The sequence below is a fragment of the Benincasa hispida genome, chromosome 4 (genome assembly GCF_027475165.1).
Source record: "Benincasa hispida cultivar pf3 chromosome 4, pf3_genome.v1.1, whole genome shotgun sequence".
Lineage (NCBI taxonomy): Eukaryota > Viridiplantae > Streptophyta > Magnoliopsida > Cucurbitales > Cucurbitaceae > Benincasa > Benincasa hispida.
In genome coordinates, this window is record NC_143481.1 from 67448314 (window position 1) to 67520402 (window position 72089).

A 72089-nucleotide genomic window follows, 5' to 3' on the forward strand; every position below is an offset into this window, starting at 1 on the left:
AGTGGTAGGCTATCGTATAGGCTCTCAAACACTATGTGATCAAATGCTTATCACACCGTGAGCAATTATGCATATCTCATGTAAAATGAAAATTATTTTCATTTTATTCTTCAGTTACAAAAACTGAATTGGACTTCCCACTAACGCATGAATTCAGAGAAAACGGTGGGCAATTATCTCATAACCGTCCAATTAATAAAATAATAAATATAATCATATTATATTCATAATCTATAGTTTGATATCATATATCAACCATAATGTTTTATCCTCTACTTGATATAAATCATATTTATATCCAATTTCCTCCAAATTAATGTATCTCATACATTTAGTCAATCATATCATATATAATTGACCAGTTCAATTATATTATATATAATCGAACTCCCTCTTGTCAATTTGAGCATTTCAATTTGACCCAAAAAATGATTCTCAACTTGTATCTAAGCTACCAAGGGTACCTTATGAACCTATGGCTCGAACCTCTAACGGTACGTAAATAGCTGACTAAACTCTTTAGTCACGAGATCCACCATCCGTTAAACTAAAGACCGACAGATGAACTCTTCTTACCACAAATATATTTCTGTGTCCATCAGATATAACCAATCATGAGTACGATAACCCTTCACAGATGCTCGTAAGTACAACTAGGCCAATTCATCGTTTTTCCCTGTAATTACATCTCACTCCTTAAGTACTACTGATCCCTCTAATGAACAATACAACATAGTCCCACTATGTGTGAACACTTCTTGGGCCATGAGAAGGTGTGTGGTGTCACATCGTTCAAGCCCTGGGAGCTATCAATCTACTTACCCCTACTTCGAGGAAGGAGTGAATTCCATCTTGTGTAGTTGATTTTCCAACTCCCAAATCAGACGAATCTCCAAAGTGGTAGGTTTGAGTCGGCGGCCTAACCACTTGCACCCATGAAAATCAAAGGACCGCCCTTAATGGTAGAGTTCCCAACTCACTCAGGATTGATGTCATGTTACCTATGGTCGACCTAGTGAAGTGAAGTCTCTGTCATAAACGGTGTTATATAACGAGACGTTAATAATTCGTGGTCAGGTCTTATACAAACTCTTTGTATAAGATGCCCTGCTCATATGTCCCTTACCGAATGATCAGGATCAGACTATCGGTGACAAGTCATAACACTTGTAACTATTCCACAAAGCGGGCCACATCTGTAGCGTTACCAGGATAAGGTTTCCCTCCTTTATCCATATACTACAGACCATTTTGATTATCACTTAAGACATGATCCACTTATATGTCACCACATACATGTTTAAGTTACATAAAGACAACCAGAGATTTTAGTTTATTGGTTTGTGGTAAAGAAAATAAAACATCCAAATAAGCAAAATCAAGAAGTGAAGTACATATCATATATTATACATCACAAGCGTTTGTACAAACTATAGGACACGAGACTTTAAGGCATCAACCTCAACAATCTCCCACTTGTGACAACAGCAAAACCACCAGAAATGGTCGTAAAAAAATTATAGAGACAATCAACAAATCTCCAACAATCTTTCCCTTTTGGCTAATATTTTTTTAAAGCAAAATCATATCAACAAAGAGATGTCATTAAAGGAAAGTAGTCTTAACAAAATCAAAATGGAATATCAACAGATCAGAAAAAACACCAAAACAAAGGAAAACAAAATACTGTCACCAAAATCCCACAACCACCAGCAGTAAAACAACAAATTTTCCCACTTTCTATTAGCACTACTACAAATTTGGTCTTTCTTGACGCACGAAATTTTTGTTTTCTTGCTGGTCATGGCAAAAGACCATATAAAAAATTCTTGATGCACGTACATGCACGTCAAGAAAAATATATTTCTTGACAAAAAATACGTAAGTTTTATCAAAATGGTGAATTTTCAATCTTTAGATTCGTTGATGGTCAAAAACCATCAAGAAAACTTCTTTCTTGATGGGTAATGGCCATCAAGAAAGAAGCATTACTTGATGGGCATAGTCCATCAACAAACCTACTAGTGAAAATAAATATTTAATTTGCACGAGATTTGAATTTTTGGCGCGTGGATGTGGTCAAGCGAAAACAACGTTGTTTCCATGTGGCTTTTCTTGATGGGTAATGCCCTTCAAGAAAAATGGTTTCAAGCCCATCAAAGAATCATTCCATGTAGGTTTTTCTTCATGGGCAATGTCCGTCAAGAAAAATGGTTTAATTGATGGGCAAAGGAATCTTGGGCCCTCTTTCTTTCCAAAGATAAATTTGTTTAGGTATATTTTCTCAGATATTCTAGAACCCTAATATTATCATCGTCTAAATGAAGATCATCGCTGCCGCTGTCCAAGTGAAGATTGTTGACACCATCGCCGTTTAGAACGCTGCTACCGACGCCGCCGTGAAGATCAACTCTGCTGCACGGTCCATATGAAGATTGACTGCTGCTGCACCGCCCAAGTGCAGACCGATTGCTGTCGCGCCGCCCAATTGATCGTGATGTTCGACTGTTAACCAAAATTCAACCTAATCTGCCGCCGTGACTTAGAATAGTGATCTGGCGCCATGACTTAGAACACAGTCATTGTGACACCTCGATTTGATCCAATCGATTAGTTTCTAAATCGATTTCTTAATTTCTATTTCATTATGTGGTGTATGGTTTTTTTTTTGAATTTATGTTTGTGTTTGTTATTGAATTTTTAGTTTCTAATGTTGTGCAAAAGATTGAATTTATTATCTGAAAATAATTTAGTTAATATCTATGAAACAAATAAAATATATGACATAAAAAGATGAAATTCAAACCTCTGAAAGAACAAAAAAAAATTAACCAAAAATACTTTTGATCTATGGGATTTAGTCTTAGTATATATATGTTGCTTATAACATTTCAATTTCTTAACTATAGTCATTAACAATTTGGTTTCAATACTTTAAAATTTATTTTTGTCATATGAAAAGTATTCTTAAGATTTGATGAGATTTTTTTACCAATCTGTATTTGATAAACTCATTAGAGGTCAATGTGTTTGCAAACAACAAAAACTATGTTAACAATAAAGTATAGGATCTTAATTGTTACATATATACTCAACCTTTGGACATAATTGTTATGAAATTAAATATACATAAACTAAATTGCGAAGTTAACCTACTAAATGAAAAAAGATTAAAAGCATAATGATTAAAAAAATGTTTTAAGTTTTTTCCCACCATAGAATGACTATCCTACAGTTATGATAGTCACTTATATATTTTGTTTCTTTAGGAGTTATTTATATAGGTTGATTAATTTAGCTATTGAATGACTATCCTGCCATTATGGAAGGCACTTAGATTCTTTGTTATAAATTTAGTTTAAGTTAAGGATGACTCCTTCTCCCCAATTCTATTTAACTTCTTTATGTTAGTATAATGTGGTTTGTCTCGTAGGTTTACTTTTTTAAGAATGACTATATATTGACAATTTTGTCTCATTTCCCTCATTTATTTAATTAAATTGAAGATAGTTGCGTTAGAATTGCCAACGACGATAAGGTTTGTGTTGAAGCATATGAATGAGGAGATGGAAGATGAATATCTTCATATCCCAATTCCTGAGCAAATTTTTGTACTTAATGAAGGATAACATCAAACAATTTTGTCAGATGAAGGAATTACCACTTTCAATTATAACGGTTATATAGCATACGTACTAATTGCTAAAATGATTTCTATTACTAATTTATTTAAACATTTCTAATCTTAAAAGTTTTTTGTTTTGCTCTTAGATGTTTATGTGAATATGATCCAAGTATTATGGAAGAATATGCATTCATCCATCCTGCACAAATATCAAGTGGTTCAGGCACTAATGAGCAAAGATCTTGATTATTTCTGTGCGATAGGTTGGTGTCGATGAAAAATAAGTTACTGATATCTCCGTGTAATCCCGGGTAAGTTTAGAAAACAAGTATTTTTTTTAATATAGTTTTTTAATTGAAAATAATTTTATTTAACTTTATTGAGATGTCTTTTATATAGATTTCATTGGTGTTAGGATTGGTTTCCTAATTCTCATGGAGTCTCGTTATTTGTAATTATACACATTGTTTATGAATAAAATACGTATTATTTCATTCTGGCATTTACTCATATTCAATAAACAAAGCTCCATGATTATTGTATGTAAACTTAAGCATGTATATGAGATATACAAGTGGATCATGCCCTAAGTGATAACCTAAATAGGACTGTAGTATAAGGATTAAGGTGGGATACCTGATCCTGGTGACACTACGGATTCGACCCGCTTTGTAGGGGTTTGCAAGTGTTATAAACCACTATAGATGGTAGATCCTAACCATTCATGTGGAGACATACGAGCGGGGTGTCCTATACAAAAAGTTTGTATAAGACCGGACCACGAGATGATTCGTCTCTGTATATAATGTCGTTGATACTAGAGACTTACATCTCACCTAAACGACCATTGGTGACATGACCTCAATCCTGAGTGTTTTGGGAACTCCTACCTTTGAGGGTGATCCTTTGATTAGTATGGGTGAGAGTGGCCAGATTACCAACTCAACATGCCTACCTTTTTGGGGACTTGTCTGATTTGGGAGATAGGAACTAAGTTGCACAAGATGGAATTCACTTCTTCCCTGAAGCAGGGGTAAGTAGATAGATTGCTTCCTTAAGGGTTGATTCTGGGGCTTGAACATAGTGGCCACAACTTCTCAAAGGACTTCGATCTTCAGAACTTTGATATGTCTTATGATCTTCAGAGCTTTAGTGTCTTCTGATTTTCAGAGCTTTGACATGTCTTCTGATCTTCAGAGCTTTAGTGTCTTCTGATCTTCAAAGCTTTGGTGTCTTCTGATCTTCAAAGCTTTGATATGTCTTCTGATATTCAGAACTTTGATATGTCTTATAATCTTCAGAGTTTTAGTGACTTCTAATCTTCAAAGCTTTGGAGGAGTTATGTTCTTCCGATCCTTGGAGCTTCAGACTCCAGATCTTTAGAGAGCTTTTGCCTTCAATTCTTCCAACCCCTCCCAAATGAAGAGATAATGCCTCTATTTATAGAGGTTTCTCATAGGCCTTACATGGGCTTAGGCTTAATTACTTTACTGGGCCAAAATTAGGTTTTGGCTAAAGTTGGGCTTGGGCCCATTTATTGTTGGACTGAAATACTGGGCCTGAGCGACTTTAATGCTCGACCCAATCCAACTTATAATTTTTTCGATAAGCTCGGGCTTGCATTGATGATGTGACAACTTGTGATTCGCCGAAATTTCTCATTCAACAGTAGCCATTGTGGTGGTGTTCGACGGTTCAAGGGATTCAATTGAAGAACTGTTTTTTAAAGGTAAGAGTTTTCTAACCTATTTTATTTTTCCAGTATTTCGTTTCGAGCATGCTGTTTTTTTTCTAACTTAAATGCATATTTTCTGTTCTTCTTTATAAAACTTTTATTCTATAATTTTTTGGGATTTGGGTCCGATCCCCACTTCTATTTAAGGACCTTTAACAGGGTTCCTTCACGTACATCTGCTTGCATCTTTCTCTCATCTCCTTCTTCTTCTACTTTTTCGATTATCCATGCTTCATTTTCTCAATCGTTTGCACAACCATCAAAGAATGATAGGTTAGAGAGAATTAGTGAGAAAATCGAAAGAGAGACAGAGAGTTTTTCGTTCTACCTTCAGATGAGTGCATGTCTCCATTAATTGAGTGTTGAGGAAAAGAGGACGAAGCTTCCTCTGGTGATTTTATATCAGCTACATGGCTCCTCTGTCAACCACATTTTCAGCTAAAAGAAATCCCACTTCAGAATCGAGCTTAACCTTGGGCTTAATTTGGGCTCTTCAAGCCTAACATATTGGTATCAGAGCCTGCAAGAAGAAGGCAAGAACTTCAAGAGACTTCAAAGAAAGTAAATCTTGAAGAACTAACAACATTCTATGGCATTCGCAAAGTATTAAATAGAAAAGTTTGATGGCAAAGGAGATTTCAACTTGTAGAAAACGAAGGTGAGAGCAATTCTTGGACAACAAAGAGCACATAAAGCAATTCAAGATCCTTCAAACTACCTAAAGAACTTACAGAAGATGAACTAGAAACCATTGAGCTAACAGCTTATGGTACCATCATCCTAAATCTAAGTGATAATGTTCTAAGATAGGTAGTAGATTAAGATACTTCATTTAAACTATGGAATAAGTTGAATGAACTATATGCAATAGTGGATCTTCCCAACAAGATGTTCTTGAGGGAAGGATTTTTCACATTCAAGATGAATTCTTCAAAAACTTTAAATGAAAATCTTGATTTCAGAAAAATTACCACTGAATTTAAAAATCATGGTGAATTTAATGGTGCTGATAATGAAGCGATTGTTTTATTAAATTTGCTTCCAAAGGCATGTAAAGAAGTGAAAAACACATTAAAATATGGCAAGGAGCCTATATTAGTAGATGCCATCATTTCTGCACTAAAAACTAGATAAATTAAACTACAAAACTGCAAGCAAGAATCGTAGAATACAGAAGGTCTCTTTGTGAAGGGCAAAAACAAGAAACAGTGGAAGAACAAAGGAAAGCAACAGTCATCAAAAGAAAATAAAGATAAATCTAAGATCATATGTAAATACTGTATAAAGGAAGGAAATTTAATCAAAGATTTCCAAACTCTCAAGTGGAAAAATGAACAAGAGAATCAAAAATAGAAAAATCAGATATTAGAAACTCCTTCCCCTGAAGCATCAGTTGAAGAAGACACTATTTTACTCTGATGCTTTATCAACCTCTAGTAAAGTTGCTGCCCTTAAGAATCCAACAAAAGATCGTGATTGGATGTTGGATTCAGGTTGCTCCTTTCATATGACAACCAACATGGAGAGGTTTAATACTTATAAGGCAGTAAATAGAGGATCGGTTTACATGGGCAATAACAACGCCTGTCCTGTCATTGGCATTGGATCTGTCTCCCTAAAACTTAAAGATGGATCAGTAAAGTTGCTAATAAATGTCAGACATATACCTAAACTAAATAAGAATTTAATCTCTTTAGGAATGCTTGACTCAATTGGGTGTGAATATAGAGGCAGAGAAGGTCACTTTGAGGTTTGGAAAGACACCAAACTAGTTTTAAAAGGGGTGAAGGTGAATGGAGTTTATGTTTTCCAAAATGTATAGAAAATGATAAATGCCTTGGTAGTTTCTTATAAATCAATTTCACAAGGAGAACCATGACACAAAAGACTAGCTCATATAAGTGTCAACGGTTTACAAGCACTTGCTAAGCAAGGAATTCTTCCAAAGGGAGTTGATGAAGATGTTGCTTTCTGTGAACATTGTATTGTTGGAAAGGCTACAAGACAGAGCTTCACCAAAGCTCAACACAAAACCAAAGGCATTATAGACTACATACACTCAGACCTATGGGTTCTTCTCCTGTTGGGTTGATGCCCTAAATCTCGTAGGGTCCTATAGTTTGTAAATCTTGTATGAACAAACATATCTGTGATTAATAATAATTGATATTTTCTTCACTTTGTCTATGAAATATATGATATTTTAGTTGCATTAAACACAAACCAATAAACTAATATCCACGGTTATCATTGTAACTTAAACATGTATGTGGAGACATACAGGTGGATCATGTCTAAGTGATAACCTAAATAGTCTGTAGTATATGGATAAGGTAAGGTACCTTATCCTGGTGACACTACAAGTATAGGCAAAGGAGTATCTGCTTAAGTTATCATGGTCTGTAGTATCTGCTTGCATCTTTCTCTCATCCCCTTCTTCTTCTACTTCTTCGATTATCCATGCTTCATTTTCTCAATTGTTTGCACAACCATCAAAGAACGATAGGTTAGAGAGAATCAGTGAGGAAATCGAAAGAGAGACAAAGAGTTTTTCGTTCTACCTTTAGATGAATGCATGTCTTCATGAACTGAGTGTTGAGGAAAAGAGGACGAAGCTTCCTTTGGTGAATTTACATTAGCTACATTGCTCTTCTGTCAGCCACATTTCCACTTACAAGAAATCCCACTTCAGAACCGAGCTCAATCTTGTGCCTAATTTAGGCTCTTCAAGCCCAACAGGTTTATTGGACTGAGGGTGTGTCGAACACCGCTATATGTAGATTAAGCTCATCGACCAAGGAAAGATTGACTCAACTTCCTTCCCATTTCCTACTATGTCTTGTCTTAGCCTCAATTCGGTTTTCTTTTCGAATAAAATTACCCATAATACATGTAATGTATGTTACCAAATTGGCTCAAAAGATAGCCTATAATCAATCATTTCTCTCAACGTATCTATTAATTGAAAGGATAATTTATCTAATATTGAAATTAAAGCCTTTTTTTCTAGTGTTGTGGTGAGTTTTTGGTGCCAACATGAACATAGTTTTAACTCTGGTAAAATATGTAGCCTTAGTTTGATAAAAAAAAACTTTTAGTTTCAAACCTCGAACTTTTAGGGCCGATAATGAAATTGAGATTGACTTGCAAATATTGAAAAAAAGTTTAGTCATATTCAAATATTTTAATATGGATTGTAACCACATATTATCATATATAATATATGGTGAGGGGATCTAATTTAGAAACTTTGTTTTTCAATTTTGATTGGAGGGGTGGATGCAGTGGAGCCATTCGACCCACCAAAGCTTGTGGACTAAAATTTAATTCTAAAATTCTGTTTTTAAATTCTGGTTGCAAGGGTGGATGCAGTGAGGCCAGAGAATGAAAGAAAGCAAATGAAGAAAGTGGGAAAGAGAGGGGTGATGATGGTGGTGAGAGCAAAGAGACCAACAAAGAAACTGAGGGTAGCGGTGACCGCGGTGAGGCCAAGAAAGAGAGAGAGAAAAAAAAAATTAAAAGTGCATTTTTTCCAAGTCACTTGCCATGTCAGCATTTAAACCACCAAATTTAATTATTTTATCTGTAGAATAACCTTTTAAACCTATTCTAAAATGATTATTTTAAAATTCTTGGATTAAATGTACCTACTACTAAAAATTCATATACGAAAAAAAAATATTATGAATATTATAATACTTAATAGTAGATGCCCATTGCTTAGTATCACAAAGCCATGTCCCCTTTCATATTGTCCATGTACCTTATAATTATTCATGTTTGGTGTCTATATAAGTCCACATCCTACTTGTTACTTTGTCTATAAATAGTGACATTTGGAGGATCTTAAAATCACACATAGATTGGTGAGAATTTCACTTCCACTCATTTTTATATTATCCAAATTTATAATTTTAATTATTTTATGTTTTTAATTATTTCATTTTATATATTTAATATTATTATATTATATTTTCTCCATCATGTTCCTCAAATTCACAAATATATATATATATATATATATATATATTTCCCAGTATGTTATATATGCTCCGGTCATGGTTTATATGAAAAACATATTCAACTACTCACATGGACTATTCGTGATACATGAGATGAGTCATATGCACCGACATATGTATTTAGTATGCTTGGTTGGTATGTGTATTTAATGTTTAATGATTAATTTTATATCTAAAATAAATAATGAATTTGAAAAGGGAGAAATGAGAAATTCTCCTTATAATCAAGGAACTGACCAATCTGAAAACTACCATTTTAAATTTGTAATTTTGGCCAGCTCCTTTTAGGCCACATGTGTACGGGGTGAAAAGTAATCATGTAAGGTAAAAAGTGGATCCCAATTAATTATTTTTCTTGTTGTTTATTGGGCTGATTAGATAAATAGTAAAATTTAAGTTTTTATTTGGATAAATAGCAAAAAAATTTTAAAATTGTAGAAATAACAAAATGGATTATAAAATTAGAAAATAATCATTAACTATTGTCAAAACTACCCCACATAGAATTCTAAAGGTGTGGGAGTTTCAAAACAGTTTGAAAATAAGAAATACACTCTGACAAAGTGTCTAATCCATGTGTACAAGAAATAAACTATTTTCTTTAATACAGACTTGCTCCTAAAAAATAAACCTACTCTAGTGGGAATATAAGACTAAAAGGAATCGAAATCTTGGAAATTAACGATTTTCAGTGTTGCTGTCACACTCCTCCCCAGATTTCCCTCTACCCAAAAGGGATGTGAAGAAAGTAATTACCAACCCTCATATGACAACTACTATCCATCATAATTCTATTTTCTATAGCTCGAAAACTTGAAAACACTAAAGCCTGCTCAGACTATCTGAAATTCCGTCTTAACTTGACTTTTCATTCAAACTCTTCAACCTCCACAACTCCAATCAATCCAGTAATCCTTCAACTTCTCTTCCTCTCATCCCCCTACAATTTCATCAAAGAGAATTGGAGTTTGATCGAGCGAATCTCTTGCACCGACTTAGAAAAAAATATCCCTCTATTTTTTAAGGCTTGTCACCGCTTTTCTTTTCTTCTTATCCCTTTGTCTTTATTTTATTTATTTGTTAATTAACTATTATTATTATTATTATTTAATTACTTATTTATTGATTTCCCTTTTTCTTAAAAAAAATAATAATTCCTCTTCAAATTTCTTTTCTTTTTCCAAAATTCCATTTTCTTCCGGTTCTTTCTTTTCTTTTAAATTAATTCCCCTTTTTTCCAAACCAACTTTTAACTTTAATTATTTTAATTCTTTCCTTTAGGAACAATTCAAGATTAAGGGCTTACAGTTACCCTCGGGAGCTTGAGAAGAATGATCAATGTCTGCTAATTCATTATTCAAATACATGTTCGGGGCAACCGATGAGACATGATCAACCACTACACATAAATTAATTTGGGAGAATCTGATAAAAGTGACATCAACTACAAAATATCTTTATTTTTAACAATCCTAATAAGATTCAAATTGGCAGAACCGATCCGGTACATTGTCAAACGAGATAAAGTTAACTCACGAAAAAATTTTACCTGGGATATATTCCAAAAATTGTTGGAACCATGAATTTGATGGAATACGCGCCTCAAAATTTTGAAAATCATGGTTGTGAGAATTCTCATCTCATTGACCATGAAAGAGGAGTCTAATCCATTGTAAAGTTATAGCAAAAACAGTAGCTTGTTAAAGAAACCACAAAAAAAAACTTAAATTGATGAATGTGAGTAACAAAAGTTATGACCATTTTTTTACGTGATATTTCTTTTTTCCAAATCGTTAAAATAATAGCAAAAATAATATATAAAACTAATTTATCAAGAATATGAGAATGTACAGTTAATTTATTAAGAATGTAGGTATAAAATTATGAAAAAAAATCAAAGATTTGAATAAAATTGAATACGTATAAAGTAATGAAAAACCATTCAAAGATTTGAATAAAATATATAGATAAAATAAAATTTAATATTATATAGATATTTAAAATATAAATTTGGTAGAAAAATCTGGATATTTAATTAATGTGAGATTAATTTGAAAAATGGTTAAACAGAATCTAAAATAATAATAAAATATGGAGATTATGTTAATTACATGAGCAAAATTAGGATGGCAGTTGTTGTTAAAGAATATTAACAATTAACTTGTATACATAACTTGACCGTATTTTTTATTCTACAATTACCATCACAAAATATCTTTATCTTCAATAATATTCGAATTGGCAGAACCAATCTGGTTCATCATCAAACGAAATATAGTTAATTCATTTGACAAAATTTTTTTTTACCTTTGATATATTCCACAAATTGTTGGAATGATGACGTTGCTGGAATATGCACCTCAAAATTTCGAAGATCATGGTAGTGAGAATTCTCATCTCATCGACCATCAAAGAGGAGTCTAATCCGTTATAAAGTCATAGCAACACTTTGTGTGAGTAACACAAGTTATGACCATTCTTTTACGACGTGATATTTTTTTTTTCCAAATAGTTAAAATAATAGAAAAAACGGTATATAAAACTAATTTATTAAGAATATAAGAATGTACAACTAATTTATTAAGAATGTATATATAAAATTATGAAACATATTTCAAAGATATGAATAAAATTGAATAATGAAAAACCATTCAAAGATTTGAATAAAATATATGGATAAAATAAAATTTAATAATATATGGATATTTAAAATATAAATTTGGTAGAAAAATTTGGATATTTAATTAAAGTGAGATTAATTCGAAAAATGGTTAAACAGAATCTAAAATAATAGTAAAATATGGAGATTAGGTTAACTACATGAGCAAAATTATGTATCTCGACCCTGTATTACCTGGTATTTGTAGTGTCATTGTAATTTGTATTCGAATTGGCGGAACCAATCCGGTACATTGTAAAACGAAATATAAGTAACTCAGCGGAGGGAAAAATTTACCTTCGATATATTCCACAAATTGTTGGAATGATGAATTTGATGGAATATGCGTCTCAAAATTTTGAAAATCATGGTAGTGAGAATTCTCTTTCCATCGACCATCAAAGAGGAGTCTAATCCGTGGTAAAGTCATAGCAAAAACAGTAGCTTGTTGAAAAAACCATAACAAAACCTAAATCGATGAACACTTTTTGTGAGCAACAAAAATTATGGTCATTTTTTTACGAAGTGATATTTCTTTTTCCAATTTGTTCAAACAATAGCAAAAACGATATATACAACTAATTTATCAAGAATATGAGAATGTACAGCTAATTTATTAAGAATGTATGTACAACTAATTTATTAAGAATGTATGTATAAAATTATGAAAAACAATTCAAAGATTTGAATAAAATTGAATTCGTATAAAGTAATGAAAAACCATTCAAAGATGAATAAAATATATGGATAAAATAAAAGTTAATGTCACACCCCTCCCAAATTACCCTTTTAAACTGGAAGAAGATGTGACGGTAGCACTCACTAGCCCTATCGCCAGCACTTACCACATTTACCTTCCTACTTCACTCCTGAAGTGCCAACCTGATAAACATTATTAACTTATACAATTAGCTCACATCCGGAAGGCTCAACATAATTTTCATATGATCACATGCTTAACAAACCATGACACAATATCTATAGATAAAGTATTTACAGTTGGGCCCAAACTTTACTAACAAAATCTTGATTCCCCTCAAAACATGTGTACATCGATATAGATCATTAACCTAAATTATTTTAACTAGCCGGGCCTTTCAGTGGCAAGCAGCAGTAGGATCAACCTTGAGGAATTTGACCGCTACTTGGGAAAGAAAAACATAGCAAAACTATGAGCTAGTTGCCCAGTGAGTGACTACAGAAATCATATTATGCCATGCTTCACATTATTATAAAACATGTAAACATACTGGAAAACATTTCAAGCAACTTCCTTTAAAACATGAACATAGTCATAACATCAAGCTTCTGAGAAGAAAACTCATTAAACATCAATAAACATCATTAAACCTTAATTAAGAACGAGCATACATCGCTCTAGCTCCCAAAGTCTGTATCCAGCCAAGAGACCCATACTTCGGCCTCTCTTGCTAGTATATGGCCTAAGAGACCCATACTTCGGCCTCTCATTCAAATCTACCTACATGCACGTGGAGTTTACTAAGTACCGTCAACACCTTAGATACTATTACCCAGGTACCTTCTCCGAGTCCTTCAGTACCGGGTTCTTCTCTAGAATCAAATCAAGCTTTAAAAGTAAAACATTTACATTAAGAATCATTCAATTATAGCCTATATATGGAAACACATGCTTCATCTTAGAAACTTAACTTTTGTAATGAATTTACATATAACCTTGGCATGCGATAAGACATATACATGCTGGAGAAGAAATGTCATGCAATTCATAAAACATTTGTTACTTGAGAACGTATAAACTTATCATCAAACATCATTAAAATTGCATGGTCTTTTATACACAAAACATTGAAAATATTAAGTCTATTTTGGTCACTCACTACTCGTCTGGGCTATTTATGGTTTGTAGGTTTCTCCTAGTTCCTTTTGGCCTGAAACAACATAATTCCTTGTTAGATTCCTTAGAATTCCCATCAAGATGCTTCGAATTGTTTGTTTACTAGTGAAACCTTCATCAACGAGAACATCAATACTAACGAGATTGTCATCATGATCGAGACCTTCCTCATGAGCGAGATCATCCTCATGAGCAAGATCCTCATGAGCAAGATCAAGCACCACACTAGCGAGACTTTATCATTAGCAAGATTTAACTTCATCAGCGAGATTTAGCATAAAAATTCAACAAAATTCTCCTCCTAAGTGAGATTTAGCACAAAAACTAGCGAGATTCACACAATCCTTGTCTCACTCTCGCTCCCTCGGGTGAGCTGTGCTTGATCTTCCCAAGTAGCTACCTGCTTACGTACCGAATTCTTATTTCAAATTAAAAAAATTTATAACTTAAAATTCATAATTCTTTTCAAGAAACTTTCTTCTACAAACTTGTTTAGAATTTAGTTAGCTTTCTTACCTTAAAATTGCAGCTCTAAATGTTTTTTGATTTGGCCTGGATCATCCAATTTTTACTACTGGCCCTGATTAATTTTAGAATCTGGCCCTTCTGCAATTTCTTCACTTTTCGATCTTCTTCCTATGTGATCTTTCTCCGGCAACTCTACCATAAAAATTAGACTCTCTCAGCTTTCAAATGGCACTAATCTCACCTAATTTGCTCGAGTCAATTGCCAAAACTGAGCTTCTGAAGTTCATCTTCTTTTTTATACTTCTGGTTGCCTCCCATGTATGAATTATCAAATTGCCACCTCACCCACTAATGATTTAGTGCATTTCGGCCAAATTTAATCAATTAATATTTTTTTCTTCTTTTTCTCTTATTTTCTTCATAATTCTCTGTATTAAACCATAAATTTCACTTATCATTTATTTAACATAATATCCTCATGGCTAAACATACTTATATAGGAATGTAGAATTCGGGGTTTACAATTATCTCCCCTAAAAGGAATGTCGTCCTCGAAATTTACCTGAAATATCATTTGAGAAGTTAAGGATATCTCTTTCTCATTTGCTTTTCGGGTTCCCAGGTTGCTTCTTCAATTCCATGATTATGCCATAATACATTTACCAAAGGTATCGCCTTGTTCCTGAGTACTTGGTCTTTCCTATCTAAAATCTCGATGGGCTCTTTCTCGTATGATAAATCTTCCTTAATTTGTACTAGTTGTGCTGCTAGTATATGCATAGGATCAAACACATACTTCCTCAACATTGACACATGGAACACGTCATGAATAGAAGTTAGCTCCGGAGGTAACTGCAATCTATAAGCTACTAGGCCAACTTGTTCCACAATCTCATATGGTCCGATGTATCAAGGACTTAACATTCCTTTTCTCCCAAACCGGAGAATTCCTTTCCATGGGGACAATCGAAGAAATACCTAATCTCCGACTGTAAATTCTAGTTCTTTTCTTCGCTTATCCGCATAACTCTTCTGTCAAATAATTTATTAAGAATATAAGAATGTACAACTAATTTATTAAGAATGTATATATAAAATTATGAAAAACAATTCAAAGATTTGAATAAAATTGAATACGTATAAAGTAATGAAAAACCATTCAAAAATTTGAATAAAATATATGGATAAAATAAAATATAATAATATATGGATATTTAAAATATAAATTTGGTAGAAAAATATGGATATTTAATTAAGGTGAAATTAATTTGAAAAATTGTCTAACAGAATCTAAGCTAATATTAAAATATGGAGATTATGTTAACTATAAAATATCAACAATTACCCTATATACATAACTCGACCCTATATTACCTGGTATTTGTAATTTCATCAATTTGGATGCTCTGATAAAACTGACATCAACCACAAAATGTTTTTATTTTCAACAATATTTGAATTGGTAGAACCAATCCAGTACATTGTCAAACAAAATATAGTTAACTCAGCGGAGAGAAAAATTTACCTTCGATATATTCCATAAATTGTTGGAACGAGAATTTGATGGAATATGTGTCTCAAAATTTCGAAAATCATGGTAGCGAGAATTCTATTTCTAAAACAGTAATAAAATATAAAGATTACGTTAACTACATGAGCAAAATTAGGAGGACAATTGTTCTTGAGAAATATCAACAATTACTCGACCTACAATTACCTAGTGTTTGTAGTTTCATCAACAACAACTATGAATCAGACAAGGGTAAATCAGGGATTTAAGAATTTGTGGCCATGTGTACGTCACATGAGTTGGACGGTTTTGCCATTTTTTAGAACGAAACCTTAAATTTTGCCATACGCTCCAATTCCCATAGTAATGAGATGTGGGGCTCACCTTGAAATTTGTAATCAAATCATGTAATCTAATTGAGAAATAAAAAGGTGTTTGTTTGAAAACTAAGTGAGACTCACTACTTTTATTATTACCATTATCGTTATCATTACATATATTGTTATTACAATGGTATGAAAATTATCAATTTGTCACGTTTATTGTAACCATTAATGTTACCTATCGTTACTATGTAACAGTTACCGTTAGAGCCAAACAATAATGGTAACAGTAACGATAACAGTAAAATGTGATAGATTCATAATTCTAGGTAAATGCGATCAAAAGTAATCTAATTGTATTTGTTATTCAAACAATTCATCTATCAACAAAATTTCATTCTGATTACACTAATTTTTATCACAATTGGATAAACGTGGCCATATTGTTCAAAGTCCTATTAAATGCATGATTTTGGGATTGCAGTTTGGAGAAATAAAATGACTAAAAGTAAATCTCAACCATTTTTGTGTTTGATAAAGATTAGGATTACGACTGTTAAAATCAATTAAAAAGATACGTCCATTACACGCCTGTTTTAGATCCATTTTCTATCCGTTTTGGATTCTCCTAAAGGTGTTTAATTAATTTTTAATTTTTAATTTTATTCTTTATAATTGAGATTTATTTCATACATTTATATCTTTCTCATCTAATCAAATCTATATCTTTTGATTTTAAAACAATTATACTATATTGATTTTTTAAATAAAATTATTTTCTTTAATATTTAAAAATTAATTTAGAGTAAATAAAATATATCATTCTAAATAATTATTTAAAATTATATTTTAGGAAAGGAAAAGTTTTTAGTAATAGGTCAATTTTAGCTAATATAACTACATCAAGATAATTTAGTGTTTAAAAAAGTTCTCTAATTTTTTTTTTCTTTTCCATTGTTGGGATTGATGCCTAAATCTTGTAGGGTCAGTTTATAATTGTATTGTACTAACATCTTATTTATTTAATAAAATATGTGATGATTTATTTGACATTTAGTTGCATTAAACCCACAGCCCAATAAACTAACATCTAAGGTTATCTAAACATGTATGCAGAGGTGGATCATGTTTTAAGTGATACTATAATAGATGGATAAGACTTGATACCTTATTCTGATGACACTACTAGTATGACTCGCTTTGTAGATATTACAATTGTTGTAAAATGCCACAAATGATCTGATTATGATCATTCATATGGAGAAATATGAGCGGGGATATTCTATACAAAGAAGTTTGTATAAGACCAGATCACGAAATGACTAGTCTCATTAGATAACGTCGTTCATAATTAAGACTTACATTTCACTAAGATGACCATAGGTGACATGACTTGAATTCATCCTGAGTGAGTTGTAAACTCCTGCTTATGAAGGCGGTCCTTTGATTTGTATGGGTGAGAGTGGCCAGATCGCTGACTCAACAAGCCTACCATTTTGGGATTCATCTAATTAGGGAGCTGGAAACACAAGACAGAATTCACTCATTCCCAACGTCGGGGAAAGTAGATAAATTGCTCCCTTAAGGCTGATTCTGGGGCTTAAACAATGTGGTGAGGTTTAGGGTTACACCCTGGCCCAAGAGGGGTTTGGTCATAGTTGGACTATGACTTATTATTCATTAGAGAGATCAATGGATGTATACATGGGCAAAACGGTAATTTTGACCTAGTTGTTCTTACGAGCAATTTGTGAAGGGTCATTGCGCTATTGACCGGTTATCCAATGGATGCATAAATATATTTGTAGTGGGAAGTGCAACTATCAATCTTTAATGAAGTGTCCGATAGTTAACAGATGTTGAATGATATAATTAAAGAAGTTTAATTAATTATTTAAGTACCATTGGAGCTTCAAGCTACAGGTCCATGAGGCCCCTTTTGTAACTCAATAGGGATTAAATGAGAATCAATCTTGGATTAATTTGAATTGTTCAAATTAATTGAGGAAATTAGTTATATATGATATAATTAATTTAATTTAAATATATATGATATAATTACTTTAATGTATGTGATACATAACAATATAAAGTTTGTTTGGGAGGAAATAAATATTTAAATATGATTCAAATATTAATTATGTGAATTGGATTCATATAATTAAATTTAATATAAATGAGATTTATATTAAATACCATTGATAAGAGAAGTAGAACTATAGGTTATATTGTACGTGATACAATATTAAACCATAGGTTATATGTTTAATGTCATACAACCTATAGTTATATATATATATAATAGTTTTTATTTAAATTAAATTTAATATTTTTAATTTTAATTTTTAATTTGAATTAATGGGAGGGAACTTTCCTTCCCTAATTTGTCTTAACTCACTACGTGAGTGGTGGTAGTGGTTATGGGTTGTTCTCTTCTTCACAAATTTAGAGGTTGAGATCTAAAGAGTGATCGCAAAATTTGGTTTTCCAGTAAAGAACTCTCACCTTCTCAATTCTCCCCTCAATTTTCCTCTCTTCCAAAATACTAAGAGCCCACATAACTCCTTAGATTCTCATCCTAGAGAATACATATGAAACTTAACTTTATTGGTGGTGGCCAATTAGGGTTTCGAGTATGTGACATTTTGGAGAAGGAATTACATGAAGAAGAACGGATCTTCAAGGGTGAGTTCTTTATCTCTTTTCTTTATTCTTATTGGCATGCTATAAATTTAAAGTTGAATATATACTTTTTTGTGTTTATTTTTGTAAAATTCTTGTTTTGTAAAAATTGAGATTTGGGATCGATCCCCGCTTTCGTTCAGGACCTTCACTGGTTCCTTTCAGAGGGCCTACTAAAATTTTCTAAAAAATTTATTTGACACAATTTTTAATTCTACAGTAATTGACATGCAACCCGTCTCTTAAGATCAAAGGTTAAAATTCTATTGTACTCAGAAACAAACAAATTGATCCATTACAACTTTGAAACATCAAGAAAATTAAACAAATAAATAGAAGAAGTAATGGAACTTAATTTTTTTTTTGGGAAAACCCTAAGTAGTTATCTAATTTTTCAATTTTATATTAAACATAAAATTAAAACTCCAAATATTTGTTTGACAAAAAAAAAAAAAAAAGATTAGAACCCTGAATCTGTACCCAATTTTTTTTCCTTTTTGATAATATACAGGATGAAAAATCAAATCTTACATAGTACCTACTTAATATCGGTTGAGCTATATTGAAAATTGATAAGAAACAATTAAAACTTCAAAACTCACTTCCATTTTCAAAACTAAATCTATAAATTAACTAACGATTGATGACCAAAGTCGTAATTTATTATTTTAGGTTTCGTTTGATAATCATTTCATTTATTATTTTTTTAAAAAAAATTAAGCTTATTTCTTCCTATGTCTCCCAATGATTTGTATTTCTCTTAAGTACAATTATTAAATTTTTAGTTAAATTCTAAAAATAAAAATAAGATTTTAAATATTACTTTTTAAAATTTTCAAGATTTGACTTGGTTTTAATAAAAAGTATATAATAAAGAAAAAATTTAGAGATAAAAATAATATCTGTAGGTTTAATTTTTTAAAACAAAATAATTATCTAATGAGACCTTGATAAACTAACTTAATCTAATCTCTACCATCCATTAACTTGAACATGCAACATTCTTAGCCGTTAGATTTGTAATGAACGATGACGTAAATCCGCCTGAAAAATGAAATTCGTCATCGACTCTGCCCGCCACACGCCACCACAGCCGACCGATGATTTTCGTGCCCTCACAATTCCCGCCAAATCCCGTAACCGGTTATCGCCGGTGACCACCTCACATTTCCGGTATTCTTCTTTCTCTTTTTCTTTTTCTTTTTTTCTTTTCTCTATTTTTTAATCTCTCTTCTTCGTCGACCCCTCAAACAAAAGCAAAAAACTCTGCTATGGAACTTCCGACTTCGTTCTTCTTCAACATTTTTCCGATTCCGTCATGTTTGAAGTCCGATTGACGCTTCGAATTGGACTGTAGGGTTTTCAGCTATTTCATTTCTCCATTAATTCCATGCGAGCCGACTGTTTCTCTCGAATTCGAACACAATGAGCGCTGTCAATATCACCAACGTTGCAGTTCTTGATAACCCATCTCCCTTCTCTACTCCCCTTCAGTTTGAGATCTCCTACGAGTGTTTGTCTTCTCTCAAATACGGTATTATTCCATCGATCTACTTTTTGTCGCTTTTTTTCATTTTCTATATGTGTTCAATGATGATATCGTTTCAGTTAAGTTCTATTAGGGTTTACTTTTTCCGGGTTAATCTTTCGGAGCTTTTTCCATAATTGACTGTGAAATGCATGCTCGTACAAGTTCAACTAATGTTAGATAGTTTTATTGATGATTATTCGGTTGGGGAACTTATGAACAAGTTTGTGGTAGTTGGGAGCATCTCCGTACTCGAAGTCCTTTAGTCTTTTGACTTTGAATCCTGTATCTAATATTGCTTGACTATATATAAGGATCTCAATATTGCATCATGAGCACGAGGAACTTCTGCTTACAATGGCCGAATTACTCGATGGAACAAAAAATGTGGTTTGATTGTAAAAGATTTCCACTTAATCTCTTTATCCGGATTGTCTAAGATGTTTGGGATATTATAGTTTCTGGTACCTCTTCATGGGCGCTCTAGTTTATATCATTTTGTGAGTTGTGGCTAGTGACCGTGGGAGGTGATGTAATTATTTCTAGAACTGAATACTTGGTTTCGGCAAAATGGCTAGTTAACTCAGTTGATCTTCTTTTTTGTCTTAGACTTTATATATTGTCATCTTGGTCCAAGTTTTTATTAACCAGTCTCTGTAAGGTTGCAAAATCCTCTGCATGCTTTCTGAACATGAGGCTGGAGATACCTTGTTCTTTATGTTGTATTGTATGTTATTCAGTATGCCAATGATTATCATATCAAGATTCCTAATGTTTTCCCGCTGCATTCATTACTTCATCTAAGATCGTAGGTAAATAATTGATGCTGTTAACCCTATATATGTTGATGGGTAGGATATTGGTAGTTTTCAATTTATTGGATCTGTAACGGGATCATGGATGCAAGCAGAATATTTATCTTAGTTTATTTATGTATCTTGGTCAATGGGATTATTCTATGAGCATATTGTGCAAAGCATTTTGGCATTTCCAGATTTTGTGATGATAGCTACATTAAATAGGCTGCAGTGGCTTAATTAGGGTATTGAGTTAAAATTTTATTTTGATAGAGGTTTATGATGAAACTTAAAATGTGGTTGGATGTGTTACGGTTTTGATATTGGTTATTGAAAGGGCACAATTTTAGTTCTTCAACATTTTACTTTGCGTCCAACTTTAGGATATCTCAAAAGAGACTATGTTCTTTGTTTAGTCCATTCTCCAGGAGCGAGGTCTATATTTGATTAGGCTGTTTGAGGTATTTGTGGTACATATTTAAAGAACATTCTTGTGTAGTTTAGTACCTAGGTGTTATATGTCAACAGGAAGGCAGGGAACAGAATCTGAATTACTTTGTCTGGTATGATTTATGGAATAATGGCTGTAGGTCATTGAATTAATCTATTTTTAACTTCCAACAGATACTCTGTTTTTAAAGGCTTCAATGAATGATGTATTGAAGATGTTCTTACAGAAATTTAGATTTTTTTAATTATTTATTTTTGAGGAACTTGTTAGAAACACAAGTTGTATGTATGAAAGGAGAGTGCATTTAGGCAAAGCTAACTAGTATATTTAGGCCATATCATCATCAGAACATTAGGTCCACACAGACCAAAAGAAAGTCCAATCAATGTTGGATACGTCAACACCCAATGCCTTTTTTAATCCAGGAGCTTAAAGTTTTCCGTAGTCGTCTCACGGGCTACTATAGGAAAACTTGTGGCTAGGTATAGTTCTTTAGCACGATCATTAGAACAGTAACTAGAGAGGGACTAGTTTAGATGGAATGGCAGTGCTGAATTTGCTTTCAATTAGCTCAAGTTGGCCATGACACGAGTACCCACATCAGTTTTTCTGTATTTCATAAAGCAGTTTGTAATTGAAATGGATGCTTCTAGGTATGGGTTGATGGTTGTGTCAAATAATTTTTAGTTTCTTTCTTTCTAAAGCAGACAAGGAGGAGCTCTTCAATCATTTGTCCACAAAATTCTAGCTTATCTTTAAAACACCCTTCAGATAGCATTTTTGAAGTTTTTTCTTCACCCTTTTCGGTAAGCACAAAGAAAGATGAAAATGGTGTCCAATGAAGTTGTAGTCCCTTGAGGTAAAATTGCACTGCAAAATGAAGATGGTTATGAGATTCATCTTTATGGCTGCACATTAAAACAAATTTGAGGACTGGGTTTCCTTCATGGAACTATGTCTCAAGTGTTTAAGATGTTGTGTGCATCGTTCTAGATAGAGAATCTGGTTCTTTTTGGACCTTGGGTCATTGCCCCTTCTAAACTAGATTACAGTTACCTAGATTTAAGTGACTAGAGCTGAATGCAGAACTCCGTTAGCAGAATGTACCAAAAATAACCCTTAACTTCCAGGAATGCAATGTATTGTGTCACTGGCTTGGTTTGATCTTGCCTCTTGTACCAAAGAAGTAAGTCTATAGCCCATTCTTCTATCTCTCTGTCTCTGCGACTTAATCTCAGCAGTCAGCAGTGCGGATTAGCCCTTGATGGAATAAAATGCAGTTTTGGATGGTTATAATTGAATTCGCTTAAGCAGAAATCAAATGATACAGTTAGCTAACTTCCATCTTAAAGACGTGGAATTTGCAATGGTGTATTAGTTCATTTGAAACTTCAGCCATACGGTCAACAGTTTGTATTAGGCCGCAGATATGAAAATTTTACTTCTTGCTATTCTGGTCCACTTTGTATCATCCAAAGAAGTGGGTACAATTGGCCTTCAGATGCTCTTATTCATCTGTTGTTTCATATTTCTTAGACAGTCCCCATGGAGTTAGGACACAACCGAAGCCCTTGGATAGGGGGCAAATAAAGGTCTTCTTGATATTCCTGCTCTGTATGGTTTTGGTAATGTATGGATCTGGTGCACTTTCCAAGAGGCTTAATAGAAGCAAGGCCTCCTTAGTGGGGTACATGCCTTGGCCTTTCTTATTTTCCCCTTCGATAGGGGGTAAAATAAAGCTCTTCTTGATATTTTCGCTCTATAATTTTGGTAATGATGGATCTGGTGCACTTTCCAAGAAGCTTCATAGAAGCAAAGCAAGGCGTCATTAGTCATTAGTGTACCTCAGCCTTTTTTCTTTTCTATTTTATTTTATTCTTATTTTTTCTTTTATAAATACTTGTTTCTGTAAACAGTCTCTTACAGAAGCTCTAATTTCCTATTTTTTTTCTCGTTGTATGGTTCATATTACTATATCGTTTTCTATTGTATTGTGCTGTAAGGCCCCATAGAATCTATTGTGCCTGAATGTCATTGTTTCGCTCAGGGGAAAAAAATGAAGTATGATTAAGCAACTAGATTATATTGTATCTTGCATGTTACTTGTAGAGGTGTGAATATGCAGTTTTTTCTATAACACCCCTAAGAAGAGTACCCATTTGATGATTGGAAATGTTGTTAACTCTGTTATTTAGAAGGAAATTTGAGTGAAAGTATGGAGTATTTTTTAAGGTGATGAGCACTTAGTAGTTGGTTCATAAAGAATGATTTTTTTAATTGAAATATCTATTTTATTGGATTAGAAGTATATCATATTGTGAAGAACCTCTGTCTGTTTTTCCTTTTTTAGATATCTAGCCAATTGCATTGATCTATCATTGCACTTACAGTTAATAGTAGTATCCTCTTGGCTGAAAGTTTCTACTGTTTTCTCATTCTGTTTCAGATTTGGAATGGAAACTAATTTACGTGGGATCGGCTGAGGTTGAGACTTATGATCAACTCTTGGAGTGTGTTCTTGTGGGACCTGTCAATGTCGGTAACTATCGTTTTGTATTGCAGGTAAACTTCCATGACAAATTTCTGTATTTGGTTATCATACATTATCTTGTTTATGGAGTTAACCTTGCTATCACTCCTACATGGATCATTCCCAGGCCGACCCTCCAGACCCGTCCAAAATCCCTGAAGAAGATATCATTGGTGTAACTGTACTTCTGTTGACCTGCTCATATATGGGTCAGGAGTTTGTTCGTGTCGGTTACTATGTAAACAATGATTATGATGATGAGCAGCTCAGAGAAGAACCTCCAGCCAAAGTCTTGATCGATAGGGTTCAGAGAAACATTCTATCCGATAAACCCAGGGTGACAAAGTTTCCCATTAATTTTTACCCCGAGACTAATGATAGTGGAGAGGAACCTCCTTCTAACGATCCTGTATCAGCTGAAACCGACGGTGACGAACAACTACCTGCTTCGCCTGAACATCCTTCAGACGAACAAAATCCTTAGATTTAGCTTTGTTAAAGGAACTTCCATCCCAACCAAGTCATGGCAACTTCTGTGTCACGGTCATCACTTGTTCTCAGAGATCATCATTGCTGGAATCATGATTGTTTTTGGCTCCAAAAGCTCAGATATTTTTGAGAATATGATGGTTGGAATGCAGTGTACTACATGTCTTCAGCTGCTGAATTTGCAACTAATTTCGTTTGCTTGTTGACTTGTAGCCCCATGGTTTGTACTTGTACAAAGATAGTACAAATTCATTATGTTGAAGGCCTTGTTTGATATCTACAGAACTTTTTGTACTTTTTGTTAAAATCAGGGGTCTGATGTTGGCAGATAAACAAACTATATGTGGGGGATGCAAGTCTCGGCCGTTAAAATGGTTTTGAACAACTGTTAGGATAGGAGTTTGTTAATATGTTGAACTGAAAAACAAATCTACAATGTTATTTTGTTGCATAGATTGCGATTTCTTTGGCTTAAAATTCAAATGTAAAATTGCGGACTTAGTATAGTAAAACAATCTTGGCCTTGCACAATATATTAAAAGTTTTTAAAGCTTCATATGGCTTTCGATAGCTCAGAGATTCAATACTGAATTTGCTATATTTGCAAATTTTGTTGCATTGTGTTATATTTGTTATATTGCCCTAGTTTGAACTCAATTGTGCTAATACCTTGTAAAGCATGGATGAGCCATCGTGTATAGCCTTTGAAAGTCACATTGACACGATTGAAGAACGTCTTCAAACATTTTTGCTTCTCATTTTGAGCAATTATTAATGATTTTCAAACTCTTTCACGCTTATGCTACGTTGGATCCTCATTTTAGTTGAATTTGTAACGCTTATGGTTATTGTGAAGCGTAAATTATGTTCTATCAACCAATTTGAAAAAGGATCAAGACACCATTCTCACCTGATCTTGTTCATCCTACTTTAAAGAAGTCTTTGTCTTTGATGGATAAGCTCTAGAGAGGAAAGTGAGAATCTTACTTTCATATAGAAGTGACTTTCCGAATCTTATATGAAATGCAAATTTGTAATGACGGAAAGTCTTCTATGATTAGTCAGAGTTTTGTGTTGCTTGCCACTCTTTGAGATCAAAGACAAGAACAAATTGTCATTGTCATTTTAGGTATATGTACTCTTCTAATATTTAAAACTCTTTATTTTATAGTTGTGTGATGTCTAACTTGAGAAAGTGAAATTATAAATTCAGCCATTAAACTTTTGAGATTCTTATTCATATAGTTTTTAAACTTTAACAAAGTTAGTTCTTGAATGACTGAGAAATTAACAAAGGTTGGCCAAGCTAAGAAATCTTGATAAACAAATGGCAAATTTGTCCACAAACAACATTTAGTGTAGTGGGTTGTCTGTCTTGAGCCATTTCAAAACAACCTCTCTAGACAGACTTCCTTAATCCTTACTTCAGAGATCAAATACATATGACCCAAAATTTCAATAGCAAATTAAGCAAGAAACCAAAGGAGAGAATTTGAAGTTCATACCCAGACAACTCATGGGCAAGGAAGAACTAAGCACTGATCAACCACTTTTCAAGAGATTATTAAAAGTTGAGATAATACCGGATCATACATTTACGACTGCTCTCTTCTTATTGAAGAGAGAGAAGAATCGGAGAAGTGCATATTTTATTCAATCACTTCTCACTATAAACATCAATTGTAGATGCTAAAAATAGTTTAGTTGATAACATAAAAGCAACAACAAACTCTACTAACCCAACTCCACAAAACTAACTCTAAATACAGAAACTTTAAACTAACTATATATCTATTAACAACTCCTTTAGAAATTTGGACTAATTGAAAACAACATAAAAATGACTTGTAGCTTGAGTTAACTAAGATATTTCCAAAAAAACTAGTGTGGTGTATACTTGAGATATTTGTATAGAATCAATTTTTTAATATGGTGTTAACAAAACCTTCCCTAGAGTTCCAAATAAATGGACAGCAATTGCACCCTTGTGCATATGTCTAATACTGCTCCCTTGTTGGGAGCCGAACATCTAAATTTCCATCTTTCAATTCTGACAGAATTATATACATTAGGCTCACCCAATATTTTATGATGTTTGCAAAATACATGCATCCACACAATATTTCTATTATATGGTTGAATACGTTCATCAGATCGATTTTAGATATTTTTCAACTTTAGTCGCATTTTTAATTACTAAAGTTTGTAGTATATTTGCTTTTTTTTTCTTCTTCTTCTTTTTTTTTTTTTTTTTAGAAAAATGGTCAAAAAAGAGAAAAGATTGAGAATCACATTCTTTTATTGAGTGGAAGCCAATTAAGTTATCTGTGATATGAATGAGATGATGTTTCCATTCTCATGTTTGTACTCTTGCCCCTTGTTCTGTTTATGGTGGTGACAAAGGGAGAGGAAAGGATAGATCCCCCTTAATTATATCAAATTATTACAAAAATTGCATCCAAAAGAAACTTAAAAATCCATGGAGAAGACGAAATGGGGACTACCTAGTCCTTACTTTAAGAAATATATATATAAATTCAAAAGGATGAGAATAAAAACACTCAATTCAGCACTCAGAATGATGCTTTTCTGTTCTATACTGCCCTTTTCAACAAAGTACACCAAACAATTGCATCAAGACTTGGCAGCTTTTAAAGATCTAACAAATTATTTAGGTGGTGTTTGTGGTATTGACTTTGAGTTGTGTTTTGTTTTTAATGTTCCACCAACTTCATATAAATCAGTGTTAAATAACTCAACTCCAACAACTTCAACAATATTCATTATCGAAGTTTGTATATTTATTGAAAAACTCCATCCTTACTTTCTCTCTCACTCCCTCCAATCTTTTCAATGACTCCACCCACCTCCCATCGTCGACAAACAACCTCAATGATAATCATCGCTAACAACATGCTCCAAAAACCACCTCTGGTGACAAATAGTGGCAACCTCTTCCAACGCCTAACTTCTAGCAACAACTACCGTTGGCTACTACTCCTTGTCTTACTCTGGTGACATACTTTGACGGAGTTTTTTTAATTTTTTTTAATATTGTGATTTGGAAAATAATTTAGGGAAATATAGTGATGCTGAAACTATTTAAAAATCTATGGTTGTTTTGGAGTTTTCGAGGCGGGGATTTTGTGTAAAATATTTTGTCGGAGATTCAACACTCGACATGTCGAAAATTAAAGAAGAGGTCGAGGGTTTGACCCTCGACCTAAAGGAAATTGAGAAGAGGACGAAGGTTTAACCCTCGACCTGTCGAAGATTAAGGAATACCTCGACCTAAAGAAAATTAAAGGAAGAGGACAAACCTTGAAGAAGAGACCCTCGACCTGTCGAAAATTAAAGAAGAAACCCTCGACCTAAAGGAAATTAAAGAATCGTTTAGTAATTATACACGATTGCATACAATCGTTTAGTAAATTACAATGTGATCGTTTAGTAATTATACACGATCACACACAATAATTTAGTAAAATTACTATGCGATCGTTTAGTAATTCTTTATTAACGACAATAGGTGCAAACTTCCGGAAAGAACAAGTAAACGATGAATAACTTCTTTATTAAACGATAGGAATCAAACAAGATTAATCGGTTGCTTACGAGATGCTAAACTATCGTTTACAATCTCTCCACGATCACTCAGTATGACTAAACGATCGCTTACTAAATCCTCGGCGATCGGCCACAAACTCCTACACGATCGCTTAACTATTACTATTACACGATTGCCTTCTCAGAACCTATACGATTGCATACCTTTTACTATACGATCATCTACCAAGTGCTACACGATCGCTGAGCTTTACTACACGATCACCTAGTGGAAGTAGACGATGAGCGGCACACTGCGATGGCTTCTCTACGACAGCATCTGCCGAACTCCCACTCTCGAGAGCTCTCTTTCCTTACTATACGATCGCCCACAAACTCCTACACGATCGTTTAGCTATTACAATTAAACGATCGCATTCTCAAAACCTATACGATCATCTACCTTTTACTATACGAGAGTCTACCAAGTGCTACACGATCACTGAGCTTTACTACACGATTGCCTAGTGGAAGTAGACGATGAGTGGCACAATGCGATGGCCTCTCCACGACAGCGTCTTCCGAACTCCCACTCTCGAGAGCTCTCTTTCCTCACTACAAGATAGCCCACACTCTCCTATACAATCGCTTAGCTATTACAATTAGATGATCGCCTTCTCAAAACCTATACAATCGCCTACCTTTTACTATACGATCGTATATCAAGTGCTACATGATTGCTGAGCTTTATTACACGATCGCTAGTGGAAGTAGACAATGAGTAGCACACTATGATGGCCTCTCCACGACAGTGTCTTCCGAACTCTCACTCTTGAGAGCTATCTTTCCTCATTACATGATCGTCCACAAACTCCTATATGATCGCTTAGTTATTACAATTAGATGATTGCCTTCTAAAAACCTATACGGTCGTCTACCTTTTACTATACGATCGATACCAAGTACTACAAGATCGCTGAGCTTTACTACACGATCGCCTAGTGGAAGTAGACGTTGAGCGGCATGCTGTGATGGCCTCTCCAGGACAGCGTCTTCCAAACTCCCACTCTCGAGAGCTCTCTTTCCTCACTACACGATCTCCCACAAACTCCTACACAATCGTTTAGCTATTATAGTTAAACGATCGCCTTCTCAAAACCTATACGATCGCCTACCTTTTACTATACGATCGTATACCAAGTGCTACACGATCGCCTAGTAGAAGTACACGATGAGCAGCACACTGTGATGACCTCTCCAGGACAGCGTCTTCCGAACTCCCACTCTCGAGAGCTCTCTTTCCTCACTACATGATCGCCCACAAACTCCTACATGATCACTTAGCTATTACAATTAGACGATCGCCTTCTCAAAACCTATATGATCGCCTACCTTTTACTATACGATTGTCTACCAAGTACTACACGATCGCTGAGCTTTACTACACGATCGCCTAATGGAAGTACACGATGAGCGGCACACTGCGATGGCCTTTCCACGACATTGCCTTCCGAAATCCCACTCTCGAGAGCTCTCTTTCCTCACTACACAATCGCCCACAAACTCCTACACGATCGCTTAGCTATTATAATTAGACTCTGCGATAGCTTTAAAACGAATCCGAATCTCTGCAGTGCGCGTCAGAGTGATTTGAACCGTCGACCTCCTTTAAAACGAATCTAAATCTCTGCAGCGTGTCAGCGTCCCATCCCGTCCCATCCATATTATTTTCCCAACGCCGAACCCGTGGGTCAAGTTTGGAAACTTGACCTTTAAGCTTATAACCCCCCTCCTCTCCTCTCATTTTCTCACATTTTCTCACTGCCTTCGTTCTCTCATTCTCACTGCCTTCAGCCTCTCATTTTCTCATATTTTCTCACTGCCTTCTTTCTCTCATTCTCACTGCCTTCAACCTTTCATTTTCTCACATTTTCTCACTACCTTCATTCTCTCATTCTCACTGTCTTCAGCCTCTCATTTTCTCACATTTTCTCACTGCCTTTATTCTCTCATTCTCACTACCTTCGGCCTTCGTTCTCTCATTCTCACTGCCTTTAGCAAATCTTCTTCTTCTTCCACATTCGTCCATTAAATTGTGAGGTTTGTACCTTTACTATACAAAGTTCATTTTTTTTTTAAAGAACTATACATTTTGTTCCATTATAGTTTTTGTTGCTGTTTGGAAAACAAAGAACAAAAAGGCAACGTTAAATTTGTGAGTTTACTATTTATTTATTACTAGTTTTATTATATTTAGTAGATCTATCATGTTGAATTCAATAATATTTACATATTGATGTTAGTAGTTCTTTCTCTATTAGTGTTAATCTTAGTAGTTGTTATTAGTATTAATCTTATGGTTGGGATGTTATACCAACATGTTAATCTTATTTATATTTTGTTTGTTTTTGTTTGTGTTTAAGTATAGTTTATTGTTATGTTATAAAGTTGATGTTTATGCTTTAATATTTTTAGTTTAATACAAAATTATTATGATTTTTTGAAATATATTTCTTATGATATTTGATTTTTTTAGTATTAACTTTGAAAATATAGTTTAAAATAGTTTGAAAAAGTTTAATTTGTTGTTATGTTTAAAAATGATTATAAAAAGTTTAATTTATTGTTATGTTTAAAAAGTTGATGTTCATAAACCTTAAAAAGTTGATGTTTATAAATTAAAAATTTTAATATTTTTAGTTTAATACAAAATTATCATGATTTTTTTTAATATACTTCTTATAATATTTTATTTTATTTCTTTTTATATTAAATTTGAAAAAATAGTTTTAAAAAGTTTACCTCATTGTAATGTTTAAAAAGTTGATGTTTATAGTTTAAAAACTTTAATAACTTTATTTAATACAAAATTATTGTGATTTTTTTGTATAAATTTCTTATGATATTTGAAAAGTTTAATTTGTTGTTATGTTTAAAAATAGTTATAAAAAGTTTAATTTATTGTTATGTTTAAAAAGTTGATGTTCATAAACCTAAAAAAGTTGATGTTTATAAATTAAAAAGTTTAATATTTTTAGTTTAATACAAAATTATTGTGATTTTTTAATATACTTCTTATAATATATATTTTTGTATTAAATTTCTTATGATATTTGAAAAGTGTAATTTGTTGTTATGTTTAAAAATAGTTATAAAAAGTTTAATTTATTATTATGTTTAAAAATAGTTTTAAAAAGTTTACCTTATTGTGATTTTTTAAATATATTTCTTATATTTCTTATTGTGATTTTTATTGTGGTTTGTTTTTGTTTAAGTTTGATAATTAATAGAACAATTAGTAATGTATTGTTTGTCTTTTTTTTTTTTTTTAGAAAATGACAGACAATGCTTGGGATTTTTGTTGTTTACAAATGGTAATATGATTGATGGTATTGATGGGGTTGACTATAACCAACCACCAATGGGAGTTTTAGCATAAATGTGAACAGTGGAATTGCATTTGAACAATTCATTGAAATGGTTGGGATGTCACTTAATGTAGATATGGAAACAAATCAGTTAGAAATAATATATATAGACATCCTAACCTAGAACCTTTAGGATCAATACGGTTTATGCTATTCCCTATTCTGAATGCACAAGCTATGAACTTGATGTTCTCAATCGCGATGTCACTGCTAAATTTAGTGCATTTGTATGTAAATATAAATAGGATAGGGGTGGATATAAACTTGAATACACCATTTAGCCAGTTTGAAGATCTAACTGAATGTATTTATCCTGATCCGGAGTCAGTTGCATCGCCATGTGATAATGAAGATATGGCGGCTAACAACCAGTATAAAGATTTCAGAACTGAAACGGACGATGAATTTGAAGAGTTGGATTTCAATGGTCGTGAACATGAGTTATTTTCAATACTTTCAATGATTTGGATATGAATGTACTGGATAACATTCGAGAACATGAACCAATTGTAGCCCCTGTGGACGTTGACAATACTCAATTGTATAAAGAAATGATTTGTCAAGACAAAGAAATGCTACAACACGCAGTCAAATGTTTTGCTATTAAATGTCACGCACCATATGAGGTTGCGGAATCGACACCGACGATTTGGACAATTTAGTGTAAGAAGTGGGAGGAAGGTTGCAACTTATATGTTATTAACAATTTATTTCAAACATATTTTATAATACTAAGTGGAGTAAAAATTTAGATACGCACACGAGAAAATAAATAAATGGGATGCAAGATCTAGTAAACATGAAGTACAATCATACGATCGGTATGAAGGTGTGTTTCATGTGAAGACCGGACGTCATAGTCCCAATGCCAAAGGAGGAAATGTTCAAATATTGAGGCTAAACAAGTTCGAGCTGTACTGTTCACGTAACAAGTGGCAAGCGTTCGACATTCCATGCTCGCATTTTATGGCCGTTTGTTCACATTTTAACATGAACTACGAAGTCTTTATTAAGGACTACTATAAATTGTGAACGCATGCTGAATGTTACTCTCCTCAATTTCAACCTGTACCGCATGAAGATTACTGGATCACGCACCCTAATATGCCCGTCTTACATCATGATCCATCGTTGTTGAGAAAACCTGGTAGACCAAAAAGTTCACGTTATCACAACGAGATGAATTGGACAGAACCAGTCACTCGACAACGATGTGGATTTTGTAATCAGTTAGACCATAATCAAAGGAAGTGTCATTCGTTACTAAAACGGACTCCAAATAGTTAGGGATTGGGAAATAAATATATTTTTTTTGTTACATATTCATTTTATTGTATATTCAATTTTTTTATTACAAATTTTTTATTATAATTTATGGTATATTCAATTTTTTTATTATAATTTATTGTATATTCAATTTTTTATTGTAATCTATAAAGTTGTACATTATTCTTTTAATTGAGAAATAAATACTTCTTTTATCATGTATATTTAATTAAGTGTAGATACTTTTATTGTATATTCAATTTTTTATTATAATTTATAAAGTTGAACATTATTCTTTTAATTAAGTTGTACATTATTTACTTGAGAAATAAATAATTTTTTTATCATGTATATTTAATTTAGTTAATTAAGTTGTACATTATTCTTCTAATTGAGAAATAAATATTTTTTAATTGAGAAATATTTTTTTTTTCTTTCAGATCATGGCTTTAAACCCAGGACCTGTTGATCCCAATGTTTTGTACTACCAGTCCATTCATCGATTATCTGTTGTATGACGAGATCGTACTACTGGAGGAATATCTTGCAGGCGTCTCAGTTCTCTAGTACACTATCCCCCTCCACCTTCGAATATTACCACTACTCCACACATCTAGATTCTATGGGTTGCCAGATTGGGATTTATTCAGTTGGACTAGTATCTGATCACAACCTTGGTCGAAAAATGGAGGCCTGAGACGCATACATTTTATATGTCTGTTGGAGAATGCACTATCACTCTACAAGACATAAGAGTATTGTTGGGGTTACCTGTTGATGGTGAGCCAATCATCGGAGTGATGTATGATGACTGGTCACAAGTTTGTGTGACCCCACCTACCAACAAAATTAAAGGATTGAGGTTAAGTTTGATATGATTAGGAACACAATTCCGTGAGCACGCGAATGATACAGACGAGGAAACCGTCATAAGATATGCGACTTACCAACAAAATTAAAGGATTGAGGTTAAGTTTGATATGATTAGGAACACAATTCCGTGAGCACGTAGATGATGCAGACGAGGAAACCGTCATAAGATATGCTCGAGCATATATACTACAAATGATGGGTGGAAGTCTGTTTTCCGAAAAATCAAGTCATTTTGTTTACTTGATGTTCTTGCCACTATTAGCCAACCTCTATGATGCGGGACGATATTCGTGGGGTGGAGCATGTTTGGCATGGTTGTATAGACAACTATGCAAAGCAACACCTGATGTTTGTGAGATAGCTGGACCTCTCATACTTTTGCAACTATGGGCTTGGGAACGATTTCCAGCAATTACTCCATAGCTACAACATGTCAATGATGCTCAGTTAGCTGGACGAGCCTACGGTTCTCAGTATATTATTTTAATTCAATTTAATTTTTATATCATTGATCTAGTTAATTTAGAATCTAAATTATCAATTTAAAAATTTAAGTGGAAAGACAAACTTTGAATGACTAGGACAGCCACACATGTAGTCAGCCAGTACAGATACATGTTTGATCTACTTCAACCTGATCAGGTACATTACACTGAACCAAATTGATTATTTTATACACATTTTTATTGTATTTATCTTTAATGTTCTCCAATATAATATTTTGTGTTTCAGGTCAAAATTATTATGCATACTTTGCCCAATTTCTATACGAATGGTCAAAACATATGGTAGACGCTGAGCCCTATATGTTTTCATATTGGAGAGTGGCATCTTCCTGACAGGGTGATGAGACAATTCGGTTTTCAACAGGATGTCCCATCGCCTTATAATACTGAACCGCTACTACATGATATCGACTTAAGGACTGTAAATTGGTTTGAAAAAGTTGCACATTTGGTAATGTGATGACACTATCGTGCAAGGTTTATTGGGGGTTTCTATTGAACAGTTTGACAGGGATATCACTCAAGACTACATTCATTAGTATAATAATATCATAAGGCGTTACGTCACTCGTCCAAGAGCAGTTGTGGGTCATCTGGTAAATGAATGAATATTATCTAATTGTTTTATAATTCACATCGATCGAACAATAGTAGACTCCGTGATGTTGCGAATGATCCGAACCAGGTTTTTGCTATATGTAGTGACAACCAAAGCTATATGGAGGAGGTACATATATGTACAATATACCTATTGTTCCTCAACAAGCTCCTAGACATAGAGGACCTGTTCGGAAAGAGGATGAGTTTGATGAGGTTGCCCATAATGTGGAAGAGTTGCCCCTGTGATACAGACGCAGAGTCAAACTGATTATGTTAGTCCAATGATGATGATGCCAGCATTTGGTTCAGGACTCAGAGGCTGGTCCTTCATCTTCATATGTGCATGGACATAGTCGGGGTCGTGGAGAGCATAATGAATATTTATATTATGAAGCGCCTGCAGAGGTACCAGAGCAACATCAAGAAGAACCAGAGCAACCTCAAGTTCGAAGTCGACGACGACAACCAGCTCGATATCGATGACGTCCGCCTTGTGGGACACATTGATTTTTGTAATTATTTTTATATAAATGAGATATTTTAATTTACTTTTTTTATTTTTATGAGATTTTTTTTATTTGTTCTTTTTAGAGTTAAGTTAAATAAAATAATAAAATATTTTTAAAAATTATTTTTATAAAATGGAAAAAAAAAGGTAAAGGTCGAATGGTTGGTCGAATTTTCAACACTCGACATATTAAAAAAAAAAACAAAAATATTTTTGTAAATAATTTTAGAACTACAATATTTTTATAAATTGTTTTTAAAATTACAATATTATTTTAATTTTTACTGCTTTGACGACGATTTCCATTGACCAAAGTCCGAAAATTGCCTCTAACAAAGATTACCTCCAACAATCATCTCCAACATCTAGCTCTGACGTTCAACTTTGGCAAAAGCAAATGTGACATTGTGGGGCTCCCTACCCAAATGGGGAATAGTTTTGATGTTTGGATGAAAGGTTGTTGTGCACTGAAAGAGGATAAATCTAAGGATACCCTTCCCTACCCAATTGGGGTCACATCATTTGCCACTAATGGCATGCAAACCTAACCCTTCCTTCTTCTTGTCTTTTCAATCACTCTCTTTTTCATCAACCCAACCCCCCTTTCTTTTCATTACCCTAACCTTTTATTTTTGGCCTTCAAATTGAAATTATATTATATTGTAGTTTCTTAAAGTATTCAACCCTACATTTCAAAATATCTACATAAATATCCTCACTCATAGTTTTCTCTCTTTCTTCTTTCCCTTTCTCTTTTTCATCAAATATTATGAGTTTGTGAGACTGTGTTCTTGACAGAGTTCTGTTGTTTTGTAACTTCTCTCACTCTTATTTATACAAACATCAAAAATGTACATCATAAAACAACTCACTCCTCTTCACTACAACTCACTCCTCTCCACTTTTTTTTAGTTATTATTTTAATAAATTTTTCTGGCATGATCCGGTTTCTTTTAAATAAAATAAAAGAAATAATGCTTTTTGGTTCTTAGATTTTAGCTTTAATTTCTATTTAATTCCTAGATTTTAGAATGTTCCACATTTAGTCTTTATATTTTGAATTTTGTTTCAATTTAGTTTCCAATTTTTAAAATGTTACAATTTTATCCTTAAGATTTGAGTTTTGTTTCAATTTGATCCCTAAAATTCAAGATTTTATATTTTTAATCCTAATTTTTCACTAAATACTTATTTTCAATCATTGTCCTTACTTTCAATTAATAAAATAATTATAAAGTAAAATTTTAAATTTTATTTTAAAAGTAATGAAACTAAATTAATTTTAATTATTTTAACGATTTTTTTATATAATATCTAAAACAAAAATTGTTAATGTATTTTTTATGATAAAATTTGAAACTTTTTTTAAGTACATTTAAACTATATAGGTTATTACTTCTCTTAGTTATTATAGAGATTTTTGCAATTTTATTTATCGAATGCAATTTCATGCAAGGATTCCTAAAATTAGTTTAACAAACTAATTGCAATGAACTTCGGTTGATAGAAAATTTCACATTATGGACTCGATTAATGGATGAATAAGTAATTAATTGACCAAAAGGGTCCAAATTACTACCAATTTTATGAACCTAGAATAGAGAAGTCCATGGGACGGGGACGGGATCGGGGATGCCATTGATGACGTAAATTTGGTACGTATTATTGTGCGATGCATGTCTTAGATTATGCGTTGGTTCTCATGTGTCGGTGGTCATGCGTTGGGATGGAAAGTATGAGTTAATCTCTTATGCAATGACCATGCGTTCCTAACACAAGTTTTCTTACGCTCTCGCCAAGTATAACGAGATCGTAAGTTTCTCGGATGATCCAAGGTCGAACTCAGGGATTTGTAGCTAAATGTTATCGGTAATGTGTTTGCGGTGAAGAATAAAAGAATGTTGAGGGTTATAAGCTATGTACTACTCCTACTCCTAGCTATTAGATTAAGCGGTAGAAGTATGATTGAGAGGTAGAGACGCGACAACTGTTAATGCGTAGTACAATGCATAGAAAAATATATGAAAAGGCGAGGATGTCTTCACTGTAACACTAAGCTTGACCGCAAGGGTAACCCCAGCCAACGCAAGCTATGCAATCATGCTATACACACTTGACGTAGACGCATGCGATGTATATGCGATAGTGTCGAGAAGCCTATTTCTAAGCCTCTATATTCCCGCTCACGTGCTCCCACACATAAGCGAGATGATCGCATACCACCATATCCTACTTAAAAGGTGCATACGCTGTGTAGTAGCAAACGGAGCTTATTTCTAAGTTCCCCATTCTTGCTTATGCGATCCAGTCTGCTCTCTTGAGTCTTAGATTTGGTTTTTAGACTACACTCCCAAATATGCCTAAATGATAAATGATGCGCTCATAAGACAAGGTAATCACATAAACTTGGTTGACATAAGATTATTCCTATCTCTAGTGAACACTTGCTTTCATTGCTTAATGCGATCAACTACTTACCCTCTCGGACAGTTGGTTGCTGCTGATTCTACTCATAGACAAGTATTGCGTCCATTTATAGACAAGCGTTGCTACAACTTCACACTAAACAAATAAGGTTTTCTCACAACACTCGCACAACGCACACCTCCCGGTGGTTTGCTACCTGCTTCATATTCCTATGCTGCATGATTAAGTATGTGATACTCTAGCAGTCTTACTTAGTGATGCAATGAAAGTAAAGGATGCTGAGCAAATAAAGATGGAGATGGAATCGAAGGAAAATATAGAAATGCATTGATCACAAAATGTATTAATCTCTTAAAGCATAATATAATATAATACAAGGAAAGAAGAGAAATGGAGAGCTAGTTGGAAGCAATGTCTTGCTTCCAGCAGATATGTGTCAAGGCTGCCGGTGGTGCCATGGATGGATGGTGGAGTAGACTCTCTCGAGCTCTAACTCCGACGAAGACTCCGGTCGTCACTTGGAATGATTAAGGGATGAAGAACTCTCAAGACTATCTTCTAACACTTTGGTCTGGATCACAAGGATCTGCCCTCAGGTAGAAAACCCCGGATAATTTGAAGTTCTGCTCAACAACTTCTATTTATAGAGCTTGATCATCGACATCATTAAGGACCTGCTCTGGATCTGACACTCGCGACGTGATGGTCCTTTTCTGAATCTCTGCTGCTAACGGCGTGGTAGGTGAAATGTCAACATCATCTTTTTTATAATCCCAATGTATGCGTTCATGCTTGCATTCCACCAATCTTTCGTTCATCCCTCTATTATGGTTATTACTTTGTAACCGCAATCTCCCTGCAATGACCGCATTCGCTTGATAGCCGTAACACCCATACGACTGGCATATGCGATCGTCTCCGCAATAGCCTGGCTCCCGCGTATGCGATCGATTTCTGTAGTTGCTACAAAAATAAATAATTGAACGCATAATAACATATAATAGTGAATTAGCCGAGATTCTTAATGCCGATAGACGCAAACTCATTTTCTCATGAATTCTAAGTATAATCGCTGCATTTTTTACTTAACAGCCCTCATAATTTTAAATAAAAGGCATATAATGATGTGCATTTCTACCCGTCATCAGCCATCCCCCATCCTCATCCTCGCTCCCCATTTCATTCCCCATCCCCATCTCCGCTTCCCACGAGGATCAGAGTGAAGATTCCCGTCGGAATTAGTGGGGATCGGGTTTCTCGAGGGGAATTTTTCTTCATTACTTTTTTTTTTTTTGTAAAAAGCCAATTAATTTAAATCGAGAAAATTTTAATCAAATAATTAAATTTATTACTAAATTATTTATTTGGTTAGTTTTACATGACAATTTGAATTTAAAGATAAATTACTTTGGCCTAAAAAAGTTAATTAATTTTTTTTAGTAAAAAGAAATAAATATAAATCAAATTATTTATTTATATATATATATATATATATAATTTTTTAAATATTCAATTTAAACATATTCATTATTTTTGCCAATAAATAATCAAATTTAAAATTTAAATGTAATATTTATATAATAATAACATAACATTAGTTAACTATAATAAATAAATATGTAGAAGCTAATCGGGGCGGACAATTTTTTTCTCCCACTCCCTCTCCCATTCCCCGCCTAATTGGGGATTCCCGCGGAGCCCATCCCCGTAGAAAAATTGGACATCTCTAACCTATAAATCCAAATTCCATGTCCCTTCTCTTAAACTCAACCTTTTTCCACACTAAGCATCCAATTCAAATTCTTTAATATCTAAACAACGAAACATGACATCATGTGCTTTCATCATAAAAAGTTAGAAACCTTATTACTAATTTTAGTTTTTAATGTTAACCATAATTTATATAAATTATATATATATATTTTAGAAAATAACATAGTGGTAAGGTTATAGTAGTTTTTATACCAAAAATTCATTTAAAATAATTGTTTAAATATTAATAATTGCTAATGAGTTTTTTATTTAAAAATAATATTTTGACAAAAAAACTGTCAATAAAGTTTTTTTTTAAAAAAATTAAATTAAAAGTATTGATGAATTTTAAAAATTAAAAATTAATAACACTTGAACACAACTATTGATGTATTTTCATAAAAAACATTGTAAACAAATTTACATGATTTTTTAATTAAAAAAAATACAAAAACTTATAACTAAAATTGTTTATTGAGCATAGCATTGGAATATTAAAAAAAAAAATGAAAGAAAGGAAGAGAGAGGCATGGACGCCCACATCAAATGAAAGAAGACCAAGAAGAAAAGTGACATCATGGCAACATAATGACAATAGAAAATTATTAAATTAATAATAAAAAAAGTGAAATGCGTTCCTAAAAAAACACATTCCAATAAAGACAAAATTTCAATCTCTTTTTCTAAGTTTACTCAAAACAATCTTTTTTTTTTTAATACTTTTCTAAAAGGAAAAAATTAAAATAATATGGTAGTTTTGAAAATAATTTATAAAAATATTGTACTTTTGAAACTATTTAGAAAAATATTGTTGTTGTTTTTTTTTTTTAATAGGTCGAGGGTTGAAAATTCAACCTACCTAGGTTGAATTTTCAACACTTGACCTTTACTTTTTTTTTTTTTTTAATAATTTAAACATTGAGTGTTGAAAATTCAATCCACCTAGGTCGAATTTTCAACATTCGACCTTTGTTTTTTTTTAAAAAAAAAAATTCCATTTTATAAAAAAAATTTATTATTTTATTATTTTATTTAAACTCTAAAAAGAACAAATTAAAAAAAATAATATCTCATAAAAATAAAAATATGTAAATTAAAATATCTCATTTATATAAAAATAATTACAAAAATCATTGTGTCCCACAAGACGGATGTCGTCGATTTCGAGCTGGTTGTCGTCGTCGACTTCAAATTTGAGGTTGCTCTGGTTCTTCTTGATGTTGCTCTGGTACCTTTGCAGGCGCTTCATGATATAAATATTCATTATGCTCTCCACGACCCCGACCATGTCCATGCACGTATGAAGACGAAGGACCAGCTTCTGAGTCATAATGTCTTGAAGCAAATGCTGGCATCATCATCATCGGACTAACATAATCAGTTTGACTCTACGTTGACATCACATGGGGCAACTCTTCCACATTATGGGCAACCTCATCAAATTTATCCTCTTCCCGTACAGGTCCTCTACGTCTAGGAGTTGGTGGAGGAATAATATGTATATCGTACATATAATGTATCTCCTCCATATAGCTTCGGTTGTCACTATATTTAGCAAGAACCTGGTTTGGATCATTTGCAACATCACGGAGTCTACTGTTGTTCGATCTCTATGAATTATGAAATAAATTTAAATTAAAAATAATTGGATAATATTCATTCATATACCAGATGACCCACAGCTGCTCCCAGACGAGTGACGTAGCGCCTTGTGATATTATTATACCAATGAATGTAGTCTTGAGTGACATCCCTGTCAAACTGTTCAACAGAAACCCCCACTGCAATAAACCTTGCACGATAGTGCCATCTTACTATCAAATGTGCAACTTTTTCGAACCAATTTACAGTTCTTAAGTCGATATCATGCAGTAAGGGTTCAGTATTACAAGGCGATGGGATATCCTGCTGAAAACTGAATTGTCTCATCACCTTGTCAGGAAGATGCCACTCACCAATGTGAAAACATATGAGAGGACTCATCGTCCGCCATATGTTTTGACCATTCGTACAGAAATTGGGCAAAGTATGCATAATAATTTTGTATGGCTCCCAAATAACCTGAAACACAAAATATTATATTGGAGAACATTAAAGACAAATACAATAAAAATCTGTATAAAATAATCAATTAAGTTCAGTGTAATGTACCTGATCAAGTTGAAGCAGATCAAACATGTATCTGTACTGGTTAACTACATGTGTGGTCGTTCTAGTCATACAAAATTTGTCTCCCCACCTAAATTTTTTAATTGATAATTTATAATCTAAATTAACTAGATCAGTGATATAAAAATTAAATTGAATTAAAATAACATACCGAGAACCGTAGGCTCGTTCAACTAACTGAGCGTCATTAACATATTGTAGCTGTGGAGCCATTGTTGGAAATCGCTCCCAAGCCCATAGTTGCAAAAGTATGAGAGGTCCAGCTATCTCATAAACCTCAGGTCTTGTTGTTTTGCATAGTTGTCTATACAACCATGCCAAACATGCTCCACCCCACGAATACCGCACCGCATCATAGAGGTTAGCTACTAATGGCAGGAACATCAAGTCAACAGAATGACATGATTTGTTGGAAAACAGACTTCCACCCATCATTTATAGTATATATGCTCGCACATATCTTATGATGATTTCCTCGTATGCATCATTTGCGAGCTCACGGAATTGTGTTTCTAACTATATCAAACTTAACCTCGATCCTTTAATTTTGTCAGCAGGTGGGGTTATACTGAGGTACAGTTGACAAACTTGTGATCAGTCATCGTACATCACTCTGGTGACTGGCTCACCGTCAACAGGTAACCCAACAACACTTCTATGTCTTGTAGAGTGATAGTGCACTCTCCAACAGACATATGAAATGTATGCGTCTCATGCCTCCATCTCTCGACCAAGGCTATGATCAGTTGTCAGTCCAACTGAATAAATCTCAATCTGGTAACCCCATAGAATCCAGATATGCGCAATAGCAATAGTATTCGAGGGTGGAGTGGGGATAGTGCGCTGGAGAACTGCCTCTCGATGCCTGCAAGATATTTCTCCGTACGATCTCGCCATACAACAGATGATCGATGAATGGACTGGTCGTACAAAACATCGGAATCAACTGGTCCTAGGTTTAAAGCCATGATCTGAAAGAAAAAAATATTTATTTCTCAATTAGAAGAATAATGTACAACTTAATTAACTTAATTAAATAATGTACAACTTAATTAAAAGAACAATGTACAACTTAATTAAAAGAATAATGTACAAATTTATAAATTATAATTAAAAAAAATTGAATATACAATAAAAAAAAATTGAAATAGGGAATGACATAAACCTTATTGATCCACATGGTTGTAGGTTAGAATGTCTATATATTATTTCTATCTGATTTGTTCCCATATCTACACTAAGTGACATCCCAACCATTTCAATGAATTGTTCAAATACAATTTCATTGTTCACATTTATGCTAAAACTCCCACTTGATAGTTGGTCATAGTCAACTCCATCAATACCATCAATCATATTATCATTTGTAAACAACAAAAATTCCAAGCATTTGCCTGCCATTTTCTAAAAAAAAAAAAGATAAACAATACATTACTAATTATTCTACTAATTATCAAACTTAAATAAAAACATACCATAATAAAAAATCACAATAAGAAATATATATAGGAAATATAAGAAGTTTGTGGGTAAAAAATATTAAACTTTGTATTAAACTAAAAATATTAAACTTTTTTATTTATAAACATCAACTTTTTAAGTTTTATGAACATCAACTTTTTAAACATAACAATAAATTAAACTTTTTATAACTATTTTTAAACATAACAACACATTAAACTTTTCAAATATCATAAGAAATTTATACAAAAAAATCACAATAATTTTGTATTAAACTAAAAATATTAAAGTTTTTAAGCTATAAACATCAACTTTTTAAACATTACAATGAGGTAAACTTTTTAAAACTATTTTTTCAAATTTAATACAAAATAAAAAATTAAATTAAATTAAACTTTTACAAACTATTTTAAACTATATTTTCAAAGTCAATACTAGAAAAATCAAATATCATAAGAAATATATTTCAAAAAATCATAATAATTTTGTATTAAACTAAAAATACTAAAGATACGAACTTCACAATTTAATGGACGAATGTTATCATAAGAAACATAACAATAAACTATATTTAAATATAAACAAAAACAAACAAAATATAAATAAGATTAACATGTTGGTATAACATCCCAACTATAAGATTAACACTAATAACAACTACTAAGATAAACACTAATAGAGAAAGAACTATTAACATCAATATGTAAATATTATTGAATTCAACATGATAGATCTACTAAATATAATAAAACTAGTAATAAATAAATAATAAACTCACAAATTTAACTTACCTTTTTTGTTCTTTGTTTTCCAAATAGCAACAAAAACTATAAAAAAAATATAATAGTATGAGAATAGGAACAAAATGTATAGTTCTTTAAAAAAAAATGAAATTTTGTATAGTAAAAGGTACAAACCTCAAAATTTAATGGACGAATGTGGGAGAAGAAGAAGATTTGCTGAAGGCAGTGAGAAAATGTGAGAAAATGAGAGGCTGAAAACAGTGAGAATGAGAGAACGAAGGCAGTGGGGAGAAAATGAGAGGCTGATCTTAAAGGTCGAAGGCAGTGAGGAGAATGAGGGAACGAAAACAGTGTGAGAAAATGAGAAAGCAGTATGAGAAAATGAGAAAAGACGGTAGGGGTTATAAGCTAAAAGGTCGAGTTTTCAAAACTCAACCCATGGGTCCGGTGTTGGGAAAATAATATGGATGGGATGGGACGAGACGCTGACAGCTGCAGAGATTCAGATTCTTAGCTAAGCGATGGTGTAGGAGTTTGTTGACGATCATATAGTGAGGAAAGAGAGCTCTCGAGAAGTCATCGCAGCGTACCACTCATTGTGTACTTCAACTATGCGATCATGTAGTAAAGCTTAGCAATCGTGTAGCATTTGGTATACGATCGTATAAAGGTAGGCGATCGTATGGGTTTTGAGAAGGTGATTGTTTAATTGTAATAGCTAATCGATCATGTAGGAGTTTGTGGTTGATCGTGTAGTAAGGAAAGAGAGCTCTCGAGAGGCCATCGCAGTGTGTCGCTCATCGTGTACTTCAATTATGCGATCGTGTAGTAAAGCTTAGCGATCGTGTAGTATTTGGTATATGATCATATAGTAAAAGGTAGGCGAACGTATAGGTTTTGAGAAGGCGATCGTCTAATTATAATAGTTAAGCGATCGTGTAGAAGTTTGTGGGCGATCGTGTAGTAGGGAAAGAAAGCTCTCGAAAGGCCATCGCAGCGTGCCGCTCATCGTGTACTTCCACTATGTGATCATGTAGTAAAGCTTAGGGAGCATGTAGCATTTGGTATACGATCGTATAGTAAAAGGTAGGCGATCATATAGGTTTTTAGAAGACGATCGTCCAATTGTAATAGCTAAGTGATCATGAAGGAGTTTGTGGGCGATCGTATAGTGAGGAAAGAGAGCTCTCGAGAGGCCATCGCAGCGTGCTGCTCATTGTGTACTTCCACTAGGCGAGCGTGTAGTATAGCTCAACGATCGTGTAGTAAAGCTTAGTGATCCTGTAGTACTTGGTACACGATCGTATAGTAAAAGGTAGGCGATCGTATAGGTTTTGAGAAGGCCATCATCTATTTGTAATAGCTAAACGATCGTATAGAAGTTTGTGGGTGATCGTGTAGTGAGGAAAGAGAGCTCTTAAGAGACCATCGCAGCGTGTTGCTCATCGTGTACTTCCACTATGCGATCTTGTAGTAAAGTTTAGCGATCTTGTAGCATTTGGTATACGATCGTATAGTAAAAGGTATGCGATCGTATAGGTTTTGAGAAGGCGATTGTCTAATTGTAATACCTAAGTGAACATGTAGGAGTTTGTAGGCGATTGTTAGTGAAGAAAGAGAGCTTTCGAGAGGCCATCGCAGCATGCCGCTCATCGTGTACTTCACTATGCGAGCGTTTAGTGTAGCTCAGCGATCGTGTAGTAAAGCTTAGCTATCGTGTAGCACTTGATACATGAAGGTATAGTAAAAGGTAGGCGATCGTATAGGTTTTGAGAAGGCGATCGTCTAATTGTAATAGCTAAACGATCGTGTAGGAGTTTGTGAGCGATCGTGTAGTAGGAAAAGAGAGCTCTCGAGAGACCATCGTTGCGTACCACTCATCGTGTATTTTCACTAGGCGATCGTGTAGTATAGCTCAGCGATCGTGTAGTAAAGCTTAGCGATTGTGTAGCACTTGGTACACGATCATATAGTAAAAGGTAGGCGATCGTATAGGTTTTAAGAAGGCGATCGTCTAATTGTAATAGCTAAGCGATCGTGTAGGAGTTTGTAGGCGATTCTGTAGTGAGGAAAGAGAGCTCTCTAGAGGCCATTGCAGCGTGCCGCTCATCGTGTACTTCCACTAGGCGAGCGTGTAGTAGCTCAGCATCGTGTAGTAAAGCTTAGCAATCGTATATCACTTGGTACACGATCGTATAGTAAAAGGTACACGATCGTATAGGTTTTAAGAAGACGATCGTCTAATTGTAATAACTAAGCGATCGTTTAGGAGTTTGTGGGCGATTGTGTAGTGAGGAAAGAGAGCTCTCGAGAGTGGGAGTTCGGAAGACACTGTTGCAGAGAGGGCATCGCAGCGTGCCGCTCATCGTCTACTTCCACTAGGCGATCGTGTAGTAAAGCTTGGCGATCATGTAGCATGTGGTATACGATCGTATAGTAAAAGGTATGCGATCGTATAGGTTCTGAGAAGGCGATCGTGTAATAGTAATAGTTAAGCGATCATGTAGGAGTTTGTGGCCGATCGCAGAGGATTTAGTAAGCGATCGTTTAGTCGTACTGAGCGATCGTGGAGAGATTGTAAACGATCGTTTAGCGTCTAATAAAGAAGTTGTTCATCGTTCACTTGTTCTTTCTGGAAGTTTGCACCTATTGTTACATTAATAAAGAATTACTAAACAATCGCATAGTAATTTTACTAAACAATCGTGTGCGATCGTGTATATAATTACTAAACGATTCTTTAATTTTCTTTAGGTCGAGGGTTTGTTCTATAATTTTCTAGAGGTCGAGGAAAATTTCTCCTCTTCCCTTATAGATCTTCTTTAGTTTTCGACAGGTCGAGGGTTGAACCCTCGTCCTCTTCTCAATTTTCTTTAGGTCAAGGGTCAAACCCTCGATCTTTTCTTTAATTTTTGATAGGTCGAGGGTTGAACCCTCGTCCTCTTCTCAATTTCCTTTAGGTCGAGGGTCAAACTCTCGATCTCTTCTTTAATTTTCGACAGGTCGAGGGTTGAACCCTCGACAAAATATTTTGAACAAAATCCCCGCCTCGAAATCTCTAAAACAACCATAGATTTTTAAATAGTTTCAAAACCACTATATTTCCCTAAATTGTTTTCCTAAAAAAAAAAATCCTAAAAGAACCTTATTTATCTAATTGACCCACGCATAAACCTAATGGAACATAAATATATATAAGATTTTTTTTTTTAAAAAAAAAACTAATAAAAAGAAATTAAGGGAGGCGGCGGATAATTAAGGAAGGTGGTTTTTTTTTTTTTTTTGAAAAAAAAAGAGAGATGTACTTTGGACTATTTTCAAACATAGAAAAATAAATTAAAATATTTACAAAATATAGCAAAATTTTAGAACAATTAATGATAGACATTGATAGATATTGATTGACTTCTATCAGTGTCTATCATTGATAATTCTAAAATTTTACTATATCTTGTAAATATTTCAATAGTTTTACCATATGAAATAATTTCCATTTTTTATTTAAATTTTTTCAATATTTTTTATCTTAAACAAAGAAGTTACGTTAGGAATGGTGATATACTGCAAAATACCGTATTTTTCTAAATATTTTCTATACAACCATATTTTTTCTTTTATCCATATTTGGCCTACGGACTTTAATAGTATTTATAATTTAGTGTTTAATAACTCAATTCCATAAGTATTTATATTTTTATTAAGGTATTTCATTTTCCTTTCTCTCTCTTGTACATTTATTGGCGATGATGAAATCAATATTGAGAAATCAAGATGGAAGATCGATGATGAAGAAATCGAGAGGTACGGAGGGCAGAATCAAATTGGAAAATTCGAGAGTGAGAGAAAAATGTGCTTGAAGATTTGCTTTGTACCCAAGGGTATAAGAGGAATAATCCCAAAAAATTTTAATTAGGATAATGGAACAATTTGACTATATTTACAATATTTTTTAAATATTATTATATACTTAATAAAATGTCTAAAAATCTTATCCATTGCAATTATTCAAAATGAAAGGCTAAGTGGGGACTCAAATTTATTATGGGCCTACACAAATGATTGGGTTTTTGGGTATGAAACACAAATACTTCATGTGAGACAAAGAATCCAGATACTTCTCAGATACGTATCGACTAGCAATTTGATATATCTATTTTTATGCTTATTTTTTTTAAAGAAAAAAGACAAACAACTCATCTAATTTTTTTCAATCTAAAACTAGGCAACCTATTTTTTTAAACAAGAGAAAATGTATCTTCAATGTATCAATATTTTCATTTTTTAGAAATATATATTAAAATAATATATAAAAAATGACGTATCCTTCAACGTATCCGTATCTTAGTTTTTTAGAAATTGAGGAATCGTTGTATTCAATCGTATCCGTATCGTGTAGCCATATCTGTATCAATGTTTCATAGGTTTTAGGTCTATCTATTCAATACATCATTAATATATTTAATAATATATTGAATGAATTTAAGGACTAAGTAACTTTTGAAAAGTTAAAAGGATGTTAATTAGATAAAAAGAATAAAATAGTTATAAAGCAGGTTGAAATATACAAACTTGAAATATAATTTGAAACATTGTCACAAGATTAAATTTGGAATATAAAACTTTTATGTTTGACCGTGTGGCATAAGATGTTTGCACTCTTAATTCAGCTTTTTTTGGTTCCCGCATTGTTGACACTTGAAATGAAGAGCACACTTAAAGCAAGTATCACCCAGTATTGGCCATTTTGGCCAATCTTTTTACTTCTTTTGGTGGGGGATTTTCAATTGTTGTTCCCTTCTCCATGCTTCTTCTCAACTTGGGCTACCCATTCCTCTTAATCATAAACCCCATCCATCCTCTTTACCACTTTCATCCATTTCATATCACTATCACATACCAAATTTGTTAATTTAATCTCTATGTAACCAAACATATAATCAAACATGGTTAAAATCACTAATTTTGTATGACACACCATCTAAAACGAGTTGTTGTAGACGAAATTGGACTTGATCAAATATGCTAAAAGTTGGAAGAAAAAAGTTGGACTTAGACTCAAAAGTCTAAGACCAACTGATCATTGATCTAGGCAGATTTAATCCTAACTTGGGTAGGATAAGGAAAATTCATCTCATCCTAATTTTAAGAAGAAAAGGTCGTAAACTCCAAGTTATTCTTCTTATAGATACATTATTATAACTTTAACCATAATTGAAACTTGAACTTCATCTTAATCTAAAATTTGAATTTCAAACCTTTTTTTTTCATTCTATGGCTCTTCATCCTCTACTTTGGCTTGGAGCCCTTTTTCGTTGTTTTATAAGTTCTGTCCTCTCTAACTTACAAAATTACCTAGTGCATTTTCCCTATCCAAATTTCGACATCAACACATATACTATTTGTGGTGCAAATCAATCAAATAAAATGAAATATTGAATTGATACACATCTGTAAAAGTAAAGGTTAAAGTCACAGATTTGATATCATCCAACAATCAAAAGGTTTGTATATCTTTCACATAATCAAATAGGATGAAATATCGAACCGATATGTCTACAAAAATAAAGATTATTATGAATCGAAAAGTGAGAGGAACTTAAACGTAAAAAAAAAAAAAAAAAAAAAAAAAAAAAAAAAAAAAAAGGAAAAAGAATAAAGAAGAGAATCGTAAACTTAATGAGAACTTTTCCAATCAAAATTAATTCGAATGTCTTGAAATATTTGTGAATTAACCAAGAAGTGGTTGGAAAGGGCATAAAAAAGAGGGAGGAAAAAATGTGAGGAGAATATCATGATTTAAAAAGTGGGTATTCCACACTTTATTCATTCAATTCAAAAGGTTTTTACGGCTACGAATGGAAGACCCCAAAGCCACAGACTTCCCTATAAATTGAGACATTATTCAACTTTGGTAAACCATCCCTCCATGCCATTCATCTTTACAAATTAAACCATCTTCTTATCTTTCTCTATCTCCTCTACGATTGGGAAATAAAAAACATAAAGGTAATACAGTGATAGCTATGCTGCTGACAGAAGATAGAGAGCACAGATGATGAAATGCATATCGCTATTCGCATCTCACTCTTTGTGCTCTCTATACTTCTGTCGTCGCCTTTCGTCTCATTTTAAGTTTTGTTTTATAACTATTTATTTTTAAAAAGTATTCAAAAATAGTTTTGAAAACTTATTCTCTGTTTAGTAACCATTTTGTTTTTTGTTTTTCAAAATTAAGCCTATTTCCTTCCTATTTATTACAATAATTTACATATTTTTTTAGTATAATGGTTGAATTCTTACTCAAATTTCAAAAAAAAATTAAAAGCTATTTTTTTAGTTTTCAAAATTTGGCTTAGCTTTTTAAACCATAGATAAAAAGTATATAACAAATGAAGAAATATAGAAGTGGAAGTAGTATCTATAAACTTAATTTTTAAAAAACAAAACTAAAAACTAAATCATTACCAAACGGGTCTTACTTTTTGCTTTTGAAATATAGTAATGAATTTAAAGTCTTTCCTATAGAAAGATGAAAACCAGGTGAACACCCATTCTTTCTTTCCAACTTTTGAATCTTTCTCTTCCTTTCTAAGTATGTTTTCTCTTAATTGTTGATATTATATATATATATATATATATATATATATATAGATTATGGATGTACCAATTCTTCTTTCTTTTGTCTATTTGGGTTGGTGGTTTGAGCCTGAAATGGTTGAAGAGGTAAAGTTTTATCGTCTTCCCTCATTATTTTATTCAAGTTGTTTGGAATTGAGTTGAATTGGTTTCAATTTTAATAAATCAATTTTGAACTGTGCTATTAACTTCAAATTTAATAATAATAATAATAATATTAAAACGAAGCAACATCTTGCCAACAAGTTTATAGAAAGACAATCTTAAAATAATACCCGACGATGGCTCATTATGTATGAATCAATCTTACAAATAACAAACAATAATTATTAGGAGAAACAAAGAACACAAACATACATCAATGTAAAGGCTTGATGTAGCAGAGAAAGTTGGTTCGGTTTGTGTGCAATAATAATTTACCTAGAAAGAGGTGAAATGTTGGGTTTCTTTTATTCTTTAGATATATATTTCAACATTGATATTGATATTAAATTGAAGCCATAGGTTTTTACTACATATGTTATGAGTTAAATTAGGCCAAAGAATAATAAATAAAGAAAAGTCCCTTTATTGCAAGTCCATGCGAGGCTTGACAAGTTCATGTGTTAAAAGAGAAAAGAATAGTTCCCAAGATTCGATGGCTAAGTTGAGAAGCGCTCTGACCCCCCAAAAGAGGTAATAAACTCCTGTTGTAAGTCAAGTCAAGCAATTGACTTTGGCATTATTCTCCCCGTTGACACAAGCAAATAGACTATGTACCGACATCAAGGTAATATCAACTCTTCGAAGGTGTAAATAAAAGGACACTCCAAATCACAAGATGAATGCAATATCACCATAATATACTTTGCTCGATATCAATCCCTACTCAGTACTAACTTTAAGCATAGAAGTATGTTACATTGGATCGAGCACCACACCATTGTTTGGATTTTGTTTTATAGGCACATGTGCACACTCGTAAACTAAATCGCTTTGAGTTAGAATTATGTATCAACAATAGACATTATCAAACAAATGTTTAAAAGATGTCTAAGACTCGATAAAAGTGAACTAACTCTGCATGCAGTATTTGACGTGTACTCCTTCTGTTGTAGGGAGAGGTTCGAATTCTCATACTCTAAGACTTTGTTAGTTAAAAAAAAAAAAAAACATGTGTTGGAAGCTCAATTAAACATTACAAAATTGTCCTAATTTTAGAGCTAATTGTAAATTTTTTGTCTTCTAAATGTTGGTTGTGGAGTCATATTTAGTAAATTTTTCAAAAACGTTTAATTTTATACTAATATATTATTTCCAAATTTCTTTGTGTATTTGAATTTATTTGGCACACAATCTGAATTCAGAAATTTTAGAATTTGGAGCCAAAACCCTTATATAGAGAAGGAAAATGCAGCTTGACAAGGTAATTTTCCTTTCAAATAAATAAATAAATAAAATTATTTAAACCTAGCTATAGGTCAAATTATATATACAAAATACTCGTTAACTTAGAGGAAATGTTCGAATTATTTCTCGTTAAAGTTTGAAAAGCTATTTTTTATCCTTTAACTTTGAAATTTGATTCTAAAAAGTACCTGTTAATTAACCTTGAATTAATTGTTTCAAAAGATATATAAATTAAAATAATAAGATTAAGATGGTTGTTATTTTTTAACATCTGGGTATTTTATTTGATTCAATATATTACCTTGGAGTACTATTACCAAGAAACTGTAAGACAATTCTTTAAAAACCTTAATGGCCCATTTAGTTGATGAGAATGAGAGGTGGAAATGAGAAATTATATTTTTTATCATCATGTTTGTTACAAGTTTTCAACATCGACGATGAGAATATCTTATTCCTAGTCATTTCATATTCTCATCTATGGAGGTTTTTCATAATCACCCAAATAGGTGAATTTTCTCAATTTCCAATGGTTTTTCTCTTTTGGTTACTTTTTATCTTTTCATTTTATTTGTTTTATTTCTTTCTCGATATTATTTAATTTATTAATTTTTTTAAATGTGTTTAAATTAGATTTATAATTGAAATATATAATTAATTTTATTAATGATATGCTAAGGCAAGAATTGTTATTATGAATTAATATGGAAAATCATAATCTTTTTAGAAAAATATGAATAACCATAATTATATTTCCTTAAATCTCTTTTTATTGGTAATATATCTTGTCATCATAAATTATTTATTAGAATTATTAATTAGTATTTAATAATTTTTTAATTAATTAACTAATAATAAAATAAGTTAATTTTTCAATTAAACAATCTTGTACGCTTCTGCTTCTAGTTTTGATCATAATTATAGTTATTTTTTAGAATTAAAAATATTATTTGATGATTTAAAATCAATTAGTTTATATCAATTTCTTTTGTATATATAAGAGCCTTAATTGACATTAAACAATTAGCTAATTAATTCTTCCATTAACAAAACTACATAAAAGAAAAAGAAAGAAAATATATTATTTAAATTAATTACCAATATTATAAATAAAAAATTGATAATATAAATATGCAATATAAAAAATTTAATTGGTATAAATGTATTAAACTAGAGAGTGAGTGGGTAAATTTAATTAAATTTTAATGACTTAAAATTAATTTAATAACTTAATGTAATAAAAATAAATTAACAAACAAAAATTAATTATTGGAATTAATTTCGATTAATTTTATATTTTATAATCGCATAAAAGATAATACATTATCAGACATCTTATTTCCATTTCCATACCTAACCAAACACGGTTATCTTTGATTCTCAAACGTCTTATTCTTAGATATACTATATTCTCGGATATCTATAAAATCTTGAACAAACGGCTCATATAATATTAAAAATTTTACCTAACATCAAGTAGATTGTTTCCTTGAAATACAAAGGGAAAAACAAAAGAAATAAAGTAATATTGTAAATTAAGAACTTTAAATTTCTTAATAAAAAAAAAGAATCGGTAGTATTTGAGTGTATCCCAAGATGCATACATTTCTATGCATCATTTATCATCACTCATATAAAAAAAATAAATAAAATATTCAAAAAATATAAATAAAAGGAATTTGTCATATGTCAAATTGTGATTGGATAATTTTGTGGAACGCACAAAGATAGGTGATACTGGGAATTCATCTAAGTATTTTTTTAAAAAAAATCATAAATTAGCCTATTACCTGATTTGCTCTTCGTTATATTAATCAAAAGAGATTGGTCTACTCTTCGACCTATTCATCATGAGTTTGTGTTTACCTTTTTAATTAATTATTGTTAATTCATCCATTATCATAAATAAAAAGAAATTTAAATAAGAAATTAGCATCACGTAGCCATTATTCAAAAGCTTATTCATAACAAATTCGGAAGTTTTACATACATAATTCTTTTTGTTATTTCTGCTATATCAGTACAAATTCAATACTTGAATCATATATAATATTCATTTCCAAAGAGGGAAAAAAATATTTAAATCATTACACAAATAAATCAAAATAATAATAATAATAACAACAACAAATATATATATATAAGGCCATTATTATATACACTACACAAAGGCAAAGGCAAGTAAATTTTTTTCCCTTTTATTTGTACTAATATCATTGAATTCTGATCTTTTATTACGTTTCTTCAAGTAGATTTCTGTCTGTGTTGTTGTGGTTGTTGTCAGTCGCCATCGTCTTTTATTGTTCGCTAAGAGAATGGCGAAAATGACACCGATGACCATAAGGACACTTCTCTCTGGCGAGGACCATCCTACACATTTGTGTCTTGTAACGTGGGTGTCTCATGACCGGTCGGAGCTCTTCAGGTCCATGAGCAAATCGACAACGGTCGCCGTAAGGACAGCCGCCGGTTTCTTGCCATTTGTTGCAAAGCTCCGTCTTGGTCATACCTTGGTTGTACACCTCCCATTCTGTCGCCTCCACTTCTCTCTTTCTGCTCCCACCATCGCTCACTGGAGTCCTTGCCGGACGCTGCCATAATCAAATCTAACTTTACTTATAACTTTCCATGGTTTTTGAAATTTTAATTTTGGTTACTTATACCTATTTTGGTAATCATTTGTTGTTTTGTTTTTATATTTGAAAATTAAGTTTATTCACACTACTTACACCTCAAAACTACTTCTTTTTACCAAAATTAAAAATTTAATGTTTTATCAATAGATTTTTTTACCACTGATTTAAAAAATTAAGCCAAAATTTAAAACCTAAAAAAAGTAACTTCCAAAAATTTGTTTTTGTTTTTAGAATTTGACTAACAATTCAACCATTTTACTTAAAAATATAAATCATTCTAAAAAATAGGAAAAAAATAGATTTAATTTTTAAAAATAAAAAACAAAAAACAAAATGGTTACCAAAGGGTATCTTAATTACTTCATTCTCCTAACAAAACTAAGAGTTTTCAAATCTATTAGAAGCGTATGCATTAATCACCAGTTGAAATTTTAGATATATACCTATTAAGTGCTTTTTTTACAAAGCTTAAAGAATGTGTTTAGATACAGGTTTAAAAGAATACAGGTTGTAATTTCGAGCGGCAGCCCTTGGAATATTTTAAGTTTGAAATACTTATCTATTAATTTAAATATTTTAATAATTTTTCTTTTTTATAATAGAACTGATTAATATTAACCTTTTTATTGATATTTTTACATTGATACTATTATAAAATTGAGACACATCTAACCTTGAATTTAAATTGCTAGCTAGAATAATACTTATCTAAACTTCTTTCCAAATATATATATATATATATATATATATACACACACTAGATTAAATAATTTTAGAGCTAATTTGAAACTAAGAAGTGAGTGTCGAAAAAGTTGACTCAAGATGTATCAAATTGATTAGTACTTATGAGGGTTATAAAATCTTAAGACGAAAATAAAAATAATTGAAGAAAATGTCTATGAGCTCCACAACCACATAAGTGGGGGTGTTAAAAAAAACTTGATGAACCGAAAAAACCCAATCAATCCAATCCAATTCAACCGATTGAGTTGGAATGAGTTCAAATAAATAAAAATTTTATAGATTAGATTGGTTCATGGGTTCATTGAACCAATCCAAACTTATTATTAATTTTAAAAACTATGTTGTTTTTACTTAGGATAGGATTATTTTTACATATATTTATTTTTATTTTAGGGTAATTATTATAAATGGTAAAACTGTTGAAAATATTTTCAAAGATAGTAAAATGTCACTATCTATCAGTAATAGATCACGGTGGATTACAATAGATATCTATTACTAACACTGATAAAGGTTGGTAGACTGCGAAAAATGTCTATTGCGGTTGATAGTTACATTTTGCTATATTTGTAAATAAGTTGGCTCATTTTTTCTTTATTTGAAAATAGTCCTTTATTTTATTTTATTTCATTTTTTTGGTTAATTTATTATCCAACAACTCCTAAAAATAACTTTTTAATACTTTGGAAAGAAAAATTTTATAATATAAATTGAAATTGAGTTATTAAACCTAATTAAATATATGAAAATAATTAAATAAAACTTTTACTTATTTTTAAAACAAAAGTTTAAATAAATGATACGAGTAATCCAAACCAATTCAATTCAAATGTTTAATGGTTGGGTTGTATTGGATTCATTATTTAATAAGAATTATCTAGGCTGAAGAAATTTCCCACTCAAACAATTAGGTTAAGTCTAAAAAATGTTTCAACCCAGCTTAAACCACAGATACCCTTAAACATGATGACGAATCGACATTGAAATTAATATCATAAAAACCAACAAAACGTAAGAAAAAAGAACAACAAAATGTTACCGACATGAACATATAATATAAATAATAAACATTTTAATTTAAGTATAACATTTTTATTTATAATTTAATTTTTTTAAAAAATAAAATATTGTTTTTCAAAAATATCTTCGTCACTTTTGTAAAATTGGAACATGAACATTGACATTGTAGGGGGCATTTGGGGTAATGAATTGGTTATTATAGTCTTAGGTTATTATAGTTTTGGTTATAATAATTTGTGTTTGGGGTATAGATTATTATAGTTTGGGTTATAATAATATGTATTTGAAGTGTAAACTATTTTAGTTTGAGAATGAAATAATAAATAGTGTAACAAAGAACAAAAAAAAATGATAAATGTAAAATAGTAAAAATTAAAATAAATAAAATAATAAATATAAAATAGTAAAAACGATAGCAAATAATAAATATTTTAGCCATGAAGATTTTAAAATAGTGTTGATTGTAACTAATGGGACTATAGAATAATATTTGTATAGTATTAGAATAGTGTTGGTCCAAACATCCCTATCTTTTTTCCAAGTAATTCATTGTCCCAACAACGGAAAACAATTAATAAAATAATAATAATAAGAAGAAGAAGAAGCTGAGGAAGCCTACCGATTGGATGCTGACTGAAGCGGCGGCAGGAGAGCGGACGGAAATGCTCTTCGGAAGAGAGATCCGGCCGAGATTATTCCTTCCGTCGAACTGGTCATTGTATTTTCCAATCACACTCGTCGGACTGATTATATCATAACCAATTTCTTCCCCACTTTGGTCGCCTCCAATCAGAGACCGGAGATGGGAATTCGGAATTGAAATGAGATCGTCAACGACCGACTTCGACGAAATAACCTTAACGAGCTCGGCATTGGCCAACCGGAGCTGGGCATTCTCCCGCCGGAGATAATCAGCATCTTCAGCGACTTGATGGAGGCGGCGGAGGCAGAGATCGTGGCGGTGACGGAGGTGACGGTGTTGGAGTATGAGGCGGGCCTGAAAAAGGAGGTCGTCAGTGGTGGAAGTGGCGACGGTGGTGGAGTGGTGGTTGTGGTCGTCGTCGGCGGAGGAGGGGGAGGGAGTGAATGACAGAGAAGATGGAACAGAGGAGGATGATAATAATGGAGGGAAAATTGAATGATACATTGAAGCGAAATTTAGGCTGAAATCTTCCACTTCGGTTGTTGAAGATAGACTCAACGGCAATGGCGGACACATCTCTTCTTCCATTGCAACTCTCTTTCTTTCTTCTATTCACACTAAATTAATACCCAAAAATTATATTAATAATAAATCATTCCGTTCTTAATTTCAATCTGCTTTCTATAATTCTAAATTCAATTTAGTTCTTTTAACTTCAATTAGAATTTAAATTTTGAGTTCCAAATAAAAAAAAAATGTATATAACTTATTTATAAATATAACAAAAAAAAAAAAATATTAATATGATATTTTACTGTTTCTATAGTTTTATCATTTAAAATAATTACTCTTAAATTTTTTTATTTTAATAATATTGTACTTCCATTCAAAAGAAAATATTTGTCCTCTAATTTTAACTTAATAACTTTGGTTTTTATTATTTAATTAAATATGGTTAACCTCTTCTACTCACGTGAAAATCCTAATCAATTAACACTATTAGTAAAAGTACAAATATAGAAGAAATGGTAACAATAATGTAACCCCTAACCATTTGAATTTTTATTTTTAATTTTTAAAATTTAAGTTTAAAAATATTTTTTCACCTCTAAATTTTTTATTTTGTTATTTATTTTTATTGATATTTTCAAAAATCAAGTTAAATTTAAAAAAAAAAATAAAAAATTATTAATTTTTTTTTAAAAAAATAAAATTAATTTAAAAAAATCTAAAAACTAAAAATCAAATAATTATTAAACAATAAGACTTTAGAGGTTGAAATTTTCACGTTAACTAAAAAGAAAAATGTAATATATGATATTGACTAAATTTAAACTTTGAAAAAACAAGAAATTTTAACTATTCATAAATTATATGGAGAAATGAAATAAACAACTATTAAAAAATTCGCGTAATGGAAACAAAATATAGAATATGTCAATTAGTAAGATGGAATGACTCGATCTCCTTTTTTTGAAAATACATATTGAAAATTCATTAATTAAAAGAAAACTAAAAAAGAACTTTACTAACCCAGATCACCCATGTGAACTTCAATTAATTCATAACATGAATTTATTATATTATTTTTAAAAGAAACTATTAAAACACATAATCAAATTAATCAAACAAATCAAACTTAATATATAAATATAATAATGATAAATGCTTTTGAAAGGAAAAAAAAACACACAAATCATTTTGGCATCACAAAAACACCCTTCTTTCCGACGCATTACCCTCATAGAAACGTAAACAAAAAGGAAACAAAAATTAAAATAAATAAATAGAATTATACCCAAAGAACTTCTTCTTCTTCAAATTTCAATCCGCCATGAATTCTGAGTTCTGATATTTGAATCGCAAAGGAAGTTACATAAACCCTAACACAAGAAAGGCCATGTTTTATAGCTAAACCATGCACACGTGTGTATGTATATATATAAAAATATTTATGTATGTGTATATATATGTGTACATGAAGTTTCTTAAGGGGAAGTTGTTAGGGAAAAGGGATTTTTCTTTTTTTTTTTTTTTTATAATAAAATTTGGCGTGGCGTTGAAGCATGTGAGAAGTTGGAGAAGATGGGAGTTGTTAATAAGAAGATTGGTAATTTCAATGTATATAATATATATATATTGTTTTTTGGGGGGTTTTTTTTTTTTTGATTAAGTAAATGATTAATGATTGTGGTGTTGGTTTCAATATCTAAATCTATAATTGGGTTTATTAGGTTATAGATAGAAAAAGGGGGGTGTTGGATGCGTAGTGATAATCAATCATACAAATTAAAGTTGGGGAGAAACTATATGGTTTGCTTATTTGTCACAACTTTAACTAACTTGGATGGCCCTCATATGTTGGTGCATGTTCCTCCCACTCTAATATATATCCTTTTGATTTATAAAAACCAACCTCCACCTTTTTCCTAATTCCAATTTGATGTATATATTAGCACGCAACAAATTCATTTACCTATGTCAACTTGAATATAGTTCAACTGGTTAAAATATACTTCTTCGACTAAGATGACAAAGATTTCATCAATTCCCTACTCCATGTTGAACTAAGGTCATGTTTTTATTCTATGGAAAATGTAATAAATCATTGATAATTTAAAAAGTAGGCTCTATTTGATTACATATGTTGTTATTTACTTGTGTTTCATAATCATAATAAAATGTGGGGCCCACTTTCAAGTTTGTAATCGAAGAACGTAATCCAATTGAGGAGTAGAGGATGATTGGTTTGCAAAATTATGTGGGACCCATTAACTGATATCCTTACCCTTATCATTATGGTTACCGTTATTGTTACTGTTATTGATAGGATAAATAAGCATAAAGTGGGAGCAAACAGAATCATTAATCACTCTAATTACACTTAATTTGAGTTACAAAAACATGCTAAAAACAGTTTTACAAAAGGACAGTTTCATGAAAGCATACCTTTACAAAATCACTTCTCCTCTTTGCTAAATTCCACGAATTAGATCTCAAAAACTCTAGTAGACTACCAAGAGAGTCTTCTCTACTATCCCAACCTTGGATTGAATGGTGGAAAATCAAGATTGAGATAGATTGGATAAAGGATTGGAGAGAGTTTGAGAGTTTATAGTTTTCTACAGAAAATTTTCAAATTTCAGCATGCATGGTCTTCAAAAATCTAAATAATGAAGTATTTATCAAGTTTAAACATGTAAGTCCTCATACATTCAGCCAATTAACACCGCAGGGAGTGGGCAAGGTGTCAAAATGTGGAAAACTCCACTAAAACCCACTAAAACCCTTAATATGGGATTTTTCCACTCAAAACCAATTTCTCAAATTTTATTATATTTAATTTAAAATTAAATTAAATATAATTTGAAATTCAATTTTCCAAAAAAAAAAAAAAATTAATTTCTTAAAAAAATTAATTTTAATTTAATTCATTAAATAAAATTAATTAATTAATAATTTAATATCACATATTAATTAATAAAACACCTAATTTAAACATGAATCCTCATTCATGTAAATTATATTTAGATCAATATTTAAATATTTTAAACTCTCCAATTTACGTTTAATTTCAATAAATTAAAACATTTAATTATATCGAATATAATTATCCAAACCCTAAATTGAATTTAAACATTTCAAATTCAAATCCTGATTCCAAATTTGAACACTTCAAAATTGTTCAATTTTCTAATCCAAAGTGTAATATTTTACGAGCTAGTAGAGGGAGCTTATGGACCTACAGATCATGAGTCCAACGATTTGAGATTAATTGGCTAAACTCTTTGAACCAAATTAATCAATGGTTAACCACCGAAACATACCACTATAGCTCGATGGTTGCATTCTCCCCACTATAGTTATGTTTTTGTCCACTTGATTTGACCATAATTATTAAGTTGATCCTTCACAGGTCATTTATATTTACAGCTGGGTCAAAATTATCGTTTTACCCCTATAAATACATCTTGCTCCTTAAACTCCCACTGATCCTCTATTGAACAAATGATTTATAGTCCAACTAATAAACCACATTCCTCTCGGCCATGAGACAGTGGGGCCCCTTTGTTCAAGTCCAAGAATTAGTACTTAAGGGAATAAACTATCTGCTAACCCTAAAATGGGTAGGCGCAAGTTCCATCTTGCAAGACTATATCCCTAGCTATCTATCTGGTCTTATCCCCAAAATGGGAGGTTGTTGAGTAGTGTTTTTGAACTATTCTCACCTATGCAAATCAAAGGATAGTCCCGAATATACAGGAGTTCATAGTTAACTTAGGATTAAGATCAAGTTACTCTAGGTTATCAAATTGAAATAATTAGTTTTAATAGTAAATGGTTGTTAAAAAGAAAAAAGTGACTATTTCGTGGTTCGGTCTTATGCAAAACTCTTTTTGCATAGGATGCCCCAACTTGCATGTCTCCACATGAATGATTTCAGGATCACGTCGTTTGTATCAGTATACAAAGTAGGCCGCAACCATAGTGTTCCCAAAACAAGGTACCCAATCTCATCCATATACTTATAGACCTTTTTGGCTATATACTATAACTTGATCATCTTTTATGTCTCTATATAAAGTTTTAGTATTCATACTATAGCCATGGATTCATTTATTGGTTTTTTATTACATAATGAAATTTCAACAAAACTTTCATTGAATAAATGCTTCAACAATACTTTATTCATAAATAGAATATGTTTCCATGATTACGAACTGCGAGTTTTAGGACATTCCCAACAGTTACAACATGAGAATTATGAATCTGCCACCTTTATTGTTATCGTTAACGTTTGACCCTAAACAGTAATGATAATAATAAATGTGACAAATTCATAATTTTGAGTAAATGTGATAAAAAGTAATCTAATTACATTTGCAATTTTGGTCCATTACAATTGATCCATCATTGAAATTCCATTACGATTATACCAATTATCATTATGGATTGGTAAATGTGTCCTAAATATGTTGGGGTTGATGCCCTAAAGTCTTGTGTCCTGTAGTTTGTAAACAGTATATATGAACACCTGTGATTGTTAATATATTATATTTACTTCACCTCTTGTTGTTTTGCTCATTTACTTGTTTTATTTGCTTTACCACAAACCAATAAACATAAAATCCCTGATTATTTGTATGTGACTCAAGCATGTATGTGATGACATATAAGTGGATCATGTTTTGAATGATAACCAAAATGGGCTGTAGTATATGGATATAGGGGGGACACCTTATCCTGGTAATGCTATGGACGCGACCCGCTTTGTGGAATGGTCACAAGTGTTGTGACTTACCACAGATGGTTTGATTTTGATCATTCGTGTTGGGGACATGCGAGCGGGGGCGTCCTATACAAAGAGTTTGTATAAGACCTGACCACAAAGTTTTAATGTCTCGTTATATAACACCGTTCATGACAGAGACTTCACTTCACTAGGATGACCATAGGTAACATGACTTCAATCCTGAGTGAGTTGAAAACTCCTGCCATTGAGGGAGGTTCTTTTATTTGTATGGGTGCGACTGGCCAAGTCGCCGATTCAAACCTACCATTTTGGGGATATGTCTGATTTGGAAACTAGGAACTCAACTACACAAGATGAAATTTACTCATTCTTCGAGGTAGGGGTAAGTAGATAGATGACTCCCTTAAGGGTTGATTCCGGGGCTTGAATGATGTGGCGCCACACACCTTCTCTTGGCCCGAGAGGTGTTCACACATAGTTGGACTATGTTGTATTGTTCATTAGAGGAATCATTGGTACTTAAGGAGTGAGATGTAACTCCAGGGGCAAAATGGTAAATTGGCCTAGCTGTACTTATGAGCATTTGTGAAGGGTCATCGTACTCATGATTAGTTATATCCATTGGACACAGAAATATATCTGTGGTAAGAAGAGTTCAGCTGTTGGTCTTTAGTGGAATCACTAACAGTTAACGGATGATGAATCTCGAGGCTAAAGAGTTTAGTCAGCTATTCACGTACCATTGAAACTTCGAGTCATAGGTCCATTAGGTCATCTGGATAGCTTGGATAAAGTCGAGAACCAGTGTTTGGGTTAATTTGAAATGAAATTGATAAGGGGAAGTTCAATTATATATGATATAATTGGACTGGTTAATTATATATGATATAATTGGCTAAATGTATGAGATACATTATTTTGAAGGAAATTAGATATAAATATGATTTATATCAAGTAGAGAAAAAAAAATACTATAGTAGATATATGATATCAAACTATAGGATATAAATATAATATGATTATATTTATTAATTAAATTAATTGATTAATTATTTAATAATTAACCAATTAATTCATGTTTGAACGTGGGAACATGGGGCTACGAAGGTTAAGGTAACCGGCGGGTTAAAGTATGAAAATCGTTTTCATTTTGAGAATTAATTCGTTCGTGCATTTGATATCCCATGCCCAAAAAGAAACCGTGAAAGAGTAATCGCGGAAGCCTATACGATAGAATCTCATTCGTCTAAACGGTCGTCTAGTTCACGTGTTCCATAAACGATCGTATACCACTTTCCTAAACGATCATCTAGTTTTTCCTAAACGATCGTGTAGTTCTACTATACAATAAGCGTCTCCACTATACGATAGCAGAGTTCTTCTCGCGTGCGCTTATCGTCTACACGAAGTCTTTTCCTCCGTCCTCTACCAAACTCATCAGAGCCCACTCTTTGGGTTTTTGACACCGAGGATACTTGATTTCCCTTGTGGTGGTGTTGTCCCCACGATCTTGTTTGTGTACGTTCGGATCGTGCAGTAACAATAGATAGACCCACCGGGTGCTGGTAGATCGGTGGGAGTTTTTCGCTGCTGTGGATGTGAAGACCGTCTTCCTCTGGTATGAACCCCTTTCTCTATGTTTTATTGTATTCTGAGTATGCCGTTGATGAGTTTAATATGCATAACTGTTAGTATAGAATGTATATCATTTATGTTCCAATCACTGGGAAATTAACTCTTAGTTTGAGATCCTTCAAAAAATAACCAACATAACTAATTTCTAAATATATATCGACCCAATGTGTTATTTCACCCAACTAAACCACCAAACAAAGCCAATCTTTATGTATGCATATACGGTATAATACGTCATGGACAACATTGACCCATGTTGGCCATGTATTATTTAACAATGCTTTTTCTTTCGTAACTTAAAATTTATGGGTGAATTGGAATAATGCTTAGTGAATAATTATAAAGTACTTATTAACTCCATAAAGGCCGATAATTTGATCTTTTTCCACTACTACAATGATTGGAACGAAAGAAAATTAGAAACATTTGTTGGACCCTTGGCTTAGTTTTTCAAAATTGCCTAGCTAATAAAGCATTGTCTAAATTCCCTTTCCTCGAGGAAGAGGGTAAGGGTGTGAGATGTTTGAGTCAAAACTCAAAGTGGCTTGTTCGACAATGCTTTTTAAGGTTGTCCCTCGATTATTTTTAAAATAGCTTAGATAACAAAGTTGATCTTCTCCCACAATAATAAATAAATAAATTGATAAAGTTGTGGTGGCTTGCCTTAGACATGAAAGTTCTGGTAGTCGTCCTATCTCATCTTGTCCTTTGAGATGATCTATAGTTTGTCTTTCGACATGTTTTACGAGTTGTCCCATGCATTATCCTTTCCCTATTGGATTTTTTTTTTTTTTGTTTTTGTTGTTTATTCTTAAGGATTTTTTCTTTATCTGAGCTTGGCAAATTATGGTATGGGACTGATTCTGTGCATATTGTTGTGTTGTTTTCCCAAATATGGAGAAAGCCCACAAATACAGCCCATTACATGGGCATTAGCAAAAGTAGGTTATTTTAAAATAACCTTGTAGCTGCTAACTTTTGTGAAAAGCACGCAAACTGAGAGAATTCAAAAGAAACGACAAGAGAAAAGTTTGGAGAAAGCTTCATCCAATCAGTGTTTTCAGGTATTTGGGGATCAATCGTACGTAGTTTAATCAAATTTTGGTAGCATATCCTTGATACGAGAGTCTTCAATCTCGATGGTGAAGATTTTGTTTAGAGCTATTTGCAGTCAAATTCCAATGAAAAGTTGTTTGCCATTTATAGTGAGATCTTTCTAATTTCTTCTTGTTTATTCTTGTTTGTTGTCGAGATTGTGAACCTTGATATATATATATATATATATATATATATATATATATATATATATATTGTGTATGCTTCTAGTTGTGACTAGAGAGAACTTATTTGCACTACAAGAAATAACAATTACGATAGCTAATGAAAAAGACTATAAAAGACCTTTTATAGCATTTTTTAAAGATTCTGACAACCCATGTTATTAAAAGTCTGAAATTTTGTATAGCCTTTGGTAAAGCTATAATGGATGATAATATGGAGTATGAAGATATAGCATATATATATGGCTACGAAAAAATTCGATAGCATTAGTCATTAAAATTATCTTTAACATATAATAGCTTGCTCTCAATGTTATCTTTAATATATAATAATCTTTTCTTAATGTTTTCTTTGACATATGATAACCTTTTTTTAAACTATTGTATCATATATCTTTTTGTAAAGGAAGGCTATTATATCATATATATATATATAGTTTAAACTTATGTTATACCAAACAACATCGAACTTATACCCATTTACATTACAAGCATTTGTATTTAGCTAAATAGACACATGAAATATTTCATAATGTATGCATTAAATACAACTTCCTTTTATTATTGAAATTTAGTGATCAATTCACATTAGAAACTAAAACTAATATCCATTAATACAAGAAATACATCAAATGTAATTTGCAACTATATAACGGTCTTAAAATACCAAATTTATCAAGTGTTAAGAATTATAGCATCATGGAATTGAGCTTTTATTTTTTTATCTTTTTGCAATTGAATGTATCATTTCATCCACCTACATAAAAAAACGAGTTAACATCAATTTGGCTCCTGAAACCAACATAGATAATAAGCTTTTCCTCCATATCCCAAAAAGCCACAAACAACTTATAGTAGTCATAACAACCTTTGTTAGAACTCAACAAGTATAAATCACTACCAAAGTTCTATATACCCAAAATATGCAACAAAAATTTTGATGACAAAAGATCAAGTAGCGTTTTTCACTAATAATCAAGGAAATTTGATATAATGAAAAGTAATCAAGAAGTTCATATCTTTTGTCTTTATAACGGCCTAAATATCCTTTCAATCGTGGATATCCACTATCAACAAGATAATATTTACTTATAAAATGATAGATAAAAGTTTTTATAAATCAAAACTTAATATTAAAATTTTCAAAGTAAATCTAAGTAAAAACAGGGTTACGACAGAAGTTGGATAAGAATAAAATTTAATATTCTTTTTCCCTCAAATTCAGTTTGTTGGAGCAACTCAAAATATTTATCTTGGATGACCCAAGTGGAACTTGCTACCCACCAAAACACTTCCAATTCTTACCATAAACCTCTTTCAATCCTTACCTTTTAGCCAATTTAGAATGATGTCCCCTACTAATGGGCTTTCCTTTGATGTTTCAAGAATGGCCCAAGTTAAACTTGATCCAAATTAAAAGTTGAGAAAATTGTGATGCATATGAGGCCACGTAGCATTAATCAGAAAGCACGTTAATGAGCTGAGAAGTGATTCAGAAATCAGATTTTCATTCTGTCTTCTCAATTATGTCTTGAAACCCTTTGTTCCTCTCTTTCTATCTATGTGTTCTTTAATTATTTTTCAGATAGCTTACGAAAACCTGAAGATGTTTTGCATGTAGGAGAAGATGAAGAAGGAAATGAAGGGAAAATGGATTTATAGTGGTTTGGCTTTAAAGCCTACATCCACTGTGAAGAGAGAACAAATTTCTTCAGAAATCTTCAAGGAACAACAGAAAAAAAGCTAAATACATCAACTCTCTTTTAATTCATATACAATCTTAGCTCTTGATTTGATTTATGGAGCTTTATATATAGATGTGAGCATGTAGTTAGTTACAAATCTGTTAATTTTTTAGCAGCTTACATAGAGCCTTCACATTATTATTTAGCTTCCGTCTTCAACAATTTCCACCTTAAAAGTTTCTGTAAGAGTTGATTTGCTCCCTTCTTACGATTGTTATCCTTTTTAAGATACAATAAAGCCTATGAGCTCCAAACATTTCAAGAGCTTGAGCTGAGATGTTGGCTTCGTCAGAATGTCAGCAGCATTGTCTTCGGTATGGACTTTCTCTACTCTTATATTTCCCTCTTCAATTTGACTTCTTACAAAATGATATTTGATATCTATATGTTTTGTTCTATTGTGGAATTGTAAGTTCTTTGATAGATAATAGTGCCTTGGCTGTCACATAGGATAGAAATACTATATTGTTCTATGCCAAAATCGTGTAAAAGACCTTTTAACCATAGGGCTTCTTTAACAGCTTTAGATAGGGCTATGAATTCAATTTCTATTGTTGAAAGTGCAACAACAGATTGTAAATTGGCTTTCCAGCTTAATAAATTGTGCCCCAACAGGAAGAAGTAACCTGATAAGGACATTCTCTTGTCCAAATTACCTGCATACTCTGCATCCACATAACCAATAAGAGTAAGATTAGAAGAATCATGCTTTTTGTATATGAGTCTAGCCTTTTTAGTGCCATTTAGATATCTGACAATCCAATTAGTGGCTTCCCAATGTCTTTTCCTAGGATTAGACATATAACGGCTAACTAAGCTTACTCCATAGGCTATGTCAGGTCCAATTGAAATCATTAGATACATTAAGCTTCCCACTGCTTGGGAATAAGGAACTTTAGACATATAGTCTATATGTTCTGTATCATCTTCTTTAGGAGAATTAGTTGATGACAATTTGAAGTGATGAGCTATTGAAGTAGTAACTGATTTGGTTCCTTCCTTATAGAATTTCTTTAGGATTTTCTCACAGTAATTGTTCTAGCTAATGGACAATTCATCCCCTTTTATGTTTCTAACAATTTCTACTCCAAGAATCTTTTTTGATTCCCCCAAATCTTTCATTTCAAATTCCTTTTTCAACATAGATTTGACCTTATTCAAGTCATTTTTAGAGCCCCCTACAAGGAGCTTATCATCTACATATAGAAGTAAGTAGACTTTTTCTTTGTAGGAACTTGAATTGATGTAAACACAACTGTCATAGTTGCTTCTTAAGAATCCAATTCTCAATATAAACTCATCAAACCTCCAATACCAGCATTTTGGAGCTTGTTTTAATCCATATATGGATTTTTTTAGCTGACAGACTAGATCTTCTTCACCCTATTTGATATAGCCAAGGGGCTATTTCATATAGTTCTTTTCTGTTAATTGACCATGTAGAAAATCTGTTTTAACTTCTAGCTGGTCAAGTTCTAGGTTGTTCTGTACCACCAAGGATAGAAGCATTCTTATAGAAGTTTATTTGACTACTGAAGAAAAAATCTCAGTGTAGTCTATTCCCTCTTTTTGAGAAAACCCCTTTGCCACTAACCTTGCTTTAAACCTAGGTTGTTCAACCCCTAGTATCCTTTCCTTGTATCTGTAAATCCACTTGGAGGGTATAGATGTGAAGCCTTTAGGAATAGATTTAAGTGTCCATGTATCATTCACATTTAGTGAACGCATTTCATCTTTCATAGCTTCAATCCAACTATGAGCATTAGGCTCATTAATTGCTTCCTCAAAGGTGCTAGGTTCTATGTCATTATCATCAGCTATACAAGCAAAGTCTGCCTTCCCATATGAAAAGACAGCTTCATTAAACCTCATGGGAGGTGTTATAGTTCTTCTCTGTCTGTCTTTGGCCAGCTGATAGTTTTGTAGGTTGTTAGTATCCGAGATTTCCTCTGATACATTCTTCTCATATGTTTGAGAAGATGACTCATATTCAATATCTTCCTGAGTCACTAGACCTTCTTTCTCTAAGAGTAGCTCTACCTCAAAACTAGTAGTATTTTGACCTTGTGGGACCTGTTCTGAACCGATTTCTTTGAGCATGAACATTTCATCTTCCTTGAAGATTACATTCCTACTATGAACATATCTCTTTTCAACCGGGTGCCACAATCTGTAGCCTTTGATTCCTTCAATAAAGCCAACAAACATACATTTTACAACCATTGCCTTTAATTTCCCTTTGGACTGGTGTACATAACCAACACTGCTAAAAACCTTTAACATATTTAGGTTTGGAGGGTGGTTAGACCACTTCTCTTTTGGAGTTAGGAAATTTAGAGAGAAATGTGAACACTTATTTAAAGTGAAGACAATATAGGAGGTTGCTTCTGCCCACCATTTCTCAGATAACAAAGCATCTAATACAATGCATCTGACACGTTCCATAATGGTTCTGTTTAACCTTTCAACAACACCATTTTACTATCGGGTGTATCTCACAATTTGGTGTCTAGTGATACCATTTTCTATACAAAATTTGTTAAACTCTGCTCCGCAAAATTCCAAACAATTATCAATTCTAAGGAATTTAATTTCTTTTGAAGATTGCTTTTCAATCATGAGTTTCTACTTTTTAAATTTTTCTAGGACTAGATTTTTAGTTTTTAAGAAAAATATCCAGCTTTTCATAAAAAAATCATCAGTAAAGATTAAGAAATATCTTGATCCACTCAAGGATGGAGTTGGAGAAGGCCCCCACAGATCAGAGTGTATGTAGTAAAGTATTCCCTTAGTTGTATGTTGGGCTTTAGTGAAGCTCTGTCTTACAGCCTTGTATAAAATGCAGTGCTTACAAAGTTTTAATTCTTCATAAACATTTTTAGATAGTATGCCTTGTTTAGACAGTACTTGTAGCCTCTTTTGACTGATATGCGATAGCCTTTCATGTTATAGTTCTCCTTCTGTAGGACTTGCATAGGTAGCCACAAGGGTAATGTATGGCATCTCCACATTGCTAATGATGTAAACATCATTTCTCTTCTTTCCAGTCAAGACAACCTTGGAGTCTTTTAGAATTTGTAGAGTGCCCTTTGTGCCTTTACATTCACACCCTATAGCATCCAACATACCTAATGAGAGTAGGTTCCTTTTGAATGAACTCTTAACAAAGAGACCCGTGAGCGGAAGCAAGATCGTTTCAAACCCTATTGTGACAAAATATACACATTTACAACCAAACAGAAATAGTTATGCAAAACTCTAAATTACAGCATGCTTTCAAAAGGGAAATACTAAGGTTCAAGCAAACTTACCCTTGAAGAACTATTCTTCTCGTTCCCTCGAACTCACTGCACGATCGTTCACCAACACAAACGAATCTACACTCGAACAATAATCTCCTCAGCAATCTCCTCAAACAAGAACCAATCTACACTCGTTCCTCGAACAGAAAGAAGACACCACCAGAAGGCTACCTTGGTATTCTCGGTGTGAGAATCCAGGAGTTGTAGACTCTGTAGGATTTAGTAGAAGGTAAGAGGAATTTTCCAGATCGTGTAGACGATTGAATAAGTGGGAAATAGTTTTAGTCTATCGTATAGACAGTTTACTCGATCGTTTATAGATAATTGACTATCGTATAGAAAAATTGTTACATGATCGTGTATGCTCTCAAGCTATCGTATAGCTATATATTTTGATCGCACGATTCACAAATTCGTAATGATCGCATTGTGTAAAAATGAAAACAATTTTCATTTTATCCATCGGTAACCATAACTGATCACAACTTCCCACTAAGTTGGTTATGGAAGAAAAAACTCTAACCAATTATCCCACAATTGAATTAATTACAAATATAATCAATATATTCATAACCTATAGTTTTAATATCACATCTCATGCAATGTAGAAACCATAGTTCTTTTTCTCCCTTATAACATTTAATAATAATTCCTCCAATTAATGTATCTAATACATTAAATATCTCATATAATTGATACAATTTAATTATATCATATATAATCAAATTTTCTCTTGTTAATTTGAACACTTCAAACTAACCCAAAAACTGATTTTCAACATGAATTCATTAAGCTACCAAGGGGACCTTATGGACCTGTAGCTTGAAGCTCCAACAGTATGTGAATAAACGATTAAACTCTTTAATCAAGATATCCACCATCCGTTAACTGTCGGTATTCTACTAAAGACTAACAGCTGCACTCTTCGCGCTACAGATATATTTCTATGTCCATTAGATATAACCAATCAACAATACGATGACCCTTCACAAATCGCTTGTAAGTACAGTCGGACCAATTTACCGTTTTGCCCCTATAATTACATCTAACCCCTTAAGTACCACTGATTTCTCTAATGAACAATACATCATAGTCCTACTATGATTAAATCCTTCTCGGGCCAAGAGAAGGTGTGGCATCACATTATTCTAGTCCCAGAATCAGCCCTTAAGTGAGCAATTTATCTACTTACCTCTAAATCGAGGAATGAGTGAATTCCGTCTTGTGTAGTTGAGTTCCCAACTCCTCAATTAGACGAATCCCCAAAGTGGTAGGTTTGAGTCGGTGATCTGGCCACTCGCACCTATACAAATAAAAGAACCGCTCTTATAGGCAGGAGTTCCCAACCTACTCAGGATTAAGGTCATGTTGCCTATGGTCATCTTAGTGAAATGAAAGTCTCTGTCATGAATGTCGTTATATAACGAGACTAAACATTTCATGGTTCTGTCTTATACAAACTCTTTTGTGCAGAGTATCCCTGCTCGCATGACTAATACATGAATGGTCAGGATCAGACCATTTGTAGTACTTTACAACACTTGTAACATTTACAAAGCGGGCCACACTCGTAGCAGTTTAAATGAAGTATCATATACCATTTAATCATAATTGTGAACTTTAACATTTACAACACTTGTAACATTTACAAAGCGGGCCAAACTTGCCATTTAATTGTAATTGTTGCTAGTTAATTTGTGAGCTTTAGGAAGAAACATGTAGAGGTTTAAGTGAAGTATCATATATCCCACTGAATGTTCTACCTAGGGATTCATTAACTTAGACAACTCGTTACTGATTTTATCTAAGTTTGAGTTTAATTTGCTCAAAA

The 72089-nt window shown here is 32.5% G+C and overlaps 2 protein-coding genes and 1 pseudogene across 4 annotated transcripts; 1 reads left to right on the top strand and 2 right to left on the bottom strand.

Annotated features, from left to right (window-relative positions):
* The first annotated feature begins 19913 nt into the window (after positions 1-19913).
* On the top strand, positions 19914-25251 carry LOC120075118 (putative histone chaperone ASF1A). Of its 3 annotated transcripts, none has more exons than XM_039028292.2 (4): positions 19914-20073; positions 20258-20434; positions 24123-24238; positions 24334-25251. In XM_039028292.2, exons 2-4 carry the CDS (start codon positions 20326-20328, stop codon positions 24688-24690), a joined length of 582 nt encoding a protein of 193 aa, XP_038884220.1. In that variant the 5' UTR covers positions 19914-20073; positions 20258-20325; the 3' UTR covers positions 24691-25251. The 3 variants fall into 3 exon arrangements, with proteins under 3 accessions (XP_038884220.1, XP_038884219.1, XP_090168793.1); XM_039028291.2 differs by having other exon boundaries at positions 19922-20073; positions 20158-20434; XM_090312667.1 differs by lacking the exon at positions 19914-20073 and having other exon boundaries at positions 20115-20434.
* Positions 25252-40989: 15738 nt separating this feature from the next.
* On the bottom strand, positions 40990-42372 carry LOC150036908 (serine/threonine-protein phosphatase 7 long form homolog; annotated as a pseudogene).
* An 11575-nt stretch (positions 42373-53947) lies between these two features.
* On the bottom strand, positions 53948-58976 carry LOC120076409 (Zinc finger C-x8-C-x5-C-x3-H type family protein). Its single transcript, XM_039030227.2, has 3 exons — positions 58841-58976; positions 57019-57659; positions 53948-54590 (listed from the first exon to the last, which is right to left on the bottom strand). Exons 2-3 carry the CDS (start codon positions 57628-57630, stop codon positions 54297-54299), a joined length of 906 nt encoding a protein of 301 aa, XP_038886155.1. The 5' UTR covers positions 57631-57659; positions 58841-58976; the 3' UTR covers positions 53948-54296.
* Positions 58977-72089: the final 13113 nt, after the last annotated feature.

Excerpts from the sequence above, each read along its gene's own strand:
- LOC120075118 (XM_039028292.2), top strand. The coding sequence starts at position 20,326 with ATGAGCGCTGTCAATATCACCAACGTTGCAGTTCTTGATAACCCATCT. Across the intron at positions 20,435-24,122 it reads TTTGTCTTCTCTCAAATACG|ATTTGGAATGGAAACTAATT; the intron begins GTATTATTCCAT and ends ATTCTGTTTCAG. Across the intron at positions 24,239-24,333 it reads ACTATCGTTTTGTATTGCAG|GCCGACCCTCCAGACCCGTC; the intron begins GTAAACTTCCAT and ends GATCATTCCCAG.
- LOC120076409 (XM_039030227.2), bottom strand. The coding sequence starts at position 57,630 with ATGGAAGAAGAGATGTGTCCGCCATTGCCGTTGAGTCTATCTTCAACA. Across the intron at positions 54,591-57,018 it reads CTTCAGTCAGCATCCAATCG|CGTCCGGCAAGGACTCCAGT; the intron begins GTAGGCTTCCTC and ends TGATTATGGCAG.